The sequence below is a fragment of the Phragmites australis genome, chromosome 5, assembly GCF_958298935.1.
Source record: "Phragmites australis chromosome 5, lpPhrAust1.1, whole genome shotgun sequence".
Lineage (NCBI taxonomy): Eukaryota > Viridiplantae > Streptophyta > Magnoliopsida > Poales > Poaceae > Phragmites > Phragmites australis.
The window spans coordinates 44604624-44655501 of NC_084925.1; the positions used below are offsets into that span (position 1 = coordinate 44604624).

General features: G+C 42.5%; 5 protein-coding genes and 1 non-coding gene across 13 annotated transcripts in view; 4 read left to right on the forward strand and 2 right to left on the reverse strand.

The window, feature by feature from the left end:
* LOC133919935 (uncharacterized) overlaps positions 1-7031 on the forward strand; it is a 7677-nt gene extending 646 nt beyond the window's left edge. The window contains exons 2-19 of the mRNA XM_062364509.1: positions 385-916; positions 1013-1267; positions 1689-1780; positions 2072-2269; positions 2351-2542; positions 2629-2850; positions 3284-3450; positions 3550-3643; positions 3736-3792; positions 3879-4007; positions 4107-4178; positions 4631-4744; positions 4914-5075; positions 5173-5301; positions 5536-5637; positions 5754-5830; positions 6014-6136; positions 6215-7031. Coding sequence (XP_062220493.1) covers positions 385-916; positions 1013-1267; positions 1689-1780; positions 2072-2269; positions 2351-2542; positions 2629-2850; positions 3284-3450; positions 3550-3643; positions 3736-3792; positions 3879-4007; positions 4107-4178; positions 4631-4744; positions 4914-5075; positions 5173-5301; positions 5536-5637; positions 5754-5830; positions 6014-6136; positions 6215-6782 — 3285 coding nt within the window. The 3' untranslated portion in view covers positions 6783-7031. The remainder of the gene's footprint in view (positions 1-384; positions 917-1012; positions 1268-1688; positions 1781-2071; positions 2270-2350; positions 2543-2628; positions 2851-3283; positions 3451-3549; positions 3644-3735; positions 3793-3878; positions 4008-4106; positions 4179-4630; positions 4745-4913; positions 5076-5172; positions 5302-5535; positions 5638-5753; positions 5831-6013; positions 6137-6214) is intronic.
* Positions 7032-9555: 2524 nt separating this feature from the next.
* LOC133919936 (probable NOT transcription complex subunit VIP2) lies at positions 9556-18214 on the reverse strand. 7 transcript variants are annotated; one of them, XM_062364514.1, is made up of 16 exons: positions 18020-18214; positions 17223-17323; positions 16522-16627; positions 16270-16433; positions 15750-16110; positions 14863-15069; positions 14685-14792; positions 12351-12436; positions 12198-12275; positions 11657-12073; positions 11472-11524; positions 11341-11382; positions 10456-10600; positions 10284-10369; positions 10101-10188; positions 9556-9882 (listed from the first exon to the last, which is right to left on the reverse strand). In XM_062364514.1, the coding sequence occupies exons 2-14, from the start codon at positions 17238-17240 to the stop codon at positions 10295-10297; spliced, it is 1860 nt and encodes a 619-aa protein (XP_062220498.1). In that variant the 5' UTR covers positions 17241-17323; positions 18020-18214; the 3' UTR covers positions 9556-9882; positions 10101-10188; positions 10284-10294. The 7 variants fall into 7 exon arrangements, with proteins under 7 accessions (XP_062220498.1, XP_062220497.1, XP_062220495.1 ...); XM_062364513.1 differs by having other exon boundaries at positions 16537-16627; positions 18002-18214; XM_062364511.1 differs by having other exon boundaries at positions 9556-9877; positions 18002-18214.
* LOC133920219 (small nucleolar RNA snoR35) lies at positions 16522-16599 on the forward strand. The gene has a single exon (XR_009910036.1). It is a non-coding gene; the product is annotated as a small nucleolar RNA snoR35 (small nucleolar RNA).
* Positions 18215-19815: 1601 nt separating the features above from the next.
* LOC133919938 (uncharacterized) lies at positions 19816-25048 on the reverse strand. 2 transcript variants are annotated; one of them, XM_062364517.1, is made up of 6 exons: positions 24693-25046; positions 23249-23345; positions 22991-23061; positions 22845-22907; positions 21665-21964; positions 19816-20182 (listed from the first exon to the last, which is right to left on the reverse strand). In XM_062364517.1, the coding sequence occupies exons 1-6, from the start codon at positions 24825-24827 to the stop codon at positions 20093-20095; spliced, it is 756 nt and encodes a 251-aa protein (XP_062220501.1). In that variant the 5' UTR covers positions 24828-25046; the 3' UTR covers positions 19816-20092. The 2 variants fall into 2 exon arrangements, with proteins under 2 accessions (XP_062220501.1, XP_062220502.1); XM_062364518.1 differs by lacking the exon at positions 19816-20182 and adding an exon at positions 20562-20911 and having other exon boundaries at positions 24693-25048.
* A 3362-nt stretch (positions 25049-28410) lies between these two features.
* Positions 28411-29317, forward strand: LOC133919939 (18.6 kDa class III heat shock protein-like). Its single transcript, XM_062364519.1, has 2 exons — positions 28411-28751; positions 28847-29317. Exons 1-2 carry the CDS (start codon positions 28512-28514, stop codon positions 29111-29113), a joined length of 507 nt encoding a protein of 168 aa, XP_062220503.1. The 5' UTR covers positions 28411-28511; the 3' UTR covers positions 29114-29317.
* Positions 29318-36215: 6898 nt separating this feature from the next.
* Positions 36216-44943, forward strand: LOC133919940 (phosphoinositide phosphatase SAC3-like). The gene is made up of 16 exons (XM_062364521.1): positions 36216-36675; positions 37680-37884; positions 37963-38128; positions 38605-38827; positions 39213-39289; positions 39384-39565; positions 39651-39748; positions 39859-39986; positions 40071-40193; positions 40396-40804; positions 41520-41641; positions 41775-41876; positions 43436-43639; positions 43800-43919; positions 44179-44254; positions 44464-44943. Exons 1-16 carry the CDS (start codon positions 36601-36603, stop codon positions 44548-44550), a joined length of 2397 nt encoding a protein of 798 aa, XP_062220505.1. The 5' UTR covers positions 36216-36600; the 3' UTR covers positions 44551-44943.
* The last annotated feature ends 5935 nt before the right edge of the window (positions 44944-50878 follow it).

Below are 50878 nucleotides of genomic sequence, written 5' to 3' on the forward strand. Positions count from 1 at the left end.
AAATTCCGTTCTATTCCGTTATGATATTTCCTCACTGGGTAGTGGGTAGTGCCATTGTGTGCCGCCTGTGTAATTTGGTTGTAATAGCAGCTCACTCGGGGTTCATTAGTATGTACTATGTAGGAAAGTCCTGCTGTTGCCCCTCAATTAGCCAGGTTGGAGGTGCAAAACAGCCAAACAATTATGGCATTTTTGTAAAGTATCATTCAGTATCAGTGAGAAGTTTGAAACTGCCCAGTTTTACAATTACTTTGAAATGATTCTATGAAAGTGGATTTTACATGACTTCAACTACATGACTCCCAAGAGTTTTGAGCCTGACAAAAATGTATCAGTCCATTATCATTCAGAGAGTAACTCATAGCTTACTTCCGTGGGTTGTAGGTGAGAAAGCAATCTCATTCATGTTTGCGAGATGTTCTCCTAAGTTTTCAGAGGCAAGCAATTTTGGTTCCAGCAAGTGAGGGAATAACAAGATGTTTTGAGCGGTTTCTTCTGCTTGCTGGAGGATCAGGTGCTGTAAATACAGGTGTAGCAGAAGAAGGACCCAAGGGAGCTAAGGAGGTCCTGTATATTTTGAATGCTCTGAAATGTTGCCTCCCTCTTATGGCACCGAAGCCTTCCAATACCATCTTAAAATATTTTAAAACATTGTTAGATCTGCATCAACCGATTTTAACAAGGAGTATATTGGAGATTCTGCATGGTGTTGGCGACAGTCCAACCCTACAGCTCAAATCTGATGTGTTATTGGATATTCTGTGCTCCTTGGGATTGTCAGTGTCTTCAGAAAGGAAATCAGGAGATGAGATGGCTTCAATTGCACGGCTTTTACATGTTGGTACTAAAAAAGTTTACAATCAGAATAAGAACATATGTGCTGTAAAGCTTCCATTAGTATTTACTTCGCTTGGAGGTTGGTTCTTATAAATTTGGCATTTCTTAGTTGGTCTATGATACTTACATAGCATAATTGTGTATTTTATCTATTTTTCTATTAATTGTTTGTCAGATATATTGTCAAGTGAATTTGAAGAGGCGAGATTTTCAGCTGTGGAGGCTTTTAAGGGTTTAATAGATAACTGCATCGATGAAACCTTGGTGTCACAGGGCATTGCCCAGATCAAGGCTAGACATCAAGGGATAACATCGGATCCCACAATCATGGAGAAGATATGTGTTATCCTAGAAGGCTTGCTACATGTCCGCTATAGTGATGTCTGGGACAAATCATTCCACATAATTTCAGTGGCATTTGATAAGTTAGGTACATATTTCAGTGCCTTAGCTTATCCCCCCTCATCCATATGGATTAGTTAATATATTCTTTCTCATGCTTTAGAAATACAGTCATTATGTGGTTATGCTTGGAGGTTAAACTTGGCGTCTGCGTCATGTTATTGATTCTGTTATGATTGTAGATAATCATTTTCATTATCAATAGCTTAGCAATATTGGAGATTTGACATTCCTAATTTTTATTTCTATCTGGTCAGAAAGGCATCATGGTTCTTTTTAACTTTCATTATATTTTCTCTTGGGCACTGTGACTTGTAAAATCAGACCAACAGTTTATGTCCAAATGTTTTCTGATGAATTGAATTATTGTATTTTTATACTTTTTTTAGTTAGTTGCTTGTTATTAAGTGTCATGAGTTCCTGAGCTGGTGTCTAACATTAAAACACAGGAGAATTTTCATGTGACCTATTGCCTGAAGCACTCAAGAACTTGGGAGACATGCAAAACTTGTCAGATGATGACTTTTCTTTCCGGAAGCAGGTACCTTTTTTCCGTATATCTACACAGACACTTAAATCCTGCTTGCTTTCCTGCCATGCCACATATAAGAATATATGTTTGGTGGTAAAGGGCTTGGGGTTTGCCAAAATGTTGCATGATGGATCCATTGCTGTTGTGCGCTTGTGCTATTGTATAACGCTTACTTTTACTTGAGCATAATGTATACTAACTTTTTGTGCACTTGCATGGCCTTCATACTGCTAGAATTTATTTGGTCTCTGTATGATTAGTTAATCACCTGGTTCACATTCATTTGTTTCTATTCTGCAGCTCAATGCATGTCTTGGTTCAGCTGTTGCTGCCATGGGGCCGAAGAATGTTCTTGAAATTCTTCAGATTCAGTCAATATTTGATGATAATGAATGGATTCTCCCTATTTTAGAGAAGCACATTGTTGGTGCGAGTTTACAATTTTTCTTAATAGATATTCTGGGTATTGTTAGAGCTATAGAGAAAAGCATTCCTAAGGTATTGTGCATTCACTGAAAATTCTTTGTGCTTGAGTTTGAGCTGCACTCTTACCATGTTTCGAATATATCAATTGAACAGCTTTTAAAGGGTGATAAGCTTTTCTCCGCCAAGAGAGCTGAAGGTTATGTGTATTCTCTGTGGTCTTTGTTACCATCTTGTTGCAACTATCCACGCGATACATCAAGCAATTTTGGAGTTCTACAAAATGTTTTATGTGACACTCTCCAAAACCAGCCTGACTTGCGTGGCATTGTTTGCTCCAGTATTCAGGTGCCTTGCATTGGCTCCTTTATGTTACACAAACAGTTTGTACTTCTGAATGTCTTCTATATTTCTTTAATGTGTGTTCTTTGTAGGTTCTAATCAAGCAAAACAAAGAAGCTTGGTTAGTTTCTAGAGAAGAAGACATTCTTACTGAGGACGAAATAAGCAAATCTGAAAGAAGAGCAAAGGAACACTATACTAAGGAGGTGGCAGAGGAAAACTTGAAAGCAATACGGGCCTTCTCTTCACACTTTTTGGAAGTTCTTTGTTCCATATTCTTGACGTCTTCGATGGATGCTATTGGATTATTACAGGTAATGTTATTTCTGCCCACCCCCCACCTGATCCATTTTTTATGGCTAAAGAAACTCATAGGTTCTGTATTTTTTTTGGGGATGGTTTGTTTTGGCTTCTGAAGTTGGTCTGTAAAGAGCAAATTTTGTCCTTGCTAGGCTGGTAGGTCATAGCTTCTCAAAGTTCTGTAATAGCCAACCATGATGTTGTCAGAAAAGATTCCATGGACTTCCACAGTAAAATCTATAATTTTGGGTGCGCTGATTGTTGAAATATATATTTTTGGAACCAAACTATCATCTGTATTATAAAGGAAGTCTCCTATTTTCTGGATTGAAATTACAACTCTCATTGTCCAAGTCTCTTAGTTGAATTATTCTCTGATTGCATTTCAGTTCTGTTACTTGAAAATACACAACTTACATATTTTTGCCCTCTTGATTGAACCTGTAGCCTGCAATAAGTGAAATAGCTTCTATATCAGACAAAGATGTCGTTGGCAAGTTCTTCCTTGACTCAATAAGAAAGTTGTTGGATGCCACAAAAGCTGTTAATGCAGAGCCAGTGGATGATAGTTCAATGCAAATTGAAGCCAATTCCAACACAAATAGCATGACGAGGTTTGCACGGACTTTATGCTATTGCAAGTTAGTTGTTTGTAGATTCCAATTAAACTCTGATGTTGATCTTAATCTTTGATTTGAAATTTTGAATTCCAGGGCTCTACTATTGGACTTTGCAGCTTCATTAATGCCTGGTTTAGCTGCAAAGTCTATCAATGTGCTATTCAGTTATGTAAAACCTGCAATTAAGGTGCATATATGGTTTAATGCAAGTTATGGTTGCCTTTTCCATGTAACCAAGAACCTAATATCGGTGTACCTGATATTTTTTTCTGGTTCTAGGACAATGACTCGTTGATTCAAAAGAGAGCATACAAGGTCCTCTCAATGCTACTTAAGGTCTGTTAATGTTTTCAGTTTTTCTTCACATGAATTATTGCACATAACAGAATCTAACTTCCATTTTTTAATGAATATTTGACCAGGATGATGAATTTATTGAAAAAAATTTGGATGTCTTGTTGGAATTGATGATTTTGTCATTGCCATGTCAATTTCCCTCGAAACGCTACAGGCTTGAATGCCTATATCACCTTATTGTTTACATTTTGAAGGTTGGTAAAAAAAGGTGTTGTTTCTTTTTTTTTTCCTGACAAATAGACATGCTGTACTCGGAAGAGCAGTAAGAACTCTACTCCTGTCTTTGTCTGCAGGATTCATCTACGGTTAGAAAGAGGGAAATTGTTAGTTCATTCATCACTGAAATACTTCTTGCATTAAAGGAGGTAATTTAAATTTTACATTTGGTTTTGCACGATTTCTGAATCATAACCAGGAATGTCTATACGGGTGAACTGGGATGCTGGAAATTTGGTCTTTCGTTGTGCATTGTCCATGTTGAATCGGGTCGTACACTCGTACTGGTCCTTCCTTTGAAGTCAGAACAATAGAGCTGGACATATTTAAATAGATGATGTTTCAGGAAATTCCTACCTAAAATTAATAATAATACTATTATTATTAGTTTACTCCACACCTTTTTGATTAAGTGTCAGTTATAAGGCATAATTACTTAGCTTAACATTTTGTTACTCAATCAAACTACTCATTTATTCTGATAGGGCAGCTTCTGCAATTACATTTGTGGCACACCAAAGAAAGCCGTGTGATATGACTGGCTTATGTTACTCAATCAAACTACTCATTTATTCTGACTGGCTTATGTTTATTGACACAGGCTAACAAGAAAACCAGAAACAGAGCTTATGATCTGCTTATTGAAATTGCCCGTGCATGTGAAGATGCTGGAAATGACGAGAGGAAGGAGAGCTTGCACCAATTCTTTGACATGGTACTTCTATGTCAATTGTCTTAGCCACTACTAGTCCGACTCGCTCAGCATGTCCTCATAGTGCTTAACTGTTGTGCCATGAAATATGAGATCTCTTTGCTATGTTATGTTTCTATGCATAAGAACACGCATTCATAGTTTGGTTTAACCTTGTCTGATTTTATGTTAGGTTGCTGGTGGTCTGATTGGTCAAACTCCATATGCAATTAGTGCTGCTGTAACTGGGTTAGCTCGGTTGACTTATGAATTCTCGGAGCTTATTGGAGTCGCCTACAAGCTCCTCCCTCAGACTTTTTTGCTTATGCAGAGGAACAACCGGGAACTAGTCAAAGTAAAGCGCACAATATAATTTTAGTTTATTACTTTACCCATTCGACCATTTTATAATCTTTATTAGCTCCTTGCACTGACATCAATATTGTGGTCAGGCGAACTTAGGTTTTATCAAAGCTTTAGTGGCTAAATCTAAAGCTGACGTGTTGCATGAGCACTTGAAGGGAGTTGTTGAGGGTTTGTTGAGCTGGCAAAGTGACACAAAGAATTCCTTTAAAGCGAAGGTATCTGTTGCTTTCTTTTTATATTACAATATTTATTTTTATGACAAAATATACAACTTTTGTTGAATTTACTGACACTTTACTAGTTCTAAATGTGCGGGCATGATACTATTTATTTTGTCACGAGTGGCTTCCTTGTTCTATATTAAGAGAGATGAAAGAAACTCGAGAAAGGAAATATGCATTATTGTCCCTTTTTTGGAGCTTGCTATTAACCCCGCATCCTATTGTTAGGTTAAGTCACTCATAGAAATTCTTGTGAAGAAATGTGGCTTAGATGCTGTGAAGGCTGTGATGCCTGAAGAGCATATGAAGTTGCTCACCAATATTAGGAAGGTAATATCCAGTGTTTTATGCTGCAACCTTTACAAACTACAAAGGAAAGGAGGAACATGTTTTTCTCCTAACCTCTTATCTTTTACTATTGAGCACATGTGATATCTATCTAACAGATTAATGAGCGAAAAATGCGAAAGACGAAATCTTCGGAGGATGGGGATGCGATGTCTATGGCCTCAGGAGCTACAAGGTATTATAGGGTAGTTGTGCCTTAATAAAGTCGATGGAAGTGTATTTATCAAGTTTTTGAAGCTCCGAAAACCAGAATTTCTTGATAGTTCTGAGCTTGACATAATTAATGTTTAATCTAACTTTGAATATGTGCTACCCACAGCTTCTGTTTGCTCAACTGTATGGTCCATGTTTCCTACAGGCAAAGTAGATGGAATCACACACAGATGTTTTCGGATTTTGGAAGTGATGATGATGAATCTGATGGTCCCTTCTCTACCCAACATACTTTTGCTTCTCGTGCTGGATCGAAAGCTTCAACGCGGTATGTGAGATGACAGTGGCATACACGTGAAATTCCGGTAAGCAACTGAAATAATATTCTTTTGTTCATCCTGCCTAGGTTGAGTCGGAAGCGCCAAGCAGACAAGAGCTTATTGGAGAAGTTCATTGACCAGTCGACTGGCGAGCCCCTAGATTTACTTGACCAGAAAACAGTGCGGTTGGCTCTCAAGTCAGCAGCAGGGAAAAAGAGGGCTGCACCCGATGACGACGACAACGAGGAGGAGTTGGAGATGGACCCTGAAGGCCGTATAATTGTGCGTGATGAGCGGGACAAGCGTAGAAAGAAGCCTGTCTCTCGTGACGAGGAGGTTGATGAACGGAGCTCTGTTAGAAGCCAGTCCGTTAAGAAGAGAAAGACATCCAGCTCAGGCTGGGCCTACACTGGGCACGAGTACACCAGCAAGAAGGCTGGCGGTGATCTGAAGAAGAAAGACAAGATGGAACCTTACGCATACTGGCCGTTGGATCGTAAGCTGCTCAACCGCAGGTCGGACCGGAAGGCGTCTGCGCGCAAGGGCATGTCCAGTGTCATGAAGGTCACCAAGAGGCTTGAAGGGAAGAGCGCAAGTGCTGCGCTTTCAGCTAATAAGCGGACGATGAAACTGAAGCACAAAAAGAGCAAATGAGAGGGGGCGAGGTGACAGGGCGATGAAGCTTTGTATAGAGGAGGGTGCCGACCAGTCGTGTCTGAGCAAAAATTTTATGTGTACAGTGCGACAATCCAGAAGCACTTGCTTGTTGTGCCGTAGTTTTTTTTTTTTTTTTTGCTTCCCCCCTTGCCTGATTCATTGACGCCAAGGTATTTTGATACATTCGACACTTTGGTTCTGTAACAGATTGCTATTGCAGTAGCCGTTTGATGGCTTTGAGATTGAGATTTCTTGTGCATTTGAATAAGGTAAAGATGCCGCCGTGGCTACGACAGCCACCAGCGGACGTGTCCGCGATGATAGAGGGTGAAGATGGAAAGCGAGGTGGTTTATAGTTTCTCCCTGTTGGTTATTAGAAGCCTTACTGCCCGTTCGTGTTTTGAAGTCATGAACTCATATCGTATATGAAATTCTGAAGCAGTACACTTTGGCTTATTCATATTCATATCACTAGAATATATAGCTAAAGCACACAAGTACCAAGAAGAATTGAAGATGTGGACGAAACCAGAGCTGCGTCGCGTATCTACTTGGAAAAGTTTCCTTACTGAAGCCAACAGCAGCGATAAATTACATCTTCTTGGGAACGGTCAGCACGGCCGTGGTGCTTCTTCCTGGCCTGCTGACAACTCTAGCATGTAGCAACAACATACTGATTCACCTCGAGACAACGCCCACGAGAGATCGCTTGTTTTTGGGCATCGGAATCAGTTGGTCTTTGCTCTAGTCCATGCATTACGCTGCCTCGGGAGGGGGGGGGGGGGGGAGGGGGTAGATGAACCAAACAACGAGAGACCACTGTATGCACAGACGTAAAAATCCTGAAAATATTTATGGACAAGGGTAATGGATCACCGAATCCTTGTACAAAATTTCAAAACCTAAGACAAGCTATAGAGGGAGAAACGAAAAAGAGAAGCAACAACCGGGGTGGTCGTTATTTCAAATACCGACCACCCCAGGTCCCTCAATTTTCCGGCGGCACAGGAGCCTAGAAATCCTGGAAGAATTAGTGTGCATGGGCGACGGATCGCCGAACCATCCTGCAAAGTTTCAAGCCCTAACATAGTCTATGGAGGGAGAAAGGAAAAGAAGAAGAAATTCCGGGGGTGGACGGTATTTGAAATACCGACCACCCCAAGCCCCCGATTTTCAGCTTTGCCCGTGCGAGCTGACGCATGCAGGCCTTGATATCGCTTGATTGCAGCTCTCTGCTGTATCATCTAGCTACCCCAATCGTTCAGCGGGCACAGCGCAGGGGAGGCCGCGGGCGAAATCCGGCGCCATGGTACGTGCTCCGCGCCGCGCGATTGGCATTTGGCAACTCGAACGGCACGAGCCGGCGCGGGGAGCCAGCCCACGGGGACCGGAGCAAAACAATCGTATCGGGTGTACGCGCGCGCCACTGCGGTGTGGTGGCAGCAGAACGGCTATACAGATGACGCGTATGCCAATTGCCAAGGGCGAACTAGCGTACGTTGGCAATCGATTTCTACGACGGCCACCGTGGGACATGTCAGGCTTTTTGCCGGTTTGCCTCCTATTTTGTGGTGTGGGCACGCGGGGCAACGATTTCGGTAGCCCGTAGGCCGTAGCCCCAGGCGGGCGGACCCAGCGACCTGCCATGGCATCTCGAATTCTCATGTCTGCCAAGCCCGATCGCCCACGGTTCCGGCGATGATCACCGCAACGCGGGTGGTGGCAGGCGGGCATGCGATTTGTGACCACTTGGCAGCGGTTCGATCTGCAGCAGCTGCTACTGCTAGAGTGCTCGGTGGATCTGGTAGGTGTCCTAGCATATCGCAAGCAAGCGCCTGGGGCAAATCCGTTGTTTTCCGCCGGGGCGTGGTAACCATGTCTGTTTCCAACTTTCCACCACTGCCGTTGTCTAGTATTTTCCTTCATCGTCGTGCCCCCTGCTGGCGGCAAAATCTCAAATTCTCCCTTTCCTTCGCTTCCTGCCGCCAACATGTCTCGTCCTCCATCTTCGTTACATGTTGCTTGTCCTCCATCCTTACTTAGGTCATCTGCATTGTAAGATGCTTAAATGTGATGAGTGGTTAAGTGTGTGTTTGGATCTCCGGAGTAGGTTTCATATAAGTGTTTAGTTGATTATATCTATCTAAACAGATTGTGGACTCATATAGAAATAAATTTATAATACTGATAAATAAAACTATATATATAAATAGATGCAGAGCTTACATCCACCAAGCTAGCCTGTTGAGTGAAACTTACTCCCGAATTAGGATGAGATGATATATTTACGTCCATCGAGTCAGATTAAATCAATAAATACAGACAACAAAACACACTTCTCTATACGATTATACGAATCCCTAAATCAAGCTAAGGGAGATTTAGTTAATCAAACACACTCTAGGGAGCTCATACAAAAACACTCGGCCTTGTGCAAAGCATGCCTTTATAGGTTATTAGTTGGCATGCAGACATCGGTGTTACAGAATAAACGCCATTTCTATCCTACATGGCAAAAAGAAAAAAAAAGGTTTTATTTTGGTAATGACACAAGAAGTTCAAAGGAACTCTTGTAGGAAGCAAGAGGAAAACCCTCGCATTCCAAGCTTGACGAAGATGTTTAACGTTCACCACAAGCCACAGCCATTACGGAAGGACCGTTTGGATGGACTTTGCTCTTGTTGACGCAAGCAATTCTAACACCGCTGTACAGCATGCCATAGATAACTGGCAGCATTTTTCGGACACCAAAAATCGTTCAGAAAAAACAAAAATGAAATGGCGACTGTGTTAGGTCACCGTCACTCATAGTGATACGCCATGATAAAACCATTTAATTTGCATGTGAGCTGCCTGTGCAGACTAACTATGTTGTCATCTGAGGCTAAATGTGCAGAAAACTACTACTATTTTTTTTTCAAAAAATTCAAGGGAATATTACAGGGAATACAAACCCCGGATGGATGAATGGGAAATGAACAGTTGATATCACTGTTTTACTATAATTACAAGGGCTGTCAACAGGACATCCCGACTTCAGTTCTGCAGCCTCCTCTACGGAGATCAGTATGACCTTGGTTTCTGAGCTCTCCCTGTCCTGTCCAAGTGAATCGACGGCAGAAGTTATGCTCAAATTACCCCCAAATTTAACTAACTCATTTTCCCCTCAAATAAACAATCAATACAACCAATCATGATTAGATGCATTGAAATGTATCATGACTTAGTTTACACATAAGGAGAAAATAAGACGCCACCTGACACGGTCGTCTTTTGAGAAACGTCAAATAGAGGCAAACGACATAGCAAACCTACCTTAACAGTTCGGCAATAATGCTGTAATCTGAATATGAGCTTTTTGGTCCCATCCAACAGGACCAAAACTTCAGGACACAGGAGGTACCTGAAGAAAATAATATTGCATCCGATAACAATGGAATGAATGCCTGGCACACAGGGAAAACTAAACAATATCGTGGTTACTGGGAGGAGTCTTACCCAGAAAATGTTCACCTAATATTTTGAGCTACAGAAGGCAGGGCTGGCTTTTTCTCTACCAGCTCGTAATGGAGAACAAAGTTGTCCTGCAGAAAGATGCACGATGAACTGTAATTTGCAAGTGTATAACAGATGCTACATATTCTTCCAATATAAGTCGACAGGACCAAACCTTACGGACTGTCTCCCAACTATTGGGGTCAAAGCAACCATAAGACCCACGTTCATACAGAGGAGCTTTGACTAGAGGCTCCACATTTGGAATTCTGGTGAACCATAACCGTAATTCTCTATGGTAAAACCATCCTCGATTATATCTGAGAAAGACAAAATCAAATATATTTCCACTATAGGGTATTAGGGTTTATCTAAGGTTAATATACAATTATACATCAAAAAAGGAAAAATAGTAACTTTTGCCAATTAGATGCTATTGCTATATTTCAAGAAAAGATAGATAATACATGGCTGATTTCCAAAACTGACTAGCTTAGAAGAAAGTGTGAGAGACGAAACAACTACGCAGACAGACAGTACACTTATCAAAATATCAACAAAATGAATATTGTAATAGATTGAAACTTCATTGACGGAGAAATAAAGAATAAACTTCAAAACACTTGTGAAGCTCAGGTAGCCAAGCCACTTGGAGCGATAGTTTCAAGGCTTTATTGCCCAGAACAACAAAATGCAGGTTTATGCACTAAGTTCTAGTGTGTCTGAGTAACAGTTTCTTTCAAGAAAAAAAAAAACCTGCTCAATCACATAAAAAGGCTTGGCTGAACTAACATTCACTGGGTTAGATCCAGTATCTGACAGGTTACGTTACTTGTAATCAATGGAAACTGGCACCAGTGACCTTGTGGCAGGCTGGCATCTGATTTATTAACAGGTTTTAGAGCATTGCTAAGGATATAGCAGTATGTTGATCTATTATTGCAATACGGTTACATTTCTTAATACAGTACAATGAGAATATTCAGAAATATTAACAAGCAGGGAGCATGTAAATTCAGATAACTATAGCACCAAACGTAAAGGAAATGACCGCACTCACAATTCGTTGGCAGCATATAGCTGAGCTTCATCCTTCGGCATGCTGCAAGACAAAAGATAATCACCTTAAAATTTGGTGCGACTAATGACGAGCCTAATACAGTTAAATAGAGCATTTTATTGTAGAAGTACCTATAGAAGATGTAAAACAGTGTTAATGTCTGGAACTTCTGGAAAAGTAAGGGCTGCACCAAGACAAAATTTGTTACAATATAATACGAACTGAGCACATCAAGAGAAAATCCTGGGGCTTTTATAGGATAATGTGGTTTGAAATTTCTCATTAGCCCAAAAAGCCTACAGTTATGGGGGCTTACCTGTAGTGGTGGAGTATGCTCAGCAAAGTAACATGCTGGAATATGAAAATCAGGATCTCCTTTTGCTGGCTCATTTGACCATGGTGAGCCAAATGTCTTGTATAGATTGTCTGGTGAATTCAAATTTAAACCGAGTGTTGTTAAATCTATTCCTAAAGCAAGAGATGCTAATTCAGCATCATTCATCCTTATAACTCCCAGCAATCCTAACAAGCCATAAGGATCAGGTGGCGTTGGAGGCTTTAGACTTTGATCCCGATATGAATGTGTAGCTGGAGGCATCTGCTGCAACCTGAAAGGATTTTGAGAATGCGGCTGCGGCTGCTGGTATTGTTGCAGAAGTTGATCGTATGATCCCAAACTAGAAGTTTGACTAAGTGGCCTTAGTCCAACATTTTGGGATCTGGCGTTCTGGACCTGAGATAACATAATTGAGATTACTATCATCATTGAATTAAAGGAGAAATATAAACAGCAAAGTTCAATCATGCATCAGAGTATGAATAGATGGGTGTTTTAAGAAAATAATGGCATTACTTACTGAATTAGCACCTTGCTGGTGTTGCTGACGATTTGGTGGGTAGCTACTTCCTAAATTAAAGCCAACTGACCGTGCCATCTGTGTAGGTGTGCATATTATGTAAAAAAAAAACTCAGGGGAACAAAGATTCAAAAGTCAGAAATATGAACCCACAGGATATTGCTGTGCTTGCATTACAGGTACATTCTCGTGAAGTTGTTCCTTATGATGCAACTCCATAGCATAATCTGAAGAGTTACCTGATAATACAAAAGGTCATTATATTATCCAATTTGTTGACACGGAATTTAAAAAAATAATACATTAAACCAGTGCAATGTTTATAAAAAGAATGTTTAAAAAAAGAAGTTTGAAACATCAACTAAGGTGCTATTTAATTTCCTGCAGGTTTATGAAGCATTGATGTCAAGCATGTCCCATGAGGAGAATCGGCTCAAAAAGTGGGAAAAAACAGCAGCCACTCATGACAGGTAACACAATTAAAGCTGTCAACATGTGAATTGACCTTAGGAATGATAAGTTTCAAAACAATCAACCTTTTCGTAAAAAGATGATTCAGCAGCGAAGATTCGATGCCATTTGACTAAAGTGCAGCATTATGTTTTTTTAGAAAAAAAAAGGAACAAAAGCTGGTTATAATTGGACCTAAAGTAAGACCTTGTTGCAAAGCTTTGTTTTCGATCTGTATTATCATCTTAGTGCACACAACAGGCACAAGAAAACAAAAGGGCTGGGATGCTTCATACAGTATAGGACTCAAGTTATGCACGTCCAGCCAAAAGGGCCGCAAGAACATTCTATCAGTAGCAATCGCATCTCATCATTAGGAGGTTCTTTTATCTATTTTGGTTGAAACGGCTAGGTCTAATCAGAATGACAAATACACTTGAACATCTCCAGATGGTTCAGCTGCTATACCTCATCATGGCCGGACTTATATCCCATGTCTTATACGGAGAGTAGTTATGTACTAATGTCGCTTCTGTGTACAACGACAACATGACAAAAGCGTACAATTACGAGCTGTGACAGGAAAGATGATTGCCTATCATCATCTAAATAAACAAAAAACTTAGGAGTTATACACTAAATTGATTGTTCTAATTAGTGCCAACTATGTCTCATAACATATACTGCAGTTTCATACAGCATATCCGGGAACTTGTTTTGGTAACCCTATCGCTGACAGCAGGATAACAGACTGGCAGGCATCTACGCACAAGTTATAATTGGACACGTTGTCGATGTTTGTCGCATTTTCCATTATTGACCACCAATGTTTAATGATGATTCATGATAATTCTAGTTTATTGCCGATGGTTGGTGCATAAGAAGACCACCACAGATTTGACAATTGTTAGTAAAATATGTCCCAACATTTCCCCCTTCTTATTCCCAATGCGCTCTCCACTGCAGCTGTCCCTCCCCTCCTCCAACATTTTCTGATTGGCCCTCCTCCCCTATGCCGGTCTCGCCGATAGTGAGGGTAGAGGGAATGGTCAAAGTCTTCAATTAAGACTGTTTTCTTGTTATTAGGCTCCATGCCGACAGTATTAGGCTCAATGCCAAGTTTCTTCTTTGGGTTAGGTGTTCCCCACTTCTACCTTGGCCCTCCTCTATTGATGACGGCAAGTCGCTGGAGAGGTAGAAGATGGAAACACAGACAAAGAAAATATTTTACCTAGACACTTCTCTGGATCCCCTCTTCCCATCTCGCAAGGCCCATCCCTAATGTGTATCCACCGATGTAGACAACAACCACATCAGTGAATACCCCCAAGGCACAAACAATTAGAGGAATCCACCTATGTAGATCCATCACATGTTGTGGCTATGGTCACTCGCAAACTTGTAATGGCCTTCTTGATCTCAATCGTCGATATACGTTGGAGTAAGGGAGGCCTGGTTTTTTTGGGTGCCAGGGTGACGAGTTTGCCGTTAAGAACCATTGATATCATGTTAAAGCTTTCACCGGCTCATTGTCGACGAGTGCAATTGCTCATTTGGATACTAGTGTATTTCTTCTAGAATATCTAGGATCAAACTATAATTTCATATTTTTAAGGGTCCTCTGTCAAGGTGTGGACATTGTAATAAACTTTTATATGCAACAACAGAATCCAAAGTTAGGGCCCTAGTGTCTTCAAAGAAAAAAGTCAACTGCATCACAGAGCATATGGAAGGATAATAACCATCGATTAACTTGAGGGAAACCAGCCTTCCACAAAACACAAATGGTTAAAAAACAATGGAGCTCATAATAGGGTAACATTGTTGGGAACTAAACTGTTTAAATGCTAAGCACAACAACTACAGGGTAACATGAGCTAGTTGAAAAAAATGAATTGTAAAAGGCACATATGGCTAATATTGGAAGGTCAAGGTTGTATAGTAACATATATAATAGCATGCACCACCAAAGGCGTAATGAGAACACTCTCACTAAATCAACAAACAAGTTATAGTGACAATTTTGACTATAACAACCTTTAAATCCAGGCAAAGCCGGGAAATCTTCATTTTGAATGCTGAATTCCTGGCTTTGTTGAACAATGGTATTAACACCAACTCCTTGCTTGCGTAGTGACCCTGCAACTTAAAGAAATCGATAAAGCATCCTCCAAATCCTAATAAAAAAAATATCTATAGGTTTCAGCACTTTTACCATATTGTCCTTGTGGACCACCAGCAGAACTAGGTCGACCAGTCAATTGGGGAAAATCATTTATGTCAAATGGAGCAGTGTCACTAGCATCATGCAGCATCCCCATAGAACTTAGAGAATTATTTCCTGTTTGTATTTGATTCTGAGATATTGAACCTCCAGATGATGGATATGAACTTCCAAGCATATTTATCAACTGAGGAGACGCTGTTTTCAGAGATAAATAGTTATAAAAAACAGGCTGGATGAGACATGCACTCCTATAAAAGGACGTAATACACAGCATACTTATTGTTAACCATTCAAATTTCAGGAGGCCATGTTATCACAACTATATAAAATATAAACTGTCCAAGCTTTTATTAGGACCCTATTACGTTGCATACGTCCGGGTTTCCTAACTTGTTCCTGGATCGAGTGAGAATGAGAAAACTAATAATGTTCAAAACTTGGTTTAATTGGGGGGATCTTTCATGAGAACATTGTTCTGGCACTACTTTTCAGTCTTCCTTTTTTGGCTCATTGTCACAATTACATAAACTAGTTTGCAATTTGCTCTCTCGCAGCACCTATTTCCACAAAGCAGAAATATCAACAGCTACTTGCTAATTAAAAAAACAGCAAAAAAAAAATCGGTTGACCACTTATTTCATATGCCCAACTTTTGGTGCCAACAAAAAGTTGAAAGGTAAGCATACAGCCTAAAACAAGAAATGTAGCAAGTGGGCAGCCAACAAATGGGTAACATAGCAATGGTAGAACATGTTAACAGGTAATAGTTGAAGCTACAACTAACCAGAAAAGAGAAGCAAGCAAGCATGAAAGCTATTTAAATCTATGTAAAATACGATATTGCACATGTTTATGTGGTATGTGTAATCAATAACCTTGCTGAAGAAGGCCATTCATCATCCTGTTGGATCCTTGCACATTTAAACTACCACTCCCAGTGTTGCCACTCAGATTCATCCGTGATGCGATACTTGGCACAGACAATCCGCCAGAGCTTAAATTTCTTCCAATATTACTTCCGCCTACAACATTTCCTACGGAACTTGTGATCCGTGGACCCAAATTTCCTAAACCTGGAGATACCGACATCCCAGGAACAGAATTGCGACTGCCAACGTTGCCCAAGTTCGAGGATAACCCTTGAATGGTGCCACCAATATTCATGCTGCTACTAAAAGCTGGACCTGCGCCAACATTCATCCCTCTACCACTGACACCTGAATGTGCATGAGGAATCTGCAAAGGAATCAAATAATAAATCATCTTGCTCCACATGGATGCGCAGAAAGCGTACACTATCATTTCATCTGGATAAATTGGTCCTTGGATTCCATAACAATCAATTAACATGCATGTGTAAGGAATTGCAATACACATAAAAGTGAGCATTAGAACCTGAGACATGGCAACCGGAAGGCTGTTTGAAGTGAACCTTCCTGAAATGCTCCCTCCAGGTTGTTGAACCCCAGAGGATGGAAGGCCACTCATTGCAGCATTCCTTTGTGCAAGTGATCCAGGCATATTTGGAAGGTTGAAATTTCCATGAATGTTGTGCAAACCTTTGAAATATCAGAAAAAGGAAGGCTTTTACATCATGGCCATTGGTAGTATCAATTGTTTAACCAAGATTTTGTATCTTATGCTAACCAGAATGATGGAAACCTGGAATTGATCCGGATTGACCCGAAAAGGATGATGTAAATGGTCTTCCTGTAGAGTCTGGAAGATTTGACGCCGAACTATTAAGGTTTGACTGCCAAGGCAAGGAGAATCAAGAAATTAAAAAAAGATAAAACAGGATATGTGTGCAGTCAAATTAGCATCAATAGAAAAAACCATATCGAGTTAAGCAGGCCCTTAAAAATGTTTGACTAGGAGACAGTTATCAAGAGTTCAAAAATGAAATACTCATCTATTGTCCACACAAAACGGCAGCAGAAACAAACAAGTCGATGACCTACCAAACTCACAACACAATAATAACGCTGGTCAGATTTACTTGTCGAGATAGTCTTCAATGCACAAATTTGACCATCACCTTTTACAATACAAGTATATGTTGTTGTAAAAAAAATACATTTGTTGTGACACTGAAGTAATTTTGATGACGAATCTATTAAGATAATTTTCATACAACAACTCTTAAAACTCCATAAATTCTAGAATAATATCTATTCATAAAAAAAGATGAATGGTTAAAGTTGTGAAAATTTGACTATGTGCGTTATAGAATAACATCTATTTTGGACCCAAGGTAGTGAAATGAAGAGAAATATAGAACAGGAATATATAGTAAAAGGCTAAAAGCAAGATAATCCAGTTGCAGGTATAACTGTGTAAGTACGTACATTTAGCAAGCCTGACATTATGAAGACAACAAAAGAACTCGACACTCGAGGGCAAATGAAGATTATCCACCAAAAGGCATGATGCAGCAAACTCTTCGAATCTGAAACAGATATCGGTTATGCTTATTAGTCTGTACAATAAAGGAGTCCATCAAACAAGAAAAATACTTATGTCTGAACAAGTTAAAAGAAAGACGCCACTAAGTTCAAGTTTGTCCTTTGATCGGTTGTTAACTGCCCATCCCTCACTTGAAACGCCAGGAAAGGATAAATATAAGGAAGGCACTCGAAAACTAAACCCACAAGGTTGTAGGAACTACAGAAAATTTAAACCCAGCATGAGATCGATCGGGCCAGTTTTTCAACATAAACCAAAGCACAAGTCAGCACAACATGAACACGTGCAGACGGTTCCAACAACTTGAAATGGCGCATTCCAGAATAATCAGATCGGCACAACATGACAGCAAGTCATCAACACACTACTCTTAACATTCAACAAAAAAACTACTGAATCCCGAGCGTATAATCCCACTCCCTCGAGTCTGGCCTGCACGTACGAGCATGCCGATCTCACACCGAAGCGACGAAGGAAAATTCCCGTCAAAGCCTAACACAATCCCACTCCATACAAGCAATCGCTGAACATACGAACAATAACACACGTACAATCAAATCAAAGGACGCAAAGAGAGAGCACGGGAGTTGGATGGGAGCGGAATTTCGGAGGCGGTGTCGGTGTCGGGAATTAGGGCAAATCGGGTCTAGGGCTCGCTTACCAAGAGAGGGTCCCGCGCCTGTGCTACGGGAAGCGGAGGAGAGTGGTTTCGGCGGCGGCGGTTGTCGCGCGTGGCGAGTCTGGGGGGATCTGGAGAGCGGCGCGTGAGGCGGAGACCGGCGGCGTCGGCGACGGTGAGGGAGCAAGGGGAAGGGAAAGTGTGACGCGGAGAGGCGACGCGAGGGAGGGGAGGGGGAGGACAAGGAGTTGGTGGTGGGTTTTGGTCCGTGAGACGAATGCATCTGTCGGGAAGTGGGCCGGGCCGGGCCAACGCAATTTTTTTTGTGATGGGGGTTACTAGATTAAATGGGCCTGATCTGGACAGTTGTGTGTATTGTTGCCTTTTCTCATTGAGTTGGAATTTTCGGATCTTTTTCTAGCGAGGGGCAATACTCATCTTACCTAAATGCTTACAATCCACCTGGATCAAGTCCTGCATCAGAACAGAAAATTGAACTTTCCGTTCATCAGTTATAAAGTGGAGGCAAAATCTAGCCAAAAATATAGAAAAGGAGATAGTATGAATCGGCGTATGTAGGTGGCAAATGTAAGGTGAATTGATCTTGTGTATGCCGCCTCACTAGGAATGGTGGTCTGGGCATCACAAACCTTAAATTTCTTGGTGGTAAGATTCGTCTCCGTTGGCTATGGTTCGAGTGGAACCACTCTGAGCATCCTTGGCATGGAATGGGCTTACCGGTTAACTCGGTTGACATTGCTCTCTTTAATGCTGCTACTTCGGTCCAGCTTGGTGATGGTAAGAAGGCTTTATTCTTGGTTGTCCATCTGGCTGTAGGGCTCAACAACGGTGTATCTTTTTCCCACCCTTTACTATCATAGCAAGCACAAAACCGTACAGTAGCCGATGCTCTCACTGAGGATTCGGGATCTAGACTATAATCTAACTCTGACTTTCCTAGCTGAATATGTTTATCTCTGGACAATAATACAATCAGTGCAGCTAGATATGCATAGTTCTGCTCTGGACTCGATTATTTGGCCATGTGCTGCTTCAGGAGAGTACTCCGTCCGATCGGCTTATCTCCTTCAATTCAAGGGTGCCAAAATAACCGAGATGGACAGCATAGTTTGACGACCCTAGGCTCCTCTTCGATCTAAGTTTGTCCTTTGGTTACTACTCCAAGGCCACATTTGGACTGTTGATTGTTTGCAAATACGTGGATGGCCAAACTGCTACTTTCTACCAACTGTGTTTATGCAACTTGGAGACGGTGGATCACTTGTTCTCTGACTGTGCTTTTACAAAAGAAATTTGGAACAAGGTTTCATCCTGGGTGCGCCAACCTTAATGCTAAGTAATCGGCAGACCAGGCCATTTAGCTCTTGCACACTTGATTGTGTCACCCAGCCTGATTCAGACTCTACTGTCAAGGGACTTCGCTTACTATACATCCTGGTTTCATAGAATGTCTGGAAGGAGCAGAACAACCGTCTTTTCAACCAACAATTGCTCGAGATAGACCAGATTATCTCCGAGCTCGAGGAAGAGGCTCGGTAGTGCATAATAGCGGTGCAAAAGCCTATGATATCATACTGTGCTTCCTTCTTTAGGTGTCTTACTCTTGCGAGTTGCTTAAGTTTTGGGACTCCCATCAATTGCTCTACCATATGAGCTACGTCCCCAACGATGCTTAGACAAAGCCTTCTAATCTTGTTCTCGTGCGTTAGAGACTGACTAACCAATTATGGGACCAACCATGACATCTTACTTTCCTCTGGGGGCAGAATAGAGGGGCTTTCATTAGAGAGAACCACATCTTACTTCGAGCAACAAGCTACAGCCGGTGCTTGAAGTTGGAAAGAACCGAATCAATCGGAGATCAAATAAATGTCTCGGTACAACACCGCGACACAAAGTGGAGGAAAAAATGTAGTAGCATCGACGAGTTTTACATGGAGGTCTCTTACAGGCCTGTGATGAGCTAACCGTCTCTTCAGATCACAGCAGCTGGCAAAGGCAACACACGGTGTTCTCTGCTCTGCCAGCTGGCTGCACTAGGACCCTTGACACAGCCAAGGACCAGCGAATTGTAAAAAAAAAAGGTCAAACTGCTATATGCTGCTGGGAACCTTAGGATGAAACATCGTGCTTCGACGACAGCTTCTGCTTCCGGCCGTTCCTTCTCTTGCTGGTGTTCGGCACTTGCTTTGTGTCACTCATCTGCAGAAGACAGGATGAAAGCTCAGCATCAAAAGCAAAAGATCCAAGTGAATCACTCAAGCTGAGGAGGAGCTTAAGCGCAACCGTCATGTGTCAACTGTACACCAGTCCACATCACGTCCAAGCTCAGCACTAGCCAATGGAACCGGCACCACTACTTGGAAAATTCTTAAAGAGAGCAGCACATATGGAATATCAGAGAACAGATGCAGCCTTATCATAAGGCACCCAGCTAGTTGGCAATTTATGACTAAAAGCGCCAACAAAGTTCCAACAATAAAGCATGCAGACAAGTCAGCAAATGCACGAGACAAGGTAAAAATCATATCGTCAAAAAAAGGGAGATGTGTAAAGCAGAAAATGACATGTGGGATCCATCTATCTGTTGAGATGCCAAACTAGTAATAATCTCGTTGAAAGTTGAAACCTTGCTATCTCCCAAAATGACATAAACATGAGACATGTCACACCACGAAGATACAAAAAAATCCATCTGCATGTAGCTAATATACGGGAGGATACCAAAAAAAAAAAACCATCTGCATGTAGCTAATATACGGGAGGAAGCGGCACAGCGGACTGTTCTACCATATGGACCACTGACCACTCCCATAACAACGATATACCAACCGGTGAAAATGCTTATCCACAAACGCCATAGCTGATAAGTGAGTCCTCATGCCAAGATGCATCCGGTGGTGGAGCTTTTTGTAGCCACTTGATGGGCCCCTTCAACGAAAAAAGTTTCAGCATGGTCGTCCTCATTCACAGTGTATTGGACTATCATGTTATTGGTATGCGTTATGACTCCCAAGTGCCTTAAAGGGCTTAGATGCAAACATCTAACGGGGTCCAGTGGCAGTGACCCAGGACCTACTGCCCTCTGCCAATGAATACAATTATAGAACAAAAAGTTGTCTCCTAGAACCATTTGAAGACTGAGCAGTCATGCTGAATTTCTGCATCTTCGAGACTTTAAAAATTCCAAATTCCAGATGCAATGGAAAAAATGTACGCCACAACACATGAAGCGACAATAGTGTCTATCATTCCAGACAAAAGACATGAGTATATGATGCTAAAACTATTTAAGAGACATCAATACTCCCTAAGGTCTAGCTAGTGTTCACATAATAGCCCAACTCTTCTCATGACCTCGAGACGTCATACTTCTCAGGCCAATCTACAAGCATCTTGGATTATATAAGGTGGGTTAAACACCCACCCACCCACCAAACAACCCAATTGATTTTTGCATAAAAAACATAAAACAAAATTATGAAGCAATGGCACAAGCCACTGTGGTTTATATAACTATATACTATTGATGATTCGCATATGCCTTAGATGCATGTGCCATTGCATGACCACCTTCAAGAATAAATAGTATCTACTAATCAGACCACTGTAAGTAATCATGGTCCTGGGTACAAAGCATAATAGCCAAGCAACAAGTAAATTAATACTGTTAAGTGAACTTACCCCAAAACAAAAGCCGTTACAGTGCTGATCCCCCACACCAGCTTCAACAGGTCTTGGAGGCTTCCCTGAGTCCATTGCCGATGACCCCCGCTTATTGAAGCCATTACATGACGGCACCTCTGCCTCCATTACTATAGGAGGCAGAAACGGTGACAATGAAGGTGAGGTTGAGGATGTTCTACTTCGGCCTTGCCCCTGGACCTGGTGGTTCTTGGTAGGCCCATTGCAGAATCCCGAGTCAAGATCAGACTGGAACATGTCCACAAACAGCTGCTGCAGCTCCTCAAAACTTTCCTGCCTCTGCAAATCAGAACTTCACAGTTATTGTGCTGTTATTTTTCATATTTATTTTGGATACATCAGGACTTGAAAAAGATGTTGCTTTAAAAATTCACCTAAAACATTCAGCTTTTAGTATCCACTAAAAACCATGGAGGGTATGGAGCTTTGATAACAATTCCTTATTTTTTAAGCCTGTGAACATATGAACATGAAATATACGAACTCTAATAAAAACTACACAGATATATTAAAGCTTATAGAAGTTCATTTGTATAAACCAAAGCAAAGCCTTGGTAAATCATTCATATAATATCCTAATATTGTTAGGATATGAACAGTCATGTGTAAGGTTAAAAGGTTCTTTATTCATTAGCTTGCAACTTCATGAATAGAAATTCCCTGTAACACTAATATACTTTGTATGTCCCAGAATAAGCATAGAATCGCTGACAAACTTTAACAAAACCAGGATACATAAAAGTGGGTTTGCAATGTAAATTAGGTGAATGAGGTGGTAAATATTAAACAGACAAGACCAGCTGGCAGCTGTTAGGTTTGTTTAGATTACATTTGTTAGAAGGAGCAAAACATTTATCTGCAGCTCCCACATAGAATTATGCAAAAAGAAAGTGGTGAAACCGAGAATGTTTGTCCTTCTAAGCATAGCTATAGCAATTAATTTTGAGTCCGCAAAGAAAGGATGATAGCATGTGAAGACATGTGCTAGCGGGAGTTTCATGTGAATGCCTCGTGCATATCACAACAAAATCTAAGCATAACTTTTGTGGCCAATCACCGACCATTGCAGCTAACGTTTGTGGCCCTGATGTAACCCCTGCCGCGCTAAGAACTACAAAGAAGCATCAAGAACGAGAACCACAGTGTTGTTGCTTCTTACCGTCGGCCGCACCTGACTCATCATCTGAGCCATCTCACCAATGAAGTCCCCCATCCCCTGCAGCTGCAACAACAGCAGAAAACATCATCCTACCGTTATAACCAGAATAGTGCAGCATAAACACCAGTTAGAATTAGAATGCTTACGCTGTCCTCATCGTCCTCATCCTCGTATACCCCCACGTCATAGAGGAACCGCTTGTTGGCGTCCGACAGGACTGCACAAGAACAATGGGATAGGATCATGAAGGCTCCATGCAATAAGTTTACCAACAGGCTATATTGGTCTGTTTGGTGGTATTCAGTTTATTAATTGTTCCTTAGCCGTTGTAACAGGTGAAGCGCTGTGGTTTGCCAATATGGAACAGAGGGAGGGGTGGGTGTTGAGAGAAGGAAGATTGAGACCGGAGTAGGCACTCTGGATCTCCTGAAACTTCTCCTTGGCTTCCTCCATGTGCTTCACGCTGCCGCCGGAGGAGGAGCATTTGTCCGGGTGCCATCTCTGAAAAGCAACTGAACAGAATTATAGGGGCTCTTTTTCATTGAACAAGCCCAATCAAGATTGGAACAGAACAACGGCCAACAAGTGTTGGCATGCATTGGGATTCAAATGTGTTTGAATGGTAATGAAATATTGAAGCACCCAAACAAAAAGATTGGCACAATTGAAGCAAACACAGAGGAGAAATTTACCTTCGAATTTCCTAAAAAATAAGAGTGAATTGCACAAAACTACAACTATTGTGCACAGTAACACAAAACTACCAAGTTTTGTACATCAATTTTACACCTAACACGATTTCCTTTATCTCTGCCATCGATATTAAATGTTCGCCGTTACAAAAATCAGCGGTCTTTTGTTTCTCCAAAAATCTTAGAACTTTTTGCATGTGTTCTATAATTCATGTGTGATCCATTTTAATTGGATTCACCTAAAAAGTTTGTGTAAGGATCTCATTTTTTCACCATCTAACCTAGGTCTGAAAATAACTTTAGAAATTAATCCATCATATAATAAGAATATTAGTGAATTTTTTTAAAAAAATTGGAATTTCATTTGAGACCCTAACAATTGTTAGAAGTTATAAAAATAGTTTTTTTGGAAAATTTTACTTTAAATTCTACACAGGCTTTTTAGTTAAATCTAATTAAAAAGGTTTGCACATAAATTATGGAACATGCATACAAAAAGTTCATGGATTTTTTAAGAAACAAAAGACCGCTAATTTTTGAAATCAGGTTAAGTGTGAAATTAGTGTACAAAACGGATTGGGATTGTCTGACTTCACTCCACCATGAGCAGTTGGATCTAATATGGATGGATAGTATTGAATGGTACAGTAATTTTGTGGACAGTGAAATCGTTGCATCTCCGTTGCTACCTTCGTGCTACGGTGATCGACGTCATGTTACTGTTTACCTCCTCACGGAACACTGTTCTCATCTAACTTCACCGTGTTAAGTCAGAGGATTTAGATCCGTACAAGTTTGTAATTTTGTGTTAGTCAGTAGTCACCATAATTGTAATTTTGTGTAACAAAATTTTGTGCAATTCACTCAAAAAATAATTACTGAACCAATGATCGTTGCCAGATCGCAGTGGCTTTGTATAATTATCTAGGAATTGCAAATATTACGGGACTAGAGCATCAAGTAGGCAATGAATTGGGAAGGATGAAATACGAACTTTGGTGCCAATCTTTCTAACTCGAAATTACCCGCGGTTTTCTCGACAGATTACAACAACACCGAAAGGGCATGAGCATGAGTCGATAGCCAAATCAAGAACGACATGCAGCAGGAACCAAGAACAGAGGCGTTACAGAACCAAAGCAATCCAATTGCTCACCATGGCGAGCTTCCGGTAGGCGACCTTGAGCTCGGCGGCGGAGCACTCCTTCTTGAGCCCGAGGACCGCGTAGAGGTCGCTGCTTCCCTCCCCGGCCGCCGCCGCGTCGCCGCACTTCTCTCCCCCGGCGTCCATGCCGTCGTCGCCGGAGACGTCTACCTCCCCCCAGCACGCACGCGCTATGTACGAGTACAGCGACACGAGACCCTCGCAGCGCGCGGGCGGAAAGGCGCCGGCGGACGGAGGAGGGAAAGAGGAGGAAGCAAGCGGATGGTATTCTTCTCCTCTGTTCTTCCCCCCTATCTGTCTCAGGTCGCTCGTCTCCACGCGCCGCAGGAAGCCTCTAGAAACACGGCCACGATGCCCACTTGCATGCTAAATATTTCTGCCTAAGAAATTCTGGATTTTTTTTTTTTTTTTTTGCGTGCTCCGTTGGGCGTTACTCCAAGCTAACTAGCCCTTCTTCCAGACGGGACTACCTCTGTTTGGTTTTTTTATTTTTAAAAAAATTGAAGTTATCTAAACGGTTGATTCTTGATTTCGGCTTTTTTTAAAAAATGGTGAACTAAAAGCTGATAAACATGTTTTAGTTAATATTCTAATTTTTTTTATTAAAAAGCTAAAAAATTATTATAAAAACTCATAAACAAAAATCAACAATTATAACCACTTTCTCAATTAATCAAACATTTTTAAACCACAGCTATACACAATAGGATGTGACGTGTGCCGTCAAAACTACTTAGACCCCGATTGTTGTTCTTAATAACGGGATTAAGATCTAAGTTCTCATGAATTAGTATAAATATTAGGTGAAAATTATCTTTTTTAGGACAGTGCCACTCAAATAAGCATCATCTATGTAAGAAGTGTGACTAGTAACATCAAATCATAAATTAGCTACAAAATAAGCATCATCAATATGCAAAATCGAAGGCACCATCTGATTCATCATCTGCAGGTTGTATTTCTTTTCTTTGATTTCGTGACTCTATAAATTTGTGAGGCAAGCGTGGCAATCAGAAGACTCTATAAGAACATCTCCAACTCACTCCGTACCTTACTCTCTATCTTATTTTTTAAGTAAAAACACCCTAAAAATCTCCTCAAAACACTCTTTAGTCGCTTGCTATTTCTTCTCCCTCGCTCGCTACATGCAGCAAGCCAATCTGACTCGCTATCAAACAACTGCAGATCATAGGAAGCTCTTTCCCACCAATCTTTATATGTAGCACATTACCCTTTCCTCTTCCTTGCTTCATTGCTCCTTAGATCCACCGAGAAGGAACCATCGAAAGCTTCTCTACTCACCAAGAGGCTTCTGGTTCTCTCTCTCACTATAGAGCTCACATGCGCCGCCTTCTTCCTCAAGTCCAGCAGTCGCATCAAGCTTGACTTCTCCGCGAAATATGTCCACTCCAGTAAGCTCCGACTTGATTCCCTTCATGTATATCTTCTCACTCATCGCTGCACTTTCTTACCCTCTCTTATTGCGATCCACAACCACCCCGTGCTGAAATTGAAGATTTCCTCGTCACCAAGCTCCACCTATATTGCAGAGGACCTCACCACTACCAACCTAGACCAGAGACGCTCTAGCCCAATCAAACATAGGATACGCTACTATGTGAACATCTCCACCATTGACGTGAAGTAGGAGCGGCATGCTAGGAAGAGAGCAGCAAGCAAGGGAGCTTGAGCTGAGGAAGAAAGTGAAGGTGAGATAGGAGAGGAATTATTAAAATTATATTGACATTCACTGTTTAGAAGTTAAATTTAAACAGACGGTTCTAACTGGTTGTAACACACTCAGTAATATGGAGTAAAATTTGATAAGAATTTTCATATTTGGAAGAATAGAAAGTCAGAAATAGAAAATGGGTTGAGACGCTCAAAGAGGTTAGTAAATCGTGCTCTAATAAGGAAGCATATTTGTGTAGCATCCAGAAGTACTGCTACAAGAATTCTCGAGAGTTCGGTGGGCCCCGACACTGGCAGTTACGAACTGCCGGTTCTGCCCACGCGCCTGAGCAGGATCTGGGCCCGTTCGACCCAGATGAGGCGCGACGGGCGGCCGAGATGCGCCGAGACGGATGGAGATATTTTTGGAGGCGCGTCTCCAGAAGGTTCCCGGTGCGTACGGCTGCCCCCGCGCTTTCCTGACCGAGTCGCAGGGTTCGCGCGCCCGCAATGCGTGGACCCCGCGCGCCAGCCATCACCCAGCCACTCGGGTGTTCCGACTGTCATGCCACTCCAGCGGTGCGCCTGGCTCACGGCGCGGACGCGGTTGGCGCCCGTGCCACGGGAGCGGCCCTGCGAATTCTAGCGAGCACGGGAGACTGCCTGCGTGCGTGGCCCACAAAGTTCGGTACGCCGCGGCTCACCGTGGAGCGGGTGCACGGCGGGGACAGCTGCTTTCTTTGTCCTGATAAAGCGCCGCCCACGGTGACGAGGCGAGCAGGGGGAGGAGGATACGGGAGATGGAACGGGACGCTGCCCTTTTGGAATCTCCCAGAACTTTAGTTATCTACTGATTGTTGTCGCGTCATGGTCAGTCGGCAGTGGCTGAATGCTAATGGTACGATGATTTCTTTTTTCTTACGGCTAGTGGTGATTAATCTAATCTAATGGATTCCCCGGGACTCGTGTTACCTCGGTAATATAAGATGACGTTCAATCATACTATCTTCATTTTATTTCTTTTTAATTTTTTTGATGTTTTAAATTTTTTCTTATTTCTAATAATTTCTTCGCAAAATGATTTATAAAAGAAAGGAGAGAAAATTTTGATACAAAAGAAATGAGAAAGAATTACTTTATGAATAGAATGGTTTGAAGAAATTATTGGGACGGTAAATAGAATGAAAATTTCGTAATGGAACTTTCGACGAGAAATTATTAGAGATGATCCGAATCACCGGTAGCCGGTTCCACGAGCCTAAACTATTGTAACACTCAGTGGATCATGACAGAGACAGTAAATGGTAGAGTAGTACATAGTTGAGTTGAGTATTTCCAGATATTATTAAATGTTAGTACGTAGTTGAGTTTTCTACGTGGCTATGTTCGACGTTCCTGACCACACAGTACAGATGAAGCGGTGGCACGGGACGGTATGCCAGCCAAATTCACTGTACGTTGTTAGTGATGTGGTGACGCTCATGACAATCTGACAAGAACGTGGGTTGGAGTTGACCGGTCTGGGCCTATACCTCAGTTGGGCCAGCCCGAGCTCCTTAGCTTTGCCGCGCAAACAGCCCAGCCTTCTAATCAGGCCTACCCAAGTTAGACGACTGTGTGACCCATGTTTGGCTTAACCAATTTAGAACGTGCGAAGATGCGTCGTGCATGTTTGGGTGGAATTTTTATTTTTATATTTCTTAAATCGAAAAATTATAAAAATACGTGTCTGTTTTAAAAAGTGGCATGTCTTGTTGAAAGGGGACAGGCAACAGATTTAAAAATCAAAAAAAAAATTCAAAACGGACATCTAATTTTACAATTTTTCATTTAAAATATAAAAATATAAAGGTTATGTTTCTGGTTTGTAGCTAAGAGCCTAACTGACCCAACATAAATCGGCCTAATTGCAGCCCAAAAGTACTATTTCTGCAGGGCAGCGCCAAGTGTCTCCCGATTCTTCTGGGCCCGACAGCGCACCACCTCTCAGAAGCATCTCGAACTTTCGCTTCCACTCGGTTTATACCCCTCCCCTTCCTCGGCCCGCTCAGCAAGCCACGTCGCAGATCGCACAGCAGAGCAGGGAAGAAGCAGCAGATCTCTCCAGTCACAGTTGAAGAGCGAGGGAGGAGGGAAGCCATGACGGAGCTGTTCGACACGGCCGTGACCAGCCTCCTCCACCTGCCAGAGGTGCTGGATCGCCTCGCCGCCGCGGACGGCGACCGACGCTCGGCGGGGGACCACGGCGCGCACGGGCACGGGCACGCCCGCGTACATGGCCATGGAAGCGGCGGCGGTGCGACGGTGGACATCGTGGAGACCGCCGGCGAGTACACCTTCCTGCTCGACGTCCCCGGCCTCTCCAAGTCCGACATACAGGTACGTACGGCACACCGCGCAACCCTCCGCTTCTTGGCTTTGTGTCGAACTAAGAATGGGTAGTCTGACATCGGGCGCGTTTCTTGGGCGCGCAGGTGACGCTGGAGGAGGACCGGGTGCTGGTGATGAAGGGCGGCAACGGGAAGCGGAAGCGGGAGGAGGAGGAAGGCGAGGGGTGCAGGTACATCCGTCTGGAGCGGCGCGCGGCGCCGCGGTCTTTCGTGCGCAAGTTCCGGCTGCCGGAGGACGCGGACACGGGCAGCATCGGGGCGCGCTGCGAGAACGGCGTGCTCACGGTCACTGTCAAGAAGCAGCCGCCGCCGGAGAAGAAGACGAAGTCCGTCCAGGTCACCATCGCCTGAGGCTCGAGCCGTGGCCCGTGGGAGCAATCGTTAGTTGCAGTGTGTAGTAGTAGAAGTGGGTAGCAATGGAGTCTGAATCTAGAACTGTACGTAGAAGGTCGCATGATCTGTCAATGTAGCGAATTTCGAGTCGTCGGTGTGCTTCTTTTGCGAAGGTAGCTGTGGAATGGAACTATGCAAATGCGAATCAGTATATTCTGAGAAGTATCGTCTATGAATGTGTTCCAATTTGTGGATTGCCCCTGGTTGGTGAATGATTCTCTGACCCTTGGCCGGTAAATTGTTCTACGCTTGGAGAGTTGGCTTGGGTGAGAAGTGAGAAGGGAGAACTCTGCTCATTCACTACCAAAGGCCCTGTTGCCGTCGCTTTTGGTTTTTGGATCTAAATTTCGTTCAACTTGTTTTGATCCATGTAGTTAAAACTCATTTCGTTTACGTAGTCCATTTTGAAATTCAATACTAGTCCAAGGTTTCCCCCGTTTTCCATGCTTCGAAATCTTGTGCCGGTCAAACTTGCAACAAAAGAAATCTTGTGCTCGTAAATTTGCAGCACCCCTGCTCTTGTGCTTCCTTTCTTCGAAACTGGCATTATTAGAGAGCAGAGGTAGAGACTGAACACCTGTTTCCCAGCTAGATGTATATTACAAAGCAACGCGTTGGCATGGCAACGACTCGAGCAGAATCCAGACAAGGAACGTCGCTTGGGTACGAAGCACATGTGCCCCTGTTCGAGCCTCCTAGTTCTTTTCTGCATGCTGATTCCCGCATACCTACTCGGGCCACGTAATCTGCACTGCCGTGGTGCACCGGGAGATGCCGGCCGGCCAACTCCGCGGCCGGGCCAGAAGTGAACAACAGACGATGCATGACTTGTAAAGCTCTTGGCTCACGTCGTCTTTGCCGTCGCCATTAGGCATCCAAATATTCTGCTTACGGATGTACTATGCCAGGCTCTGTGGCACTATGCCAGGCTCGATCAGTACCTGTAATGCTGTCACCAGTCCACTGTTCCTGAAGAATTCGTCGCGAGAAACTCTTGTAGTAGGTTAATCCTTGATACATAAGTGCGTGATTAATGTTTTTTTGACTGTTAGTCGGTGTATGTATGAAAGGAATTCAAGAATATCGGAGTTTGTCTGGATTCAGGTTTTATTTGAAATAATATTTCTACGTCTTATGTGTTTTCTTACAAGCTCGTATATTTTCTTTATATAGCAGGAGACGAGGTGTATTGTATATATACAAACAGATCGTACCAAATACAATGATTGCTCTATGCTTGACAAAAATAGCTACTCCTATATCATCATTGCAGAGGTCAAGCACGTCAGCCTGCCTTGGTCGTCATGCGTGCCCTGTTCCATCCGCCAAAAGTCGTCTGTCACGCCGTCATGCTCTCATGCTATATTATTCCGTAGTATTTAATGCAGGATGGGTCACATCATCTCTACACCGCCCCACGACATAGATTGATTAGGTGAGTATCTACTCCGCGATCAATAAAGGCTAGGCACAGGATTTTCATCTAAGATCAGTAGATTGGTCACGCTAGAGTAAAAATATCAACTGTAAACTGACATATACAACTGAAATTCTCTGATAGAATATCTTATTCTTTACATCTACGCTGATATAAACTCCGCTGATAGAATCTCTTATGCTTTACATCTACAACTGAAATTCGGACGCTGGGGGTAATTCTGATCACCATTATCGCTTGACACTGAAGAATTCGTCAGACACTCTCGATCAGGCGACGTCTCCAGATCTTTTCTTTATCGTCTCCTCCTGCTCTACGTCTAGTCTCGCGCTTGCGCCAGTGGCCAAGCGCTTTGCATGCTCCGATGCATGCACTCGCTGTAGTCTGTTTGTTACTCTGGATCTGATCTTAGTATCTGACTTGCACCGGGCATGCGGCGCCGGGCGTGGCAGCCTGGCAGGCTGCCGCCGGCGTGCTCAGCAGCGACGTCGAAGACTCAAAGTGTATGGAGAAGTGAAGGGTTTAACTTCGTTCTAGCAGGAGCTGAGGAGCATTCGCCAAACGCCCACCGCTACTAGTGCAACCAGCCACTGGATCCAAAAAACTTGTTTAATCGCAAAAGTTGATCCTTGTACTTGGCGCATTTGGTGTCTTTGTTGTACCTTGTAGTCTTGTACGTGTTGGACTGCTGGCCTTTTTTTTTTTGTGCATTTGAGCGCATGCAGACTTTTATTTCCGGACACGAGCACGCGAAACCCGTATTTCCATTTCTAGGCATCCACCCACGTGTGCAGCGTCGTTCCCGTTTAATTGGACGTATACATGAATTAGTTTGGAGGAGTCAGCTACTGTAAAAGTGCTGTTCTTTTCGCTTCTAGCTACTGTAAAAGTGCTGCTTACTACCATCACCATCTCCTTCCGATCGATGACACGAGCTTTTGTCATATTTATTGGGTACGCCTCGTCAATTCAGACCCTCTGCCTAACGGCAACTGACGTGCTTTGCTTTGGTGAGTTGTAAGACTGGCAGAGATCGACGCTTGCTTAGAAATCAGGAGGCTGAGATGGCATGGACATATGATTCTCCACGAACAGAGCAGATAACCAAATCCGATCCAATCTGGTCGTGATCCTTGGCCGGCTGACGACGACGCATGGAGCCGTAGCGTCGATTGCCTGTGCCCCAGGCATGCACTCGATCCCCTTGAGCGCAGCGAGAGCCAAGCCAGGGTGCCCTCCTGCAGCGGTCTCTCTACAGGCCGTGCGTCGAGTCCGCGACTCCTTTTCTCATTTATTCATCGCACCGTGGCCTGTCCCAATTGTGCGTGTGCATGTACGTGTCGCCTGCTCACCTGTGTGGTCTCCAGAGTCTGAATTCGTTGTCCGGTGTCGCCTGGACTCTTGCGAGATTGCATGGGTCACGTGTGATGAGCTGTGCCAACGACCACGACTCTCTCTGCTCATGGGCTCATGGCTTAGTAGAATATTACTAGTACCACGCCAAGATGATTATTTGCATGATCTTGGTCAACCTATTAGGTTAAGAGAATTTGTGTGCTTGTACTCAAGGTTATCACTTCGAATCAGGAAGGATTTGACAGGGCAGATGGCTCCATGTTCATGGACTTCATGGTCGTATACTAGAAATACCGCTTTGGATTTTGTATGCCATAAAGTTATACTCCTTCCATACCCGCTCATGTGTTCCAAGCCAGTGATATTTTGGTCTCAGTTTTGCTGGAAAAAAGTTGGCGGTATATGAGTATGATCCTGCCATACGCCATGTCTATCAGATGGGCGTTTTCAAAGCACAGTGACGAGGTTATTTAGGAATTTTGTATATTCGAGCTGACTGTTGCATGTTTTCAAGCCATTATCTGAACATTTTGTTTCGTATTTGACTCTTTCAAATGGAGATTGATAAAGTATAAAGCCGTGCATGATACTACCAATCAAATGGGACAAATGGAACGTCGAACGACTGTATTCGTTGGGATTATCTTTGGGATATTTTTTATTTGCCATTACAAAGTGTCCTAATCTGGAATCTGTCATCGCAAATGCTCTAATCCGGTCTTTGCCATTCATGTTACAAATCTTACCTTATTTGCCATCATTGACAAGTAAAACTATGACGAAGGTGCGAAAAAACTTTTTACCCCTTGAACGGAATGCTTCTCATCCTCCTGCGTTGCTGATTTTGGGTTGGTGACGGTGGAAGGTGAGAGGATGGTGAAGGTTATAGAAATATCTTTCATGGCCTTTTTTATAATTTTTAGTTGTTTGTTAGGTTTAGATGCAATACAGAGAGGTAATTCTTTGATATATGAATGAAATCCTCCCCTTAAATTTTTTTTTTACCCTTGCTTCTTCTTCCTCAAACCCATGACTTCTTCTTACTCTAACATATAGACGAACAGTATACCAATTCAAAACACGAGCCAGAAGTTTCCTGGATTGAACTTCACATGAGTCGTATTTCCATCGTCACAGCGGAACTTTTTACTGATTTTTTTCCTGTAGACGACTCTAGCATGGCTATTGGAATGGTCATCAGGCAATTATCCGATGGATATCGATCTATGCACTGGCCATATCAATGCGCATCACCACGCCACACCCTGTTGACTTTAGCTATATATATCGATCACATCTAACAGGAAAATGAGAAAGATTCACTGAAATGCACAATCAGTGAACTAAAAACGTCACTGAAATGCACATAGCATCTAATGTCGCTATGGCTTGTGTGACGTGGTGGTGGGCGGTCCCGCAGCGTGGTGGCAGCTTCGGTGCAAGACGGTATTCGTTGAGTGGCTTGAAGCGGCCAATTTGACATGGTCGGTGTACTGGGGTGAGGACATGAATGGTGTTACGGCGGCTAGAGGTAACCACCCGCGTGTTGATATGGCAGCTTGCAGCGGACTGCGGCGTCTAGTCCTGCCTGGCAGCGGCCAGTATGGTGCGGAACAACATCAATGACGGTGCAAGCGGCAACAATGGCGCGTTGGCAAAAAGGCTTGCAATGGACTCTGGCGGCTAGCTTTGCATAGCAATGGCCAGTTCGGTGTAAGACAACGTCGTAAGACGTCGCAAACAACAACGATGGTGTGTTAGCTTGTCGGCTATGTGTTGGCATAGCGACGATGGCTCCCGCTGCGACGATCGGTTTGGGGCTATGCGCTTACAACGGCTGACCCTGGACGGCAGTGACGAGTTTAGTGCGATACGGCTCTCACTCAGGTGTCGATGGCGGCGGAGGCGATAAGGCCAATGATGCGGCTGGCCACTTTCCATTGGAGCTGGTGGGGCACGGTGGCGCGACGATTGTTGGTCACGTATAGCGGCAGCCGATTTCGACCATAGGCGTCTGTGCCCGACGATGTGGCGGGAGAAGTCATGGTGGTTCGTTATAGTTGTCAACGTGTGCTGTGGTATTTTTATCCAACCGATCGAGTATAGTCGCTATAGTTATTTGTTTTATTTTAGTTGTTGTTTTTTACTGTTGTTTTTCTTTTTTCTGATTATAGCCTCTCATGACCATACTTATATATTTATTTTCTGTATATCAATAGAAACATCCACTGTCCGGTGCCGTTTGTTTTTTAAAAAAATGTCCGCAATTCCACGCGCTTACCGAATTTCTCCATTTTTTCAACCGGGGCAATGACGTGTTTTGCACCCAAAAAGAAAAAAAACGCATGAACTTCAGAGGAAACTGACGGTCCGTTGTTCCACAGAATTACTCATCTGTGTGTATTTGAGATCAATAAAAGGGAAGCGTGGTAATGTCTCTGTTCTGTGATGACGTGGACACCAATTCTCACATGCAATGCAAGTTTGCACACGCCTAAAAGCGAGCGAGCTGTCTGAAACTGACAAAAAATCAGCTGAAAACTGATATCTTTCCCCCGGCACGCAAACCCCGAGGACCCCAACAGGATTGCGCCACGTTGCCGGTCAACCTGCTCGGACCCGGCCTTTGCACGCCCCCGCCAAGTTGACCTGGCTATGGAACAGAGGACACCAACTTGTCAAGTATGAGAAGGGCCCAACTGTATGTAGCATATAAGATCGTGTTTGCGAATGCATACGGAGAAGAGCGCATGTAAGTTCGTGATCGAGGATTTCTCTCTCTCTCTCTCTCTCTCTCGAGAAACTCATTTCTTAGTCAGGAACATTGCTGTACAATCTATTGTCGTGGTAGAATCATATTCCTTTCCTATCAAAAAAAGAAAAAGAAAGAATCATACTCCTTTCGCACACGTCACCTATTGCACATCTCTTCATTGCTACCGGAAATCTTGCATATTTCCCTTGCAATTGCATTGCCATTTGTGTGCTTATCCGACCTACTTATCGAACAATAGGCAACCGCAGAGGTAGTTCATCCAATATTCAATTTGGTGAAAATTATCTTCTTTCACTGTCATGTCACAAACTATGATCCGCAAGTGTTAGGTAAACACAATTTGTTATAAATGACCAAGCAAAAACAATTGAATACAGTAGTAACCTTTCTTGGAGACCCAGGTTGTATAATAAACGCAGAAAAAATAGCAGCTTGTTACAGCTTTTTTTTTTGGCACCTTCCTCAACGACAGAGCAAAGCGAATAATTACAGACGTGAAAACAATGTTTTTGCATGTCACTCCAGTAAATTGCAAGTTAAATTGACCTGTACTACTCAAATTGCCATCATCATTAAACATGCAAAAGCATGTTTGAAATTTGATGGCTAACAACTTTTTTCCACGTGTTGTTGCTGCAGCCTTCTTTCTTAACCTCGCGCCAGGACAACTCTTGCAAACTCGTTTCCCCGCCTCTGCCGACCTATGGATATCTACAGTAGTGTCCCGTTATTAGATCTATGCTCATCATCTCTGTCGTTAAACTTTCTATTTTAAAACTTCCTCATCCTAACACCATCCGATCCAGTAGTACTCCACCGTTCGAGGGCACCCCACCACCCCACCATTCCGTCCTTATGCTCACCTCTTCCACTAGGCCAATCTCCCTCCTCCGCAGCTCCTCGAAACCAGACGATGAAGAAAACCTCCTAAGGCTATCTCCAGCAGGTTCGGTTTCTATGCCACAGTACCCGTAAAATACTGTAGCACTCGAATTTGCTCTCTAGCAGATACGGTATCTAGCGTTACGGTGTTCGGTATCTAAAGCTACAGTGTTGAGGAGGTAGAATCGGATACTCTAAATTTGCTGAAACACTGTAGCAATCGCAATACTGTTTATAGAAGTTGATTGTGGGTACGGAGAAAGGAGAAGAATAATTTAATGTAGAAAATAAGATAGCTGCTAGAGATAAAAAAATAAAAAGTACTGCAATAATATAAGAAGATGCTGTAATAATATTATAAAAGATGAATTTTTAAGTATCCGTTAGAGATGACCTAACTCCGCCGGCGGCAATCCCCTATCCTAAACTCGAATCCGGCCGTGTTCACATGGGCGTTTGAAAACGAGAACTTCTCTAGAAAGCGTGGAACCGTAATACTAATGTCCCTTTCTGAAGATGCCTCACGTCTCGCCTGTTGCGCTCATCTGGTTACCGTCCCCAGCAGGGAAAGTGAAACGGACTCGACCGAAATTTAAACGGGGAACAAAGACATGACGTAACAAACCTACCCGTGCAGCAGCTGTATTCGCCGCACCTCCTCCCCTCCGCCTCCGGTTCACGGATTTCTTCACCTTGCGAAATTCTCCTCTCCACCACCACCACCTCCTCCTCCCCCAAATCTCTGCTCCAGAAGCTTCCCGGCCCGCGATTCGAGGTCCGGATCCTTCGCCGTGAGGCGGGGCCGCGGTTTTTTTCGGTGGGTTCGGGAGCCGGCGCGGGAGCTGATCTGGTTCGCCGGGGGCGCGGCGGGGAATGCTCTACCTCAAGCTGCCGCGGAGGATTTAGGGTTCCGGCGAGGGGCGGCACGGCGGGGATCCGGCAGCGTCGGCGGGGCCTGAGGTGGCGCGAGCGGGTGATCCGGCCGGGCAGGCCATGGCGATGGCTGCGATGGGGCAGGAGGCGGAGGCGACCTGCCTGCAGAGCTTCGAGCTCTACGAGAGCGAGTCGGTAAGCCTCCAATGCGCTGGTTCACATCGTGTTTTGCAGCTGTAGCAGCAGCTGCTGTTGCGTGGTAAGGGAAGGATTCGGGACTCCGGATCGGTTGGTTCGGGAGAGCCAAGAGTGGGTATTCGAGTCGAGTGATTAGGAATTCTAGCCGTTCGTGTCGTTCGGAATTGCCATTTCTCATCTATTCGTGCCGAGTGTTTTTGGAGTCAAATCGTGTTGTAGCTTCGCTGCCATACTAAACTATTTTCGTATCATCTGCCGCTATGATTAGACCGTAGCCTCAAGTTTCTCGCTTCGCTAATTACTTTGTAGCACTAGTTCCCACGCGTGACCGTGATATGGGTGCATGTTCTGGAAATGTTATCGAATACAGGGAACCTTGTTTTGCTGCTGCTTCTTTTCTTTGTGTGTATGGAATGGATTCCCATAGAATTCTGACCTCCTGAATTCTTACGCAAACATGTTTAAAAAATTTCAGACTTAACAGTAAAATTGAAGGTAACACAAAATTCTCCCGGCTTCACAATTTCACATGTAGAATCTGCCTGCCACCTGGTATTTTGCTTTCTCGGTATCATGATAACCTTATTACTAGCAGCTATGATAGATCGTTAGTGTCCAAAGTTAGGGACAAAGAAGATAAGTATTACTTGCAATCATGTCTGCATGTATGCCTTATAAGCCCATTAGCAAAAATAGATACTAAACTAAGATGAAGTTTACTAAGGACAGTGTTTTAACTTTTAAGTGGTGCTGGAAGGAATCCAGAGGGAAGGAGGAAAGCTTCTAGAGCATAGGGGTCCAGTGAAATCTCTCCCAGTCCCTCTTTTATACTATTTTACCTGTAAGTACAAGGGACACAATCACTTTGTTGGTTGCTGAGTTTGCAGATCAGTGTTCAAACAGTTGAGGGAATTCATTGGTTTATTCGTTCAATAACTGATGCACTTCCTTCTCATCGCAATTTGACATTGGGGCTAAGTATGTTTTGCTTTGCTTTTCAGAGACTTTACATTCTTGGAACTAACTCTGACAAAACACTTTGGAGGTTACTCAAGATTGATAGATTGGAGTCATCAGAGCTTGACATAGATGAGTGTTCTACTGTATATACAGAAAGTGAATATCCTGACCTGTTGAAAGGTCTTAATGAAGACCACAGGTCAACTGGCGGGGTAAATTTTGTTACAAAATTTTACGGCATAATTGGTAAATTTCCCTTCTTGTTTGTTTTACAAACCAAGAACAAATTTGTATACATGCATTTCCTGATGATTTTCTTCCCAGGTTTCATTAAGTTCCTTGGGCCATATTACATGCTAATTATTACAGAGCAGAAAAAAATTGGGGAAATATTTGGTCATCCGGTGTACCAGATGACAAAAACTTCAATGGTCGAGTTAGCAAATTCTAAGACACAATCTTCTTTTCAAAACTCCAAGGAAGAGAACAGGTTTGTTCCATCCCATTTAGTACCAAACTATCGATGCTCTGTAACTTTCCTTCATTAACTTAAAATTCATTAACTCGATCAATTTTGGACTGATCGAGGAAAAAATATATTTGTGAGTGTCATTGTTTTCAAGACTATCTGTTTTAAACTGATCTTTTACTCAACATGGCAATAGAAAACTTCGAGTTATTTTCCAGTAGTGTTCCTAAGAACTTTATGAGCTCCCATTGCTGTTGTGTATACTGTGCCCTCAAATGCACCACTGTGTTAAGGATCCATGCCATCAACTGTTTTTTCTCCAATATTGGCTGGTTTCTTCTTCTTTTTTGTAATTTCTCCAGATCAACAGCTAACTAAGTATAGTATTATTTTTTATGAACCGCACAATGAATTCTGAACAATCTTTTCCCATTTTTCTTCTAACCTGAATTAATGCAGTTCTTAATAATAAATCGTCTCTGTCTGAAATTCTGCAGATACAAGAAGATCTTGAACGCACTTGATCTTAGGAAGGATTTCTTTTTCAGTTACTCGTACCATATCATGAGAAGCCTTCAGAAGAACTTGAGTGATCCACAGGATGGATGGACTTTATACGAGACAATGTTTGTGTGGAATGAGTTTCTGACACGATGGATCCGCAATTGTCTCAGAAATACTTTGTGGACTGTTGCATTAGTCTATGGTTTTTTTAAGCAGGTACTTGCTTAAGAAATTGGTTTCCTTCAAATTAGATAATCACCTTTTACTGAGAAGATACTAGAAATGCTTTTATTCCAAAAAAGAGGTACTACAGAAATCAGCTTTGACTGGGTTCAAACATGCCTCCAATTTGCCAATATTTGACAGGAGTCTGTTAGTAGGCGCTTGTTTATGTCAGCAATGAATTTGAACTCCCTCATTTCTTCTTCATTGCTGTCCTGTTTAACGGAATCATATTGATGTCTTTGTTTGTCTCTGTACCCCAATCCCGATCCAATCTTTTCCTCACTTTGATAGATAAATACCTGATTCTATCCAATAGCAAAATACCATTATAAGATTTTGCCTCTGAATTTTAAAAAAATTGATGCCATGTTATTAGGATAAATTCTCAGTATCTGGGAAGGATATTATGTTCACGCTCATTGCTAGACGTTCGAGGCGTTATGCTGGAACCAGGTTTGCGCATGTGAAACTTATTTCTAAATATATTGTCTCCCTTACTAGTTTTGCTTGAGGTTTGGGTTGAAGCAATTTAATGGACACTGGGCAGATATTTAAAGAGGGGGGTGAATGAGAAGGGCAGAGTAGCAAATGATGTTGAGACTGAGCAAATTGTATATGAAGCTGTGCCTGGACCTACAGAAGTAAGTTCTGTTGTGCAGAACAGGGGTTCGATCCCGTTATTCTGGTCACAGGAGACATCAAAGTTGAATCTTAAACCTAATATAATATGTAAGATCCAAAACCTGTCTATGAGACTATGATGCATCCATCATTTTTCAGCAACTTTACAAATAAAAAATTCCCATTTTGTCAGTGCATGAGATGGACAATAATTATGAAGCTACCAAGCTTCATTTTGAAAATCTTAGAGGAAGATACGGGAATCCTATAATTATCTTAAACTTGATTAAGGTGAGTTTACCCTCTTATTCTGCAGTAGCAGCATCTTGTCATTATATCTGCACATGAACGATAATTTGCTATATCCTGCTTCCATGGTTATATTTGTTGTTACTTGGAAGACACGCGAGAGACGAGAGTCTATACTTCGCCGTGAATTTGATAAGGCAATCAGGGTAATAAACAATAGCTTTTCCGAGGAGAATCATCTGAGGTTCTTACATTGGGATCTTCATCAAAACTCTCAAGGGTATTCTTTTGTATAGTTCTTATTTTCTTGTTTCCCATCTGTTGTTGTCTTCTAGTATGTGCTATTGAAGTAGTTCTGTTCCAGCAAACCTACAAATGTGCTCGATGTTCTGCTGAAAGTGGCATTCCGGGCTCTGAGTTTAACCGAGTTCTTCTATTGTCAAGTTGCATCGGGGTCTGAGACTGCTGCACATTGGCCCGCTCTGTTGTAAGCCTTTTTTTTACCAATACTAGCTTGTTTTCACATTCTGTTTTTTTTAGGGGAGACAGTAGGGGAATCCCCTACTGTGGTAGATGTATATTGATATAAAAAGGGAAAACAGTTCACATTCTGTTGTGTACTACCTCAAGAGTAGGTACTGTTATTTCTTTTGAGAATTTAATCTGGTTTTTTTGTTCGTGCTTTCTAGGAGTGGTCTTGATCCATATTTATGTGATGACAACAGCAATAGTGACAACACAGAATGTACTGATATTGTTGGTGACATATCCCAAGAGGATATCTCTGGCAGCTCTGATTTCTCTGGTAATGCAACTACAGAAGGCAAAGTTGAGAATAGTGAACTGCCCCCACTAAAACCACCGAAATTCCAAAAAGGTGTCTTACGGACAAACTGTATAGATTGCTTGGATCGTACAAATGTTGCTCAGTATGCGTATGGTTTAGCTGCTCTTGGGCATCAGCTGCATGCTCTTGGTTCTCTGGAATCTCCAGAACTTGGTTTAGAAGCTCCCTTGGCTCATCATTTGATGCACTTTTATGAGAGGATGGGTGACACGCTTGCTGTGCAGTATAGCGGTTCGGCTGCTCATAATAAGGTAATTTTGTCGTATGCTCTTTGGTTGTAATAGCAGGCAGGGGATACACAGTCTGGTTGGAATTTTTACCACTGGTTAATTCATTAGCTTAAGTTTTGTTCTTTATTCTTTCACAATGAACTGAATGAATTTGTTTGTTTTGTTACCATTGTTTCTATTGAAAAACCTATATTATGTTAGGAAAGAAAAATGTTAAGCTACACTAGAGCCCTCTATATTGAGGGCACATCTGTAGTTTGCACCATATACTGACTTCCAAGATGCTGGGGCCCCACAAACTGTTCCTTATGGCAGCTGTGCCTGGGAGAAATATAAAACTGGAACTTGAACTGTAACTAAGTCGAATGAACATAATGCATCACTATTCTCCGAACCTTGATAAAGACTAATCATGGTGCTGATCATAACTCTATTTGCAAAGGGAAAAGTTGATCTAACATTTTCCCTAAATTTTTTTTCTTCTAAAATGAATATATTTTCCTTAAAAATTCCTAATAACCCGGCAGTTCAATGATCAAGCTAAAACAAAAAGGGCTATTTAGTTCGGATCTCCATATTTCCAACTAGCAAAACTACCATTCTTCAAGTGGAGAATGCATCCGCATTCCTTTGTGGCAAGTCATCTTTTGTTTCCTCTATTCTATGTTTTGTTTCATGTTTAGCTGTATGGTTTCAGCATTGTTCTAATCTTTCTGTGATGCGGTCTTCTCTGAAGATATTCTCTGCAAAGAGAGGTCACCTGAAGCTTTTCATTCGATCACAAGAGTTCTTCAGAACACTACAACGGCACTACAGCAACACCTGTATAGATGCTAACAAACAGGCAGCCATAAACTTGTATGTTTTACTGAGTATCCACGGTCATTAGGCAGAGCATTTTATTTCCTTGAATTAATGAGTTATAATGTGGGCTTTAGCAGTGCTTTCATCGGTTTATTTTATTTATCACTTTCTGTTTCCCATCTTGCAGATTTCTGGGATATTTCCAGCCACAGCAGGGAAAACCTGCGCTCTGGGAGCTAGAATCATCTTCTGGGGAGCATAACAATGAACTTTTTGATGACTGCACAAGGTAAATTAAGAATATACATAACCGCATAGTACATCAATTGTTAAATATTTTCACACTTTGAGATATTTGGAAGGGCATCCATTAGGCTGTAATGCATTCATTATACTCGAAAGTGTGTAAAATATATCTCTTAAGTCTGTAAAGTGCAGTCCTGCACAGTGATTGTACATGATCCATTAAGTCGCTCGTATTGGTATTCTGGCAATGCCTTTTCATCTGTCTTGTCTGCCTATAGCATTTTGGATTATCAGCACAGGCCAACATTGAGTAAATAGGAATTTTTTGTTATGTTTGTGTTTGGTGAACCAGACCCAATTTTCGTTCTTCAGGTTGTACTGGTTTGTTGATGATGTTGCAGTATTTCTTCATGTTCTACTGGAATATCTGCACATGTGCTGACAAGCATAATTTTCAGTGTTCCTTTTACATTTTTTTTTCTCGAACACGCAGGAGAACTGCGTGTCTTTGGATTAAGAAGATGAAAAGCAGTTAGCAAAGTACAAAACGCACGCACTGCCCCTTCTCAACAGAGAATGGAAGAAATGCAAAACACACACACCCTTCTCTACTTGTATATTCGTGCCACGGACTAGATAAACGACCAGTAGGCACAACAAAACCGATCACGGCATCAAGACGCGAAGCCCTTTAGCCCCTGCCGAGCACCACAGACCGGCTCCTCATTCCTTTTTCGTTTTAAAATGATAGAAGTTATATCCTCATTTGTTTATTATATGGCATTGAAAAACTTCACATTATTTTGTTTTAGAAAACTTTACAATATGTAGAAAATTTGTATCCCCATCGTGCAGCCATCACTCTATTGTTGCGTTACTTTTCTTTTTGAGAAAAAGACTGGCCTCAATCATTAATCAATAGAGATGGCATTACAATCCTTTTGCAAGTCAGACTAGATAAAAGCTGGACGTACATGAAACCATATTGCTAAGACCTTCCCTTTACAGTCAATTCTAGTTAGACTGTGAGCCACTCGATTTGCAGATAGCCTGATGACATTAACTCTGATCTCGGCAAGGCTGTGTTCTTGATGCCCTTCACAGTATGGAACTATGGATAGATCGAGGTCTCTTTGGGCCAACTTAATTTAAACCTGAACAGTCTATATCCGGGATTATCTTTTGAATTGCATATTAAGTATGCTTCTATATGAACTAAATTTGCCTGACAATGCTATGTTATTCTAGAATACACAAGGCTGTTTTAGTGTTTTGATACAAACACCCAAGCGACAATTATCACAACAGGCATGGTACTTGCCTACTTGGTACTGTAGTGCAGTAGAAAGAAATACAGTGGCTGGTTGGACATTATACTGTTTTCTAATAGTGCTGAGATTTTGTTGTAAGAAAAAACATGCAGAATGTTTTTGAGTTTCCAGCACTGTGTGTGTTTGTGTTGAACACACTGATGTACACCATGAGGCATGAGGTCCTCTTAGCACATTTGAAGAGAACCCAAAGTTTTAATCTTAATGAAACACTCATGTTATGATTCAGCAACATCCTTCTTATCATTGACTGTTTATTTTGATGTCTCAGTACATTGAAAAGAGTGAAATCAGATGGCAGCATTCTTCGTGAAAGCAACACTTCTATATCTGGCTCTGGTTGTTGCCACAATGAATTGTTCAATGCAGCGCAACCTGATGTTAAGAGCAGGTTACAGTTTCCAAATTTGGAATCTGATTCAATGCATGAAAATGAAATTTCATCAGCCTGTGAAAGTGGGGTATCAAACTTAAGGTTGGTTTCTGTTCATCTAGGTGTTTACCTGCATTTATCTTCTTTGTTGATAGCAGAATAATTTACTACAAGATGGTGTGGAATCGGTGTTTCAGAATTCTATAATGAAGATTTGCCGTTTATATATGACAGCTTCTTTCTTCTCTAAAATTTATTTCAGGTATACTCCCACAGCGCCTCATATACTTCATGTCCCAAGAGCTGAACCTGAATACGTTAATGATTCTGGTGATTCAAACTTCCTGGATCTTGAATGTCTTTCAACTTCAAGTGATGAAAGGTCAATTTTGCATTTTTCACTTTGTTTTTGTAATTGTCTTTCATGCACAATTATCATCATAGCCTTCAGCTAAAATGTCTCTTTAGTCTTTATTTCCATCATAGCCTTCAGCTGAAATGTCTCTTTAGTCTTTATTTCCATCATAGCCTTCAGCTGAACAGCTGAAGCGTCTTCTGTTCCGCTACCTGTTGTGTTTTGAAGACGTCAACTGAATTATTACTCTTGTCTTACTGTATTTTGGTAAACTGTGCTTGAACAGGTCTATTGCAATAAGCACGTCAGATGTAAACTTGTCAAACGAGAATGTCATTAGTGACATAAATCCTGACTGCAAGGTGAGCATACAATCCATAAACCTGGATTGTCCATAAAATAACCCCCTTTTTCCGGCATATTGATTGGAATATGTTCACAAATTTTCTGGAAATTAACAATGTATCAATTTTTCGGTGGTGGGCTAGACAGCAATTACAACACAATATGCCTTTAATAAATATCATTGCTCCAATAGATTAAACCAATTGTCTAATCCCAATATTTTCAGGAAACCCAAATTGCTGAAATCCAGGCTCAGAAGTTACCTGAGCATTTTGTGCAGTGGGTTAATCACGGAGACACCTTTTGGTATTAAGATTACTCTGGTGCTGTGTCATGTAACCCCTGGCTACTTGGAAGACCCAGCTTCTCTTTACCATGTAGTTGTCGGATAGATCCGAATAGGAGACTAGGAGGTGAGAATGAGCTGGATGGTACAGCGCTTCAGGTGTTCGTCTTGTGATATATGCATGCATCATCCCAGAGTCCTGTAGGGAAGGATACCATCTGTTTATTTGCTCACATGTTTTACTATGGGAAAGTAGATATATATTTTTCTTTTGAAAGAAAATAGAGATGGGTGTGGTTATTATTTATACCATTGAAATTGTATCATTATTCATGGGAACATGTCATTTTATGTGTAAATATATGCTTGAGGTGTTTTTGGTGAAGGTGGAATGCAAAGCACCATTTTGTTTGCCCCCAACATCTTTTGTTATTCGATTTCGTGAAACAGTGTAGTGTCAAAAATATGTATGTGCAGCTTGATTCATTTATCATGCGCCACACTTCACTGTGCAAAAATATTCTGTTGTCGGAAATGTTATAGTCTTCTGTCTTTTTTCATCAGCTTCCATTATTTTATTTTATTTTTGTTTCTCAAAGATGTTCTGGTGATGCAAAGTCAGGCTGTGTAACAAAAGTATGATGCACCTGAAATTAAGTTCTCTTGTTCCGAAGGAAGAAACAAGTGTAGTTCTTTTTGTGCCAGCAAGCTAAAAATTAAGCTCTTGTCAATAGTAAAGCTAGTTTTCTCTGGAAAGCGTTCGCAAGTTCCCAAAATACGATGAGCTGTGAGCCTGTGAGGGGTGGATACTTGATAGTCCCGTGTGGCAAGGGGGTATTCGTATATATGGGTATAGTAGCGTTGGTGTATTGCACAAGGGAAATAAGCAAGATGTGAACAATGCGGTTGTTGAGCTGGATTGCAATTTTCAACAACTAAACTTCAATTCATTGGAGGCTTTGAGTTGATACGCTCACTGACTTGCGTGCATAAGACCATGTTTATTTTCACTTGAATTATAGAAAGTAGCTTTTATACGTTGAAGTGAAAATAAACAACCAATTTATTGTCTTAGATTGCAACCATCCGCTTCGTGGATTGCTATAATCCAACAATATATTGAAAATCAGCTTTTCACGGATTATGAGACTTGAGAAAAAAAATTCCCACCTTTACCATTGCTCACACCCAACGTGCACCCCACTCCTATCGTTCCTCTCTCTCCAATCGGTCTCTCTCCTCTCTCTATCAGCGCGCCGTCCCTCTCCGGCTTGTATCCAGGCGGCCGGATCCCCTCTCTCTCGGAGCTCACACGCGGCAATGGAGAACAGCAACCCGTCGGCCTAAGGGCGGCGAGGTGACGTTCTCGCTTGTGAGGCGGCAGCTGGAGGTGCCGAACGTGGACAGCATGATGCTGAGGTGCGCTGTGGGGGACCTACGCACCGAGATCCAGAGCAGCAGGGTCGCACTGGCAGCTGAGAACGCGGGGAAGGCGGCTGCACCGGTGGGCAAGGAGCTGAAGAAGGCCGGCCAGGCATCCTCACTGTTGCCCCTTGCCGCTGTTAATTTCGCGTTGAATAGTCGTTTTGTGCTCGATTGCTACTGCTACTAGTGATTGCTACTAGAACTCTGCAATAGTTTAGCTTTTACTAAAAATTCATCTGTTAGTTTGGCCTAAGCGAGTAGATTGTTTGCGAGAGAATATTTATATGAACAAAAAAAAAATCAATTTTGTATGGATGATGTAAACGCATCACAAAAGGATAAACAGGGTATCCAAAACATCTGAGGATATTATAGACTTTTGACATCAAAAAGCAGCAGTCTAACCCTACACAATCCAGGTAGCAAAATAGCTATCAGCTTTTTACAATTTACTAAAGCTTCCCTTCTCACAAAAAAAGGCAAGGGTCCTGCCATTCGTATACTTCCAGAGGCCTGCACTTGCCAAGGAAGAATTTTGCACGGCGCACACTCCTGCACGGTTCACAAGGTTGGATAGACGATCGTTCTCATGTATGATGCTTTGATGGAAGTGCATTCCACTGCAACTGCATGATAATTTCTTTAGGCGAACGCTATGCCATTATCATGAGCGCTTGGAAAGAGAGACAAAGGTGTGGGATTTTTTTTTTTTAAAGCAGAGGACATATTGCAAAGCAAGCAAGCAGCTAGAATATGGAAGATTGTAATCACATTCACCGTATCAAATGAGATGCAAAGATATTTGACTCTTGCAAAGAAAGTAGACTCTTTTCTTGGAATTCGTCCGTGCCTCCCAAATCTTAAGAAACAAGGCCAAGGAACGTGTTCAGGGTCCATTTCTCCCGTCGTCCGGAAAACATGTATACTTGAAAAATAGAACAGGTATAATGCCTCTACAGAAACATTGACATAAGTGAAGAAGAAAGTTGTTCCTTCTCATTTGGCAACCCAGTAGTGCGTGCACATCAGAACCTATACCGTATACTCGGTTCTGATGAAACTATTTCTAAGGAAGAAAGCAAGATTAAGGCTATAAGATCATAGACTGCACCACTGCAATGTCTGAATTCTGAAACAGGGAGGGTTAGTTTCCAGCTCTTCTGCCGGGGAAAAAAACTGATACGTATACGTCAACGTTCGCTAGAAACTTCAAGATTCCAAAGAGGTAGAGATTCAGATGAAGGGAGGGTTAGTTTCATTGCACAACAACGTTCGCTAGAAAATGTATGCAACGTTCAGCAAAAATTATGCCACTTGCTCCGTGACTAGTGAGAAACAAGTCATAATATGCATTGGTTTCTTATAACGAGTGATTGATATTGTTATTTATTTGGTTTGATGATATTCGGTTTTGCATTAGCTTTGATGTGATTTAAATTGATTTGAGATTTTATTTGAGCATTTTGATTATGGATTAATTGGAATTAGAGTTGGAGATATGTGTTTGCTTGTCTCATGGTGTGCAGTTGATGGATGTAACTTGGTGGTCGACGACAGGATGATCGAGATCAAGCGGAGTGCTTGTTGCTAAACGATCAAGGAGGCGGGGCGGAATCAAGAGTGATACTAACTGAACATATGGAGGTCAAGTAAAGCATTGAAGGCGGATAGAGAAGGCGTGTTGACAAAGTCAAGTGAAGGGGATGTCGGTGCAAGTGACAAGGCGGCCTGAGAGATCATGAGTAGGAGAGACTTGCTGGCGGTCAGGATCGCATAACGGAGTACACGCGTCGATATCGAAGCGCTTACTTAAGGTGTAAGCAAGGTGATGAGTCACGCTTTGATAAGCGTGCAGGCGGTTTCGCGGTTTGGCCTCAAAACCGTAGGAAGACTGTAGGAGTATGTGGCACCATCGCGAAGCTTGCGTCGAGACAAAGTTAAGTCGTGAGGCGCCGCGGGCGTCCGATGAATGAAGAAGAAAATGGACCAAAATACTCTCGATAGTAGGTAGGAGTGCACTACAAGAGATAGGTATTTTGAAAAAAAGTTAGGAAATTTAAAGGCCAAGTTTACTAGACCTATAAATAGAGGGGTAGAACTAGAGAGAGCTTTGAACTAGCCACTTGAGCCCCTTGTGCCACCCATTTGAGAGCCTTAGAGTTAGAATTTTAGAGGAGAGAAGGATGAGTGCTTAGCCTATGTAATATGTGATAGTTTTTTAGAGATAAATCTTTGTAATCCGCATAAAATAGGGCTGGTCTCTTTGAGTAATTAAGTTTATATTTTTGCATATGATTGAATTCCCCTCCTTCTAGTTTCTCTCTATTTGTTCCCTTGCAAGTTTGCAAGTTTTTCGGTTTTGATTTTCGTTTTGGTTTTGGGGCTGAAACTTCAGCACCTTATGAGATCATTCTTCTTGTTGCTAGAGGCATAAAAACTCACATACGAGTGTATGCTCATAGGTCTTGAGTACTCTTGCCGCTAGATCATCAACTTGGAGAGGTTCCTTGCCCGTAGATCTTTTCTTTTAGCTGCAGTTTTTCACCTTTGCAGGGTTGTTTTTCTTGATGCTAGTGGCTTAAACACTCACATACTCATGTAGTTGAGCGGGTATTGAGTCACCTTGCCACACTATCATTATGCAGGATAACCTTGTCCGGTGTCCATCTTCTCTAGTTTTTTTTTAAGTTGCGAGTTTCTGTGCACAAAGACATATGTAATGGTCTTGAATGGAACCTGTGGTTCACATTCCATCTATGGAGTCATGTTGCTATAGAACTAGTTTTATTGCTTTGTCTCTCTAATTCTTTTGCTTTCGCTTGAGCGTTTTGAGGTGCGTTGGGTGAGAAATAAGAAAAAATCATCTATTTTGAAAGAAATTTGTTGAGACGTCTATTCACCCCCATATAGTCATCGTTCTCGTTCCTACAGCTAGTATGTGGCTTGAATGAAGATTGATCGAACAGGACATGTTTGGGACCAATACGCGGCTATATATTGCACCAAGCCTAACCGATCTGTCTCCAAGTAGAGGAAACACCAAGTTTGGGAGTTCTGCAAGAACTGGACAGAAACATTGACTTTTAGTTCTTTATCGTCTATAGAGAGTAGAGGTAGAGGGGAGCCAAAACCCGTAAACCTCCACCTCAAATGTGTGCCCCTCCAGGGGTTTCCCTTCCATTGCTGAACGCCGGAACGACCTCAAATGTGTGTCCCATCAGGGTTTGCTTACATTGCTGAATATGGGTTCAAAACCACAATAAAAACCTGTGACGGGTTGAGCTTTCAAAGTTGAAGGGGTTAAGAAGTAGCAAATGCAAATCTACTTGCCAAGTGAGATGTAAACGGGCTCGTAGCCCAGCGGCAACACCGAGCCTTACCTGCTGTCGTGGGATGGAACCCCATCGTTTACATGCAGGGGTGCTGTCACTTTGTGGCGTGTTCCTACTCTGATGGGCATCGCTCACCCCTCGAGACGTCCCAACCCTCTAAAGCTGGGGGTGTGAGTCTCGTTTGTGAAAAAAAAAACCTTACCAAATGAGATGGGAGTTGTGTCAAGTAAAGACGTCCAAATGGGCCGTGCCTATTGGGTCGGCCCGAGGCACGGCACTGTAGGCACAGCCCAGGCACGACACGGCCTGATTACCGACGGGCCGGGCCGGCACAGCACGACGCCACGGGCCGTGCCTGGGCCGAGCGCGCGGCACGATGGGCCGGCACGGCACGGCCCGGTCAAGTCGGCCCGGCACGGGCACGGCCCAGCCCGGGCCGGCACGGCCTGGCACGGTCCGGCCCGGCACTATTTTCTATTTTTTATTTATATTTTTAATTTTTTTAGCTATTTTTAAATATTTTTTATCTATTTTTTATATTTTTATCTATTTTCTATATATTTTTTATGTATTTTTTCATTTTTTTATATTTTTTTATCTATTTCGGCTCGTCGGGCCGAAATCGTGCCTGGACCGGCCCGGCACGACACGGTCACCGACGGGCCGTGCCGTGGGCTAAGGGGAAGGCACGTGGGCCGGCACGGCACGGCACGGCCTGTTACTGTAGATGGGCCGTTTGGGCCGGGCCGTAGCCGGGCCGTGCCGAGTCGGGCCCGTGCCGGGCCGGCACGAACGGCCCATTTGGCCATGTTTAGTGTCAAGGTTGGTGGCAACGGAAGAAAGATGCACCGCGCAGCCGTGTCGACATTCACAGTTGCAAATAAGCTTTGTCTGCATTTTCCAAACCAATCCTGCACTACCGATTTGTCCGACTTTGTTACGACCACAGTCACAACAAGGCAGTGAATCCTACAAGCACAGTGCATGAATACACAGTCGTGCAGGAGTCGGATGGGCCGGTCGGACGTGAAGCATTCCTTCCAAACCTAGTCCAAGGGTTCAAATATGTACAAGTTTCAGCTAGAGCTTTCTTGTTCTTTCATACTCATTGGCGAGACAGAATTCTAGCTTTCTTGCTCTTTCATACTCGTTGGAGGGACAAAATTTTGCACGGCACACAATCCTCACAGGTACAGGTTTCCTCGTGTTCGATGTCTTAACGAATGCACATTTCTTCACTACGACGGCATGACTGATTTTTTAGGTGGATGCCATGTGATTATCATGAGCGCTTGGAAAAAGCGACAATGATATTGGAAAAAGAACGCAGAGGATAATTGTGTGGGGAGTCCAAATCAAGATGGCGATATGCACTGTCTACATCCATCAAGAACCAATCAAACAACTGGAACTGGTTTGGATGTGGTCACATTGACCGAATCAAACGGGAAGCAAACATATTTGACCCTCAACGAGACCATCTAGAATAGCATACTTGCAAAGAGTATAAATACATAAATAATTCACAACCCTTTACGACAAGAAGAATAGAATTTGGTATAATCCTGGCTCCTGTATGATCACACAGCCACATCCTC

Coding starts and splice junctions, on each gene's coding strand:
- LOC133919939 (XM_062364519.1), top strand. CDS start 28,512: ATGACGGAGCTGTTCGACACGGCCGTGACCAGCCTCCTCCACCTGCCA. Junction 28,752..28,846: donor TCTCCAAGTCCGACATACAG/GTACGTACGGCA, acceptor TTGGGCGCGCAG/GTGACGCTGGAGGAGGACCG.
- LOC133919938 (XM_062364517.1), bottom strand. CDS start 24,827: ATGGACGCCGGGGGAGAGAAGTGCGGCGACGCGGCGGCGGCCGGGGAG. Junction 21,965..22,844: donor TGAGTCAGGTGCGGCCGACG/GTAAGAAGCAAC, acceptor TCTGATTTGCAG/AGGCAGGAAAGTTTTGAGGA. Junction 20,183..21,664: donor GTAACGGCTTTTGTTTTGGG/GTAAGTTCACTT, acceptor TGTCTTCTGCAG/ATGAGTGACACAAAGCAAGT.
- LOC133919936 (XM_062364514.1), bottom strand. Junction 16,111..16,269: donor TTCCGGTTGCCATGTCTCAG/GTTCTAATGCTC, acceptor ATTCCTTTGCAG/ATTCCTCATGCACATTCAGG. Junction 10,370..10,455: donor GTTGGGAGACAGTCCGTAAG/GTTTGGTCCTGT, acceptor ATCTTTCTGCAG/GACAACTTTGTTCTCCATTA.
- LOC133919940 (XM_062364521.1), top strand. CDS start 36,601: ATGGCGATGGCTGCGATGGGGCAGGAGGCGGAGGCGACCTGCCTGCAG. Junction 39,290..39,383: donor AGGCGTTATGCTGGAACCAG/GTTTGCGCATGT, acceptor GACACTGGGCAG/ATATTTAAAGAGGGGGGTGA. Junction 41,877..43,435: donor CTTTTTGATGACTGCACAAG/GTAAATTAAGAA, acceptor TTGATGTCTCAG/TACATTGAAAAGAGTGAAAT.